The 72,089-nt window shown below is 37.8% G+C and overlaps 1 protein-coding gene across 1 annotated transcript; it reads right to left on the bottom strand.

Moving 5' to 3' along the window:
- Window positions 1-34,480: 34,480 nt before the first annotated feature.
- Window positions 34,481-71,488, bottom strand: npy2rl (neuropeptide Y receptor Y2, like). Its single transcript, XM_087790132.1, has 6 exons — window positions 71,225-71,488; window positions 48,694-48,925; window positions 48,492-48,624; window positions 40,281-40,446; window positions 37,847-38,000; window positions 34,481-36,568 (listed from the first exon to the last, which is right to left on the bottom strand). The coding sequence occupies exons 2-6, from the start codon at window positions 48,874-48,876 to the stop codon at window positions 35,996-35,998; spliced, it is 1,209 nt and encodes a 402-aa protein (XP_087646258.1). The 5' UTR covers window positions 48,877-48,925; window positions 71,225-71,488; the 3' UTR covers window positions 34,481-35,995.
- Between the last annotated feature and the right edge of the window lie 601 nt (window positions 71,489-72,089).

Here is a 72,089-nt window from a genome sequence, read left to right as displayed (position 1 = left end):
TGTCGTGAAATAATTAGCTTGTCTTCTCAATTTCTGCACTAATAAATTACAATAAAAATCATTGAATTATTACAAAGCTTTTAAACTAGTGTAACCACTACTATGATTGAGAAAGGAATTCAATTAACTGATATTTCAAATTGTATATTTCCCACTCATTTACTCTGCTTGAAGTCCACACTGAAAAAAAGAGGAAGCAAAGGAAAAAAAACTCCCAAACTCTTAAAGGTTTTATTTATAATAGAAAAAAGGTCCCTTGCAATTAACCGACTAATAGTGTTACTATAAATAATTATAATTTTTCCTTTTTTACACTGTGCTGCTAATCATTCAAGACATTTTTGGAACAACCAAATGTTGTGGATGGTAAGTAAACATTATTTACTTTTTAAAAAAGGTTTATTCAAAAATAATGGTTTAATTTAGTTTGATAATTTAATGTTTGTAATAAAAATGAAAGAAATCTATAATTATTCGATATTCTTATTAACTCATTCAATACAAAAATGCTGCTATAGTATATATATACAGTATATATATAAAAAAAATGGTGCCAAAAGACTACCAAAAAAATGCTTTTCATTCAATCGAACAATCACACGATGAATTAAAAGCACTGCTGTACCAATTCAGGTATTTTCCTGACAATGTGTCAACTTTGTTTCAGAATTTCGTTTTTCAAGAAGCTTACAGTACATCTCAAATTTAATCTGTGGTTTCTGATGTCAAATGGATTTTAGCAGAAATGTTGTCATGCTTTGACAGTCAGATCAACCTGTCTCCGGAGCTTTGTCCACACCGCCTGTATAGCTCACTCATGCTCTCTGATTTAGTTTCCAAGCTAGTTCTGGGAAAAAAGAAGAACATTTGACACTGGATCGTGATGTGTCTGACTTGATGTCTCTCAGTTACAGAAACAACTAGATATAAGTTGTTGTTACTTAACAAATGTTAATCTACGATTTTATGATTATAAGTTCGAAGATAATTAGAAAATAAAAATATTAGTATTTCATATGAATAATTTGGAGTTCTTTTTTCCCTTTCTGTTCTTTTCAGAGGCTATGGAGAATCCTAATACCAACCTTTACCATAAAAGGTTGCTTGGGAATCAGCGCACCCAGAGGAATTCACGGACCCTGACAGGACTTTACCTTCACTTACGTACGAATCACTGACCCTCGTCAAAGCCTGTCAGGCTCTTTGATAAAACCCTCCCACAAGCGGTATGCTGTTTGGGTCAAAGGTCAGGGCCAACAGTCTAAACCTTGTATAATACCCGTACTTGGGGATTAAACATATATACCATTATTAAATACCATACTTTCCAGAATAAGAGTTGCAACTTTCTTCACAAACTTTGGATAAACAGCTTTCAGGAAGTGCTCTAGCAGGAAGCAAGAAGTGATACAGACATGTGGACGAGGTAATGAGCTGAGGAAGACGGTAGTTTCCGGAACAATGGGTTGCAGTAATTCACTAACAAGATGCCAACTACAACAACAAGACGAAGCACACACCTTCTGGATGGAAAACCTGGATGGAAATTCATAAAGAGCCGCTTTTAGGTTAAAGAAAATTATTTATTTTTCTTCTAAAAAGAAATTGAGATCAATGACATCAATGAATCGATGGAGAGACTTTGGAGATGGAAGCATAAAGAACTGAGTCATTGCAAAAAGATGACAGAAGCCTTTAGATGTAATACAAGCAGATGGCCTGGAATAACATTTTTCTCCTGATAAAAATATTTCAAGGATGTTGCTATATATAATGTTTCACCGTTTTTACGTGGCCACAAGCAACTAAGAAACAGGTGCAGCCTTTATATTTACAATCAATTTAAATTGACTTTCTGCGGCTTTATATTCACTCTATGTGAATATACATCTACATCTACTTAATGTGGACAAAACTGAAACTCTGGTGATTGCTCCTGATGATAAGATTCCAGGGTTGAGTCAGTACTTGGGTGACTTAGGTCAGTCTGTCAAACTGAGCCTGAGAAACCTGGGTGTTGTATTTGATAAAGACATGTCTCTTGTTCAACACTGCAGAAAACTGACCAGAAACTGTTTCCTTCAACTGAGAAAAATCTCTAAACTTAGGAAAATGTTGTCACATCATGATCTGGAGCTTGTAATCCATGCGTTTGTTTCTTCTCGTCTGGACTATTGTAACAGTTTGTTTTCATGTCTTAACAAGAAGGAGCTGTCTCGTCTGCAGTTTATTCAGAACTCTGCAGCGAGAATTCTGACAGGCTCAAGTAGGAGAACTCACATTTCTCCGATCCTTAAAACTCTTCACTGGCTTCCAGTTTCTTTCAGGATCAACTTTAAAATTCTGGTTCTTACTTTCAGAGCTATTCATGGTCAGGCTCCTCCTTACATCACTGATCTGATCCAGCCTTACACCCCAGCTCAGTCTCTGAGGTCTGTGGATCAGAATCTACTTATGGTTCCACGCACACGGCTCAGGACCAGAGGAGAGAAATCTTTTCAGGCTGTTGCTCCTAAGCTTTGGAACAATCTTCCTCTTTCTTTGCGCTTGATGGAGTCTACTGACTCCTTTAAGAAACATCTTAAGACGTTTCTATTTGTTCAGGCTTTTCCTTGAATTTCTCGAACTCCTGTGTTGTTCTCGGTGTTGTCTTGATCTTTGAAGTATGTACTGTTTTGAGTATTGTTTTGATTGTTAAAGCGCTTTGTGACCCTGGTCTCGAAAAGCGCTATATAAATAAATATTACTTACTTACTTACTTACTCTAATAGTCTGCTTTATTAGTGTTCTATTTAATCTAGCCGGCCTTGCCTGGAAATGAAAGTTATACAGGGACATAGTTTAGGAGCACAAATCTGAGATGTTGGTAATTTTGTGGTCAAAATCTACAATTTATTTTCTTGGAAACAAGAGTGGAAACAACTGCTCTATTTCCAGATCCTTCGACACATAAGGGCAAGGACCTGTTTCCCAGTGTAAGGATCACTCTCTTTATAGTGATATATAGATTGTAAAAAACTGAAAGACCGGAGTTTTAACAGTGCCACCCCACAAACAATATTAGGATTCATGACTCTGCACAACCGGACTATTGCATTGGCTGTGTGCAGAGAATTGTTCATCATCAGATGCCATTTGTCTATGAGCAAAAGGTTACTAGTTTGGAGGACTGTAACGTAGATTCCAAAGCCTTAAAAAGGCAGCAACAATTGATATGGTGTTAGCATTCTCTGCCTGAAATATTTCTATTCTATCTGATGATCTCAAACTATTTTCTTCCAGAGATCACAGCTATGGGTGTTTTGGAGCCTTTAGCCTTAGGCAATGCTTAATTCAAACTAAGAAAATAACTTTGATTGTGAACATTGACATTATTCATCGTGGTATCCATAATAAGGCTTTTATTTAAAACAAAGACCCAAGACATACATAATATTATGAAACTGCCTCAACGTCCTTGCATCAGTCAAATATATGTAGCAATTCTACTTTGAGTCTTGCTAAAATGCCTGAGCTAAAATTATCCTGACCACATCTCTAAGGGATAGTCCAGACAACTCATTTTATCTGCAATCTTTTTCTTTTAGATTAGATTATATTAGATCAACTTTATTGGAGGGAGGGAGGGAGGAACGGATGGATGGATGAATGGATTTATTGATCCGTCTGTAGGTCTCCTTCGGGAAATAGTTTTTCCAGGACACAGCAACACAAACTATAGATCCATAAAACAAGGACAAGAACAAATTGCAATAAAATAATCTAAAGATAAAGAACATAGATCCAAGACAAATAACAAAGACAGAGGATACAAAGATTAACATGGAATATCATCTTTTCACTCCACTCCTGCCCCAAAACTCAGAATTAAACAACCTAATACCATGAGGAATCAATGAGTCCCTGAGTCTTCATGCCAACCACAGAGCCAACCCTCCTGATCAACCTGTCCAACCTGTTGACACTCCTCTTGGACACATTCCCACCCCACGAACCACAGCATAGAACAGGACACTGGCCACTACAGACTGATAGAACATGCATGAGTAGTCTCCTGGTCTGTGTTGCAGGACTAGTCCAGTTCAGTTTTCACTTTTCGATCACACAAAGTTGATCTGTAGATAACAGGTATGACTTTACAAAACTCGCTTTTAATGTAAATATTTAAATTTACATTTACGAAATGTGCTTTAGCCCCGCCCACTGAAAAGTCTTAGTGTTTCTGGAGACACATACTCATGAGTGAAATAGAGATCCAAGATTTGAGAGACACTTAAAAAAACAGAGAAATATGACCAAGTACACACTTTGACATTGATCTGTCAGAACAAAACAGGAATTTTGTAGAAGCGAAACAGTACTTTCTTAAACTTATAAGCAACATTCATGTCAATATTGGTGCCCGGCAAATGGTGTTGGCTTTGTTAACAACTGGAAAACTTTCTGGGGAAAACCTGGTCTGATTAGGAGAGACTGCATCCATCCCACGTTGGAAGGAGCATCTCTCTTGTCTAGCAGTGTTGACAGCTTTAGTCTAACGTGACAGCTCACAGATCAGGAGGCAGAACTGTAGTCTTCCACACTCTTCTGCCCTTCTCCTACAACAGTCACCTGCCTTTAACCACATAGAGAGGGTGAATCTGCCCCGCTTAATAAAAACAAGAAAAAATGTCTGCAGTAGAGGAGTTGTTAAAGAAAATCTAATTCAAATAAATACTTCCACTACTATTGTAGAGAACAGGAGAATGAATTGTGGATTGTTGAATATCCGATCCCTGTCCTCAAAAGCTGCACTATTTAATGAACTCTTATCAGATAAAAACATTGACTTATTCTGCTTAACTGAAACCTGGCTGTCTATAGATGATTACGTATCCTTAAATTAATCAACACCACCTAGCCAAATAAACTTTAATCCTCCTCGATGCTCTGGGACGAGGAGGTGGAGTCGCAGCCATCATCAACTCATGTCTGTCAACCTTTACTAGACCACAATGTGATTTCAACTCTTTTGAAAGTATTATACTTGGCATATCTAATAAAAACTTGAGATCAGGTCAGTCACTTCTCTTTGTTGGAGTCTATCGTCCCCCTGGACCTTATTCTGAATTCTTGTCTGAGTTCCCTGAGTTCCTGACCAGCCTGGTGCTTAAATCAGATAAAGTGATTATTGTTGCTGACTTTAACATCCATGTGGATATAGTCCATGATAGCTTCGCTAACAGGTTTCAGTCTATCCTGGAGTCATTTGGTTTCTCTCAGTATGTACATGAACCGACTCACTGTTTTAAGCACACATTAGATCTTGTCCTAGCGTACGGACTTGACATTAAAAATGTTATTGTCTCTCCTCAGAATTCCGTTCTTTCTGACCATCAATTAATAACCTTTGATTTCATTTTAAATGACCCAAGTCTACAGAGCAGGAGCACTCTCAAAAGATGTCTGTCTGACAGTGCCATAACCAAATGTATAGAAACAATTCCCTCTGTGCTCAGTAAAATGCCTACCCTCAGTGTGTCAAGAAACTCTACCCATAGTCACCTTGAAATTGATAACTTTGTGGGCAGTTTCACAGACTTGTTGCATTACACGCTTGACTTAATTGCACCACTAACTCAAAAGACTGTTAACAGAAGTAGTCTTGCTCCCTGGTATACTCAGGAAACACGTAAATTAAAACAGGATTCTAGACGACTAGAGTTAAAAATATACAAGGCATCTCTTTGGAAAGCCAGAGCTAGCTATTACTCATCACTTATAGAAGCAAATAAGAATAACCCCAAGTTCTTATTCAGCACTGTAGCCAGGCTGACACAGAGCCATCACTCCATTGAGCAGTCCATCCCTCCTCATCTCAGTAGCAGTGACTTCATGAACTTTTTTAATGAAAAAATTGTAACTATCAGAGTAAAGATTCAAGACCTCCTAGATTCTTCTAATACAACCAGTGCAGCCTCACCGGACACAGACAATATAACTGATCTATATTTTGACTCCTTTTTACCAGTGAGTCCTCGACAGCTGTCCCGGGTTGTTTCCTCCTCAAAGTCCAAAACATGTCTTCTGGATCCTATTCCCACATGGCAACTTAAAGAAGTGTTCCCCTTACTTAGCACTTTCATACTTTACATTATTAACTTGTCAATGACATCAGGCTATGTGCCTCAGATTTTTAAAGTTGCAGTAATCAAACCTCTGCTTAAAGGCCCACTCTTGATCCAGAGGTTCTCACTAACTATAGGCCTATCTCTAATCTTGTCTTCATTTCAAAAATTCTCGAGAAAGTGGTAACAAGTCAGCTCTGTGATTATCTCCATGACAATGATCAATTTGAGGTGTTTCAGTCTGGTTTTAGGGAACACCACGGCACAGAGACCGCCCTGGTAAAAGTTAGTAACGACATGTCAATGTACATGTCAAACACCTCTCATCGACACACACTAAGGTCAGCTATGGTGTCCCACAAGGTTCTGTTCTTGGTCCAATCCTATTCACAATCTATATGCTCCCACTAGGGGACTTGATCAGAAGACACTCTATAAATGTTCACTGTTATGCTGATGACACCCAACTCTACTTGTCAATGAAGCCAGATGAAAGACATCAGCTAACACAACTACAGTCCTGTATTACAGATATCAAGTCCTGGATGACCAAAAGCTTCCTCCTACTGAACTCGGAAAAAACTGAGGTTTTACTAGTTGGTCCGCAACATCTCAGACAATCATTAACTAATGATCTAGCTTTACATAATGGACTTGCTCCTGCTACTATCACCACTGTAAAGAATCTGGGTGTCTGCTTTGACGAGGACTTCTCATTTAACTCACACATAAAACAAATCTCACCGACTGCCTACTTCCACCTTCATAACATTTAACCTTTAGATGCTGCTGAGAAGCTCATCCCTGCTTTTGTAACCTCCAGCCTGGACTATTGTAACTCTCTTCTGTCAGGATGTTCTAAGAAGTCTCTCAGAACTCTTCAGCTCATTCAGAACTCTGCAGCTCTTTTCCTGACTAAGACTAAGAGGCGCAAACACATTTCTGTTGCTGTCTTCCTTACATTGGCTTCCTGTAGAATTTAGAATACAATTTAAAATCCTTCTCCTAACCTATAAAGCCCTAAATGGTCTAGGACCAACATACATTAAAGATCTAATCCAAACTTACCAACCCTCTAGGACCTTACGATCCTTAAACTCGGATCTATTAGTTATACCAAAAATCTCTAAATGTAGATTTGGAGCCAGGGCCTTCATTTTTCAAGCCCCTCTGCTGTGGAACCAACTACCGGTTTCAGTCCGGAGGGCAGACACCCTCTCTATGTTTAAAATAAATCTTAAAACCTTAGTTCTCGATAAAGCCTATAATAACTGTTTATCTTAGCTGCTATAGGCTGAGAATGCTGGTGGAGTTTTAGACACCGAGCTCTGTATATCCTTCTTTTCTGCATTACATTCATCACCTGTGCAGTTTAAACCCACACCTTTTTATTTCTCTCCCGGAGCCCCAGGGCTCCGCCTCCAGAGCTGCTGTTGATCCAGGATCTTCACCACGTCATCAGATCCCGAGTTCTCTCCAGCACCTCCATGGACTCTCCTACACTCTCCACTTTTTGTTCACTATATCCTCCCTCACTCTTCTCCTTATCCATCTATCTACCCCCCCATCCTTCCTCTCAGCCGGTCAAAGCAGGAGGCTGTTAACAATGAGTCCGGTTCCGCTCAAGGTTTCTGCCTTCTAAAAGGAAGTTTTTCCTCGCCATAGCTCACTGCACAGTGATTTGCTCATTGTTGAATTGCTGGGATCTGTTTTTCCTTAATCAACTATAGTCTTACTTCAACTGTAACGTGTCTTGAGATAACTTTGTTATGATAAGACACTTTAAATAAAAATGAATTGAATTGAATTTAAATGAATCAATCATTTTGAGAATACAATATATGGTGTAGAGATTATCAAGTGCTTAACCTTGTAAATATGCAAACCTAACTTAATCTAAAACAATTAAATCCTGACCTGTTTCTAATGCCTCATTAAGAAGAAAATGAAAGTCAAAGATGGATGCGTCCAGCTGACTTTTAATCGAACCTCGAAAAGGTCTAATGATAATCCTCGCTCTGGGGAGGAAATTAGTTACATCACATTTCCAGAAGGTCAGCATGTATAAAAGAAGATAAGAAATTAACAAGAAAACAATCGCTATGTGAGACTTTCTTCTCCCATCAGCCACATACTGATCACTGAAACATGCTTACTCACAAAACTCTGCTCATGGACTCATCCATATTTCACAGATCAGTCATACCAGAAGTATTGTGAGCTGCTGCTGCTTTCATGTGTTCAAAAATGACTTGGTCTCTTGATTTAAAAAAAAGGACAAAAAGACACAAAGTGAAGCCAGGGCTCACATGCTTGTCTGAACTCTCAGCAATTCCATTGGATTTGTCCCACGAATATCCTGGGGGTGAATTAACGTTTTAGGAAAAATGTATACATTTAGGGTTACGATCATAATCAAATAACTTCCTTAATGCTGGCTGAGAACACCATCACAAGAACAAAAACGACTTCCTCTCCTTACTTTGATGACTTTTGACTTCAGAGGAAGTTCCAACAAAAGGGAAACTTTCCATTTAAAAGGCAGGAACATCCGGATGAAGTCAAAGCAGACATCAGATGGCACGATGAGAGAAATCTGTTGGTGAGAGGATTTGACAGATATAAATGTCATCCGAGTTACCAGAGAAAAAAACGGATCTCACAGAGTCAAAGTGATGACTAACGTTTATGTTTGGATGACTCAGAGATGTGTGATCCTACTAAAATAAAAAAAAGTATTAAAGATAGAATCGCAGACATTTATTTTTGGCAGTCGTTTGACATTTTAATGCTGGATATCAGACAATTATGGCTCAAATTATGGAGAAGGACTCATTTTTAACCGTTTTTAGCATGTATTGAAGAAAATCTTCAAACAGTAACTATAACCATAATTTCATTAAAAAGTATCTGTATTTCTTTAATAGAATACCATTATGTGTACTACCTGCCACAGCAAGTCAACCTTCTTCTCCCCACAGTTACTAAATGATACGTAACCATGTAAGAAAATATCAGTAAATGAAAACCAAATCAAAACATTATATCATAATATGACATTGGAAGACTTAATAGGAAAGTGCTTCTTTATTCTATTACACAGACTGACTTCATTTAGTCGTTGATTTAATAGCAATAGGCCCAGACAATGCAGTCGACCGTGACAACGTTTCACAGTCAGCTGTTAATGACTGAGACAGACACTTAGAAAATCAACTTAGTGTCCTAAATGCTGGCACCAGGGTCGATGCTGTGGAGAGGAGGGGTCATGACAGTTTTCATGCGCTGAATAATACGTCCTCTATCTATCTGGAAAAATTGCTCCCAATGCCATAGCAGTATTGTTGATATAATATTTTGTCTTTGTGTATTAATTTTCTGGGATTCTGCTTGTTTCTTGCTTGACATAATCAAAACTTTGCATTTGTTAAGAAATAACATGTTACAAAGAAAACACGTGTGTAAGATCATGAATGCCAATCAAATCGTAAAGTGAGAGCAATTAATTTGCATACTCTTGTGCTGGTGAGCCTCAAACACCATAATTCATGCTTGAGGCTTCTAATAAATAATCTTGCAAATTAATTAAAACTCATCTTACTGTAATACAAAAAAATAAAAAATACCATCAAATCCATCAATTAATATTCATTTCACTCATTTTTTGTTTTTTTATATATTTGAGTTAGCTCATGAATGTAGTTGAATGAGTAAGAAACTAAAGCAAACTTATATTTTGTTATAAACGCTTTATGTTGGAAATGTTTTATTAATTCATGATTTGTCAATATTTATCCCTGAATTAGTAAAAATATGTATAAATAAACACTACTAATTAATAAAATGAACATCTGATTAACAGAAAGTCAAGTCAGTAGAGGAACATATCTGTTTCGTGTAAGCAGTTGACATTTGACTTGAAAGATAGTTGTAGAGAAATAAGGCGCTCATATTTTTTGGTTTCGTCCCCTTATTATAAGCTCACTGTCAGCCTTAAATGTGTCACTTGGGCTCACAGACGATTTCTAAGCTGAATTCCAAGAGATGGCAAAGCTAAATGTTGTTTCAAGCATGCAGGGACATTTTCCCAAAAGAAGAATCGAGCAAACCAAATCCTCTCATTAATTAATCAACAGGCCCTGGCTGGGGGCTCAGGATGGCTGTGATAGTATAGGCTCACAAAACTCATTCTTGTTAGGAAAGAACAATGATAATAAACTTTGCTCAAACTGAGTAAAATTGTTTTTTCTTCCCAGCATAGGCATCTTCCCACACAAATCCTTCAAACCAGCTTAACTTATTTTTTCACCAGAATCAGAATTCTTTATTATTGTCATTATTAGTGGAGAGGGTCCACTAATTAGGAATTTGTTTTGGTCCACTGTTCAACATCAAACATTAAAGATCAAACATTATAGAATAAAATGATAAACATAAATCCAATAATATTTACAATTACAATTTGGCTATTTACATAGTGCAGTTATGGAAATGGGTACAATTAATACAGGTTTGTATTTATTAGTATTATTACAGAAGGAAATAAAGAATTGTTGTGGCGGGAGGTTCTGGTCCGTATGGAACGCAGTCTCTGCCTGTTGGCAGAGGTAAAAACAGACAGTGACCAGGGGAGAAGGGTCAGCTGTACCGAGCTGCACGTCTCCGGGTCCTGGAGACATCCAGGTTTTAAAGGGATGGTAGTTTACAACCGATCACCTTCTCAGCTGCGTGCACAATGCGCTGCAGTCTGACTTTGTCCCTAGTGGTGGCGCTGGAATACCACATGGAGATGGAAGTGGTCAGGACCGACTCAATTAAGGACGTGTAGAAATGCTCCAGCATCTCGGTGAGCAGACAATGTTTTTCTAGCTGACGCAGGAAGAGTGGTGATGGTGGGGCTGTGACTTTCCTGAAGTTGATCGTCTCCACTGTTTTCTGGGCGTTCAACTCCAGGTTGTTGCTGTTACCCCAGGACACCAGCCGATCCACCTCCCTCTTGTTTTTGGAGTGATCTCCGTCCATGCCTGTGCTGTCCTTTGATGGAGTGCCAACAGCGGTGTATTGGGGGGTGGAAGTGGAGTGGTGGATTACAGAGGTGTCGGAGGTGTAGGTAGGTAAAAAGTGCAGACGGACGGTCAAACCGGCAGTTGTGTGTTTTCAAGCTCTGAGCAAAGGCGAGATTGTTCAGAGCTGGGGGGGCTCGAGTCTTGTAGTTGGTTATGCTCTTCAGCCCTTTCCACACCGCTGCCGAGTCATTGGTCGAGAACTGCCGCATTTGTATGTACCACTTTAGCTTCCTTCAACTCCCTTCTAAAGCGGTACTTCGGCTCCTTGTAGCAGTTCTTGTCTCCACTCCTGTGAGGTGCCTCCTTCTCAAGTAAAATCTGGCTGTGGTAGGTGTGAACAAGTGTTTGTCATTGTGATAACACATCCTCGTGCCCTTTGGCACAATACGCTCCTCACAGTAACTGATCCATGAGGTCAAAGTGTCTGTGTACTCATCAAGATTGCTGGAAGCAGCTCTGAATATCTTAGCTCCTCCACGCATCGTCTTTAGGACATTAAGATGAGGCAGTCACACTTCCTCTCCCTCTGCGCTTAATGGAGTCTACTGACTCCTTCAAGAAACAGCTTATGTTACAAACATCTAAATGTGGAAAAAAACTGAAGATTCTCCTGATGATAAGGTTCCAGGGTTGAGTCAGTACTTGGGTGACTTAGGTCAGTCTGTCAAACTGAGCCTGAGAAACCTGGGTATTGTATTAGACAAAGACATGTCTCTAGTTCAACACTGCAGAAAACTGACCAGAAACTGTTTCCTTCAACTGAGAAAATCTCTAAACGTTGTCACAACATGATCTGGAGCTTGTTATCCATGCGTTTGTGTCATCTCGTCTGGACTAATGCAAGAGTTTGTTTTCATGTCTTACAAGAAGGAGCTGTCTCGCCTGCAGTTGATTCAGAACTCTGCAGCGAGAATTCTGACAGGCTCAAGTAGAAGAACTCACATTTCTCCGCTCCTTAAAACTCTTCACTGGCTTCCAGTTTCTTTCAGGATCAATTTTAAAATTCTGGTTCTTACTTTCAGAGCTATGGTCAAGCTCCTCCTTACATCACTGATCTGATCCAGCCTTACACCCCAGCTCGGGCTCTGAGGTCTGTGGATCAGAATAATAATAATAATAATAATAATAATCTCTATTTATATAGCGCCTTTCTAGACCAGATCTACTGATGTTCCACACACACGGTTCAGGACCAGAGGAGAGAAATCCTTGGAACGATCTTCCTCTCTCTTTGCGCTTGATGGATCTACTGACTCCTTCAAGAAACTTCTTAAGACTTTTTTATTTGTTCAGGCTTTTCCTTGATTTTCTGGAACCCCTGTGTTGTTCTCAGTATTATCTTGATCTTTAAAGTATATATTTTATTGAGTATCGTTTTGATTGTTTAAGCGCTTTGTGACCATGGTCTCGAAAAGCGCTTTATAAACATATATTACTGACTTACCTACACAAACATATAGTTATATATATATATATATATATATATATATATATACATATATACATATATACATATACATATACATATACATACACATATATATATATATATACATATATATACATATACATATACATATACATATATACACATATATATATACACATATATATATATATATACTGTATATATATATAAGGTAAGGTAAGGTAAAACTTTATTGATTGTTTTTTACCAATAGCCAATACATACAGCAATTATTTATAAAAAATAAAAAATAAATCAAAATAAAATAAGAACAAGAGAAATAAAGAGAAAGAACACAATTACACAATCTAAGTCTAAAGATAAAGACAAAGAAAATAGATCAAAGAAAAACAACAAAGACAAAGGATACAAAGACTAACATAGAACAGAACATCCAGATACTTTCACTCCACTCCTGCCCCCGAACTCAGAATTGTAAAATTTAATAGCCTGAGGAATGAATGAATCCTTGAGTCTATTTGTTTTGCACCTGGGTAGGAGCATTCGTGCACTCATTCTGCTTCTCTGCTCACTGATGACAGTATTCAGAGGATGACTGTCATCATCCATAATGGACAGTAGTTTGTTCAATGATCTCCTTTCAGCAACTGTCACCAGTGAGTCCAGCTTCATTCCAACCACAGAGCCAGCCCTCCTGATCAACCTGTCCAACCTGTTGACACTCCTCTTGGACACATTTCCACCCCAACACACCACAGCATAGAACAGGACACTGGCCACCACAGACTGGTAGAACATGCAGAGGAGCTTCTTGCAGATGTTAAATGATCGAAGCCTCCTCAGAAAGTACAGTCTACTCTGAACTTTCTTATATACATGGTCTGTGTTGCAGGACCAGTCCAGTTTACTGTCCAGCCACACGCCGAGGTACTTATAGTTGTCAACTATCTCCACCTCGTCGCCTCGGATGGACACTGGACGTGGCTTTGTCCTGGACCTCCCGAAATCCAAGACCAGCTCCTTGGTCTTTGAGGTGTTCAGCTGCAAGTGGTTCCTCTCACTCCAGTCCACAGAGTCACGTATCAGACTCCTATACTCGTCTTCGCTGTTGTCCCTGATGCATCCAACAATGGCAGTGTCGTCAGCATACTTCTGGACGAGACTCAGCTCTGAGTTGTAGCAGAAGTCTGAAGTGTAGATGGTGAAGAGGAGAGGGGCCAGTACTGTCCCCTGAGGTGCTCCTGTACTGCACAGCACATTGTCAGACGTGATGTCCTTCAGCCTGACATACTTTGGTCGATCAGTAAGATAATCCGTAATCCAGGAGACCAGACCAGGGTCCACATGCATCTGTGTCAATTGGTCCTGCAGTAGAGTGGGCTGGATAGTGTTGAAGGCACTAGAAAAGTCAAGGAACAGGATCCTCACTGAACCGCTTCCTTTATCCAGGTGGGAGTAGGTCCGATGCAGGAGGTGAAGGATGGCATCTTCCACACCAACTGCTGGCCGGTAGGCAAACTGCAGGGGGTCTTGCGCGTGCTGGACTTGTGGCATAAGATGTTTGAGGACCAGCCGCTCCAGTGTCTTCATCAGCTGCGAAGTCAGTGCCACCGGTCTATAATCGTTCAACACGCTCGGTCTGATCTTTTTTGGGACTGGAACAATACAGGAAGTCTTCCACAGAGTTGGTACTTTCCCCAGCCGTAGACTGAGGTTGAAGACATGCTGGAGTGGCTCAGCTAGTTCAGCAGTGCAGGTCTTTAGCAGTCGAGCAGACACCTTATCAGGACCAGCAGCCTTCCCTGGACGAATCCTCCTAAGTACATCCTGTACCTGGAGTGAGGTGAAGCTGGGAAGTGGCTGTGTGGAGCTGGGGGGGGGGGGGTGGGGCACAAGAAGGTGGGGCAGGTCCTGAGGCGGGCAGCAGTGAGGGTGAGGTGACCTGCTCAAACCTGTTGAAAAAGTTGTTTAGTCCATTTGCCTCCTCCACCGTGTCCACTGCAGTCAGAGAGGCCTTGGTCTTGTGTCCAGTGATGGTTTTGACACCCTCCCAGACCTCTCTTATTTCTTCTCTGCTCAGCTTCTCCTCTAACCTCCTCCTGTAGGTGTCCTTTGCCTCCCTCAAGCATCGCTTCACCTCCTGCTGAGCTGATCTCATGGCGTCCCTGCCCCTGCTCCTGAAAGCCACTTTCTTCCTGTTAAGGACATCCTTGACCTCCTTTGTTACCCACGGTTTATTATTAGGGTAACAGCGGACAGTCTTAGTAGGGGCGACAACGTCCAAGCAGAAATTTAAATAGTCTGTTAGACAATGTGTCTGTCCCTCGATGTCCTCACCATGAGACCTCAGCAGCACATCCCAGTCTGTTGTTTCAAAGCAGTCTCTGATGGCGTCCTGCACAGCTGGTGTCCACTTTCTGATTGTCTTAGTGGTCACAGTCTGTCTCTGCACCAGAGGAATGTACTGTGACTGAAGGTGGACCAGGTTATGATCAGACCTTCCAAGTGGAGGAAGAGGTTTGGCTCTGTATGCGTCCTTCAAGTTGGAATAAAGAAGGTAAATTGTCCTGTTATTCCTGTTGGGACAATCCACAGCCTGATGGAGAGTAGGCAGAGTAGAGTCCAGGTTGGCATGATTAAAGTCTCCAGAGATGATGATAAACGCGTCAGGATGTTGATTCTGAAGTCGAGCTGTCATTGTGTGGATCTTCTCACAGGCAGATGCAGCCGCAGCGCTCGGAGGAATGTAAACACACAGCGCGATCACGTGACTGAACTCACGCGGTAGATAATATGGACGCATGCTGACAGCCGACAGTTCTAAATCTTGACAACACGAGACTTTCTTCACAGTAACGTGTCCCGGACTACATCAGCGTTTATTCACGTACATGATCAGTCCTCCTCCTCTGCGCTTCCCACAGGCATGTGTGTCTCTGTCCGCTCTTACGGTGCTGAAACCAGGCAGCTCCACGTGTGAGTCCGGAGTCAGCTGCGTGAGCCACGTCTCAGTGAAGATCAACAAGCTGCTCTCTATGTAGATCCGCTGGTTGTTGAGTGCAGACAGCTCGTCGATCTTATTTGTCAGTGAATTGACGTTCCCCATCGTGATCGTGATTGTTGGGATCGTTGGGATCGTTGGTCTGTGACGTCTCCGATTGTCCGTTAGCTTATATATATATATATATATATAAAAACACATATATATATATATATACACATATATATATATATACATATATATACATACATACACAAACATATATATATATATATATATATATAGGGAAATAATATTAGTTTAAATGAAATAATGAGTGTAATTCAGTGCGTTGTGCGTGAAAGCATGCACTCTCTCAAGTGTTTTTCTAGATAATATTCAGACAGAAAACACACACTGCCACACGGATGTGACCACAATTAGCAGGAAGTGAGGACATGAAGTGACTTGATGCTTCTAGTAAAGTAAGTGCGGTTGCATGTCAATTAATTCTTGAGAAGAACGTGATCAAAATCTGAAATGGACTTTGGGGAATAAACCCTGTAAGAGGAGAATGAGTCACTACAGAATGTATTTTGGGTACTGATTGGCATGGATTTTTCTTTCAGTTTCATTGTTGTGTGTACCCAAGCTCTTTTGAATACAGAATGCAAGAGCAAAAATTGTGTTCTGGTCTGGGGTGCACAGTGATTGTCATGCCTGCAGGAAAAGTATTACAAATTCAGTAGTAAAATAATTCATGCAGGATATTTTAATAGTTTAAGAGTGAATTTCTCATACATGTAAGCATGCCAGTTGACCCTTCAATTAAACAGATACATTTTAAAATGTCAAAGTCACCTGGAATACATGAAAAAGAGCACATAGAAGGTAAATATTAAGATAGAAACTGGTTATTTAAGTCTAACATGCTGTCTTGTAGCCCACTTTGCTAATCTAACTAATCTTCAACAGCTCTGCAATATTAAATCGTTTAATATTCATAACAGCCTCTCAATCCATCTCTGACTGTAGATGATTCCGGATTAAGTCACAGATGTAATCCTACTTACCTCTTACATTAACCTTTAAAGAAGAAAAAAAAATGTCTTCAGTGAAAGGCATAACCTCAACTCTGCTTTCTTTTTTACAATTTGGTTTGGTTTGTTTAAAAAAAAAAAAGAGTTCTCAGTTAATCTTGACAAATTAACATGCTTGTTTTAGTCATTTTTACTTATAATATTTTTATAACATTTTTACTTAAAATATGACTATAAACTAGTGAAAATGGGTGAAACACAAATTCTATATGATAGTTAACACAGTGGTGTCAAAAAATATTTTAAACATTTTAAACGTTTTCTTTACATCCCATAATATCAGAGACATGCAGCTTATATTTGAATGAACATCCATGTTTTTATTTTGATTCTATTACGACACAATCTTATGGTATCAAATATAAAAATATTGTCACATCTGCCACCTTCTCCTTCACAGTTCTTGAACAAATATTCCCTAAACAATTTACAATTTAATCCACAGTTAGGGTTAATATTGGACTTTAAAAGTTAAACTCAGTAAACTTTAAGAGTTAACTCAAATAAAAATAAAAAAGCGTCAAAAGTTGTTCATACTCCTTCTCCAACCTTATTTACTTTACGTTAAGGTTTAGCTGAAGCATCCAATTTGTAGAAACATGCTGTAAATTAAATTAATATAAGTAACACCACACAAGAATATACTGTTCGCATAATGCTCACATGATACACATACATGATCCCATTGAAAACATATTTACGTGACAAACATAATATTCACATACACATCACATAATTTAAGGATCACATTAAACAAATAATGTTGAAAAAATTTACATAAATGATCATAGGTCATAGAGAAAGACAGCTTTCTGTTACATCATTAATAAATTAACAAAATATAAACTTAAATATGAAGTAAGTTCACAAGTGTGTACCAGCAGACACTTCATATTCACCGCCTGGACGAAATAAACTGCCTTCCCTTTATTTAATTCGATTAAGGTATTTGGCAAAATCACAATTTTACTAAAGCGAGTGATTAGGTTTTCCAAAACAGCTACTTTATGTTTATTTAATTTAGATTTTAATCGTAAAAAACAGGAAAATGTGTTCTTTATCTCCTGACCTCGACAGTGTCAGGCTCGATCAACAGCTGTTCTTTATTTGCCTGATGATCATCATCAGCACCTTTCAGGGTGTCTGCTGCATGTGTTACAAAAGTGTGACTGTTACATGTCTCCATGATTTCTACTCCTTTTAGTTTTATTGATTGAGTGTTTTTTTCCTTTTTGCTAACATACCTGAGAATGTTCACAAGTTTCTTTTTTTGGTTCTTTAGTTCCAGTGTTTCCTCCTCAATTGTGTCTGGCCTGTTTCTGGACATAGGTATAGGATTTTGGACTTAAATGTTACTTAGTCGAGTTGCTTTTGTTCCTGGTTTGTCCTGCTTGGCTGCGTCCCATTTGTTTTTCCTCATTCTTATGGTTTTTAAACGTTGTTGCCTCCCACCTCCCTACTGCTTGGATCCCAGAACATGGTCCTGGTCTTTACAACAAGCTTCACATCAACTAGGAATTATTGAGTGTTTTTTATTGCATATGTATTTGTCCTTGTATTTAAGTTATGGTTTTCCACTGAAGCCTTAGGCAACTGTTTGATGAATAATTGTCACTTAAACATTCAACAGAAAAACAGAATACATTAGAAGAAGGTGGTTGGTTTAGACGGTACATGAAGCTTCTTATTTATCCAGGTCAAGGTTATCCACGAGGTTCAAAAGCATGTCAACTGGACTGTGTAGCGTTTCTGGAATGACGTTTCATTCCTCATCTGTGTAGTTATTCTGTCCACTAAAGTTCCATAAGCAGCTGCTCCAGGGACGGTTAAAGAAATATAAGAATCTAGCAAACCACCCTGAAGTTTAGCTGTTCAAAAGCAAGTTCTGAAATTCTTCATGAGAGGCGAGGAGGAATAAAAGAGGCACATTCTGCACAAGGGTTTATACTGATTGTGTTAATGGATAAATGATCTGCAAGGATACCAGCTCTCTAGCAGTAAATGTTTCATGAATGTGTGTGTAGGCACATTTCTTTTTTCAAATATAGGCAATAATACCTTTGCGAGTGGTGTTGAAAAATGACTTGATGTAAGGAAAGTAGAGCATCCATCTTCCTCCAGGGGCACGATAAAGGAGAACCGTGAAAGTTGCTTCCAGCTTTCATAAATGCAAATAACCAGCACATATTTCGTTCACCCAGTACAATATCTAATACATCGATTAGGACTGGTCATAATGGCATCTGCAAGGTTTGGTCTAGAATGTGATTTGTGTTTTCTGTACACAAGACAGTTTGAATTTAATTTGTTAAACCAAATTCTAAAGAAATTGTCATTGGGGAAAAATGCACCAAATCTCAACTGCACTGTATTACTGAAGTCCTTTTAAATTGGGTATTTAAATATGCAAACAATATAACCATCCATTCTTAGACTTTGACTAAGCTTCTGTTCTGGACACCAGATCAAAGACCATCTTGGAGTTTGCGCACATTAGCCTGCTGGCTATGTTAAAGAGACAGGTGGCTCAGCGTATTTGGATAATTTGGCTATGAAGTATGCTGTTCAAAATACTGTCCTTTAGCTTCTTAGAAAAATATCCATAGTTGGTCTGCCTGATGAAGTTGATGCCCAACAGAGAAACCTCACAGTTTTGATCTGTATTTTTGCATGAAGACTGTTCATGTAATCATGACTGTTTGTGAATTAATTTGGTCTGATGTTTAACTCCCAGAGCTCAAATAGGTAAAATAAAAAATCAGATTCCATTTATGATGGAGTGTTTTTAGACTAAGTGAAATATTCAATGTATTAAATCCACAAAAAAGCCTTATAGAAAGCAAACTATGTCTCTTTTGTCGTTCGTCCTTGATTAGTGCAGATAATCCACACACTCAGGGGTCTCTACTGTAAAAGGCCTTTGTGAGATTTAGGTAAGCCTGGAATCCAGGAACCATTCGATATGATCTCAATAACTGTGACCCTTCTCGTGATTTTGCACATTCTCTTGAAACCGATCACTGCCAGTATGAGCATCTAGTATCCTCAACTGGTGCCTGGTAGGTAGAAATGCATTTTTTTTTTTGTCTTCAGATACAGATAAAGCTTGCTTAAGAGAAGAAGTTGACCACTTTGCTAAGCAGCTTCAGCTCATCTAGATACACGTGTCTCTGCAGGTTCTATGTGATGATAGAGTGTGCGTCTGTTTTTTAAACAGGGCTGTGATTTTAAATTTGAGTATGTTGGATAAGACAATGAAATGCATGACTTCCCTTCAACCATGAAGATTACTTAATTTTATCAAAGAGAGCCCACTGCACCTCTATGGTTTCTTTTCGCTACAGGATATCCAATCTCAATCTTCTTTGTTACTTGTTACTGATGTAAAAACAGATGTCCAGTGAATCAAAACGTTGCAACCTTCTCGGTGTGAAGCAGCTGTCTTTGTTCCTGGATCAGAGTGACATGAGAAGTTTCAGTCTGGCGTCCGTAAACATTACCCTTTTTAAGTAAGTAAGTAATTTTTATTTGTATAGCGCTTTTCCAGACCAGGGTCACAAAGCGCTTAAACAATCAAAACAATATTCAATAAAGTATATACTTTAAAGGGCAAGATAAAACTGATAACACAACAGGAGTTCCAGAAAATCAAGGAAAAGCCTGAACAAATAAAAAAGTCTTGTTTTTTGAAATGTTTCTTGAAGGAGTCAGTAGACTCCATCAAACACAGAGGGAGAGGAAGATTGTTCCAAAGCTTAGGTGCAACAGCCTGTAAGGATTTCTCTCCTCTGGTCAGGAAGTGTGTGCACGGAACCATCAGTAGATTCTGATCGACAGATATAAGAGCCCGAGCTGGGGTGTAAGGCTGGATCAGATCACTGATGTAAGGAGGAGCCTGATTATGAATAGCTCTGAAAGTTAGAACCAGAATTTAAAAATTGATCCTGAAAGAAACTGGCAGCCAGTGAAGAGTTCTAAGGATCAGGGAAATTTGAGTTCTTCTACTTGAGCGGGTCAGAATTCACAGTGCAGAGTTTTGTATTAACTGCAGGCGAGACAGCTCCTTCTTGTTTCGAAACAAAAACAAACTATTACAATGGGCGAAACGAGAAGATACAAACGCATGGATTATAAGCTTCAGATCGTGTAGATTCATCATTCTCCTAAATTTAGAGATTTTTTTTCAGTTGAAGGAAACAGTTTCTGGTCAGTTTTCTGCAGTGTTGTACTAGAGATATGTCTTTGTCAAATACAACACCCAGGTTTCTCAGGCTCAGTTTTAAAGACAAGCCTAAGTCACCCAAGTACTGACTCAACCCTGGAACCTTGTCATCAGGCGCAATAACAAGAGTTTCAGTTTTGTCCACATTAAGATGCAAAGTGTTTTCACTCAGCCATTGTTTGATTTCTAGCAAAGAATTAACTAAGCTGTTCAGCCTCCGGGGCTCAGCTGGATCAAAAGAGCAGTAGAGCTGGATGTCATTAGCAAAAATGTGGTAAGAACCAGGAAATCTCTGAATGATTTTACCCAGGGGATCAAGTACAGCAAAAACAATAAAGGACCAAAAACAGAACCTTGAGGGACTCAACACAACAGATCCCCTGATTCAGACCTTATTGGATGGGCAGATACACTGAAACTGCGCCCAGAAATGTATGAAGAGAACCACTGTAGCATAGACCCTGACAGTCCCACTTCATCCCTCTGTCTTCTCAGCAGGATCTGGTGATCAACTGTGTCAAAGGCTGAGGACAGATCCAGAACAAGAACAGTGTATTGACCCAAATCAGCCGACATCATGACTGGACACTTTCCGTAACGCTGTCTCCGTAGAGTGATGTTAGCGGAAGCTAGAATGAAACTTCTAATGGAGGTCGCTCTGATCCAGGAACAAAGACAGCTGATCAGACACCATCTTCTCTAAGATCTTGGACAAGAATGGAAGCTTAGAAATTAAAACGATCAAAACACGGAGTCTGTTCCGGTCGCTCCAACACAACGTCATTTCCGGTTCTTATACTTCGCTTCGTGGAGAAAGATGGACTATCAAAGTGTGTCACGGGTCGTTTATTCCCGCTCCAAGTCAAACAAAATACAAGCTTTATGGTTGATCGGAACACTTTCTCCCGGCGACTGTACAGATCAATAGCCTCGGGCAGAAAAGGTCCCAAACTGTAGAATCATCGCTATATTTAAGGCATAATGTGAGTAATTTATATTTTGATTATCTTTTAGCATTAATTTAAGTATGGCATATGCGTATAGTGTATAATCATTTTAATCTGACAAAATAGGCCTGAAATTACTGAGGTCAGTCTGGTCTAAGCCTGGCTTTTTGAGCAAAGGCTCCACAATGGCATTCTTATATGCATTGGGAAAACCCCCTGTGGAAGGGAGAGGTTTGCCATTTTGGTTACCCATAGGCAAATCGAACACTTTAATAAAGGGCCTACATGGAATTTAATTGAAAATCTCAACAATGCATTGCGGTCATCTTAACAGAAGACAGGGGTGATTGTAGCAGCAGAACACATGAGAAAATGTATCTTGTCAAACAACACTTTGGGGTTTTTCTTATTTACCGTTACCAGTTTCCGAATGTAATCAGATCTGGTAGTTTCCATCATCTCATTGAATGAGGACATCAGATCCCTGATGTGATGAAGTCTGTGCACCTTAAGTTTAGTGGACTTCTAGAGACGCTCACTCTTTCGACAAAGTCTCTTCAGACTCAGGAGATCTTCATTTGTCTAATGGCACCGTTTTTTCTGAATTGTCAAGTTCGATTTAACAGGTGCCACTTGATCCTGTATTTCAACACAATAATTAGTGAAACAGTGAATCAAATTGTCCACCATAAGGCAATCATTGAAGAAAAGAGGGTCAAACATAGCAGGAAAACTGTCTGCAGTATCGGCTGAGATAACACGCCTCTGAGACCTAACTTTCAAGGGCTTAGGTTCAGGTATGAAATCCAGGTTAAACAAGACAAGAGAATGATCACTCAGATGGACATCATGTACAGATACATAAAAAATGTCCATGCCAAGAGTAAAAAACAAGTCTAAATGTGGCCTTTTCGATGAGTGGGTTCAGAAACAGGTTCTTTAAAATTGAAGGCTTCAGTCAAAGTTAAAATTTCTTTAGCAGAGCAAGATGTGATGTCATCAACGTGAAGATTGAAGTCTCCAATAATAAGAGCAAATTTCAATTGAATAATGGTAGAAAACAATGGTATAAAACACACTAAAAAGTCCTTCAAGAACATTTCCGCAAAATGTGCACTGAGCCAACTTCAAGTGCTGCAGATCACAGGCAACGCCGGAAACGGAAGACACCCACCTATGACCACCCTTTGGGCATCTTCTTGTCCAACATGTATCTAGTTAATCCATTCAATAAAACAAAGAAGACAAAAGTATGGAGACTCCTGTTAAGCATTGTCTCATGGTGACTTTGACATTTGACACACTGCGCCGATTATCAGGCGTCTGGCGCCGTCGGGCAGTCCTGTGTGGTCTGCGCCCCAAGTCCCTGTGGTGTATCTCCCCCAGTCAGGAGTCGGTGTCCTAGTGTGTCCTAGTCGGACGCAACTGTGTGTCTGATTCATGGTCATTTTGTACTAATAATGATATAGAAGGAAAATATTGTTGACATGACTTTAATGATCATTCTACATGTCATCTGTAAATTTTTCCTATATCTTGTTTGACACATACGGAAAAGCCCTCTGAGCTGCCGCTGTAAGATCCAGGCGTTTTTTTTGCGACGTCCAAGGGCTCACAATGCCAGTCGCTTCATATTCGTGTCGTTATCCATCGTGTTTACATTTTATCTTTCGTTCAACAGCTGAAAACACCGACCGTTCTCGACTAGCATTTCCGGTTTCCACTTCTCTCTGTCTTCGACACGCTGCAGCGTCACCCGCTGTGGTGAATGCGCAGAACGTACACTTTTGCCGACAATCTCTTTGGTGTGTTTCGAGGCATTTTTTCAAGAGATGGGGGCCGACTACGTCAGACCCCCACAGGACTGCCTGACTCTCCCTCTGCGGCTTGGTGGTGGCAGATGCAGGCAATCAAGCAATGAGCCACTCTTCTACAAAAGAAGACTCCCAGCCACTACTCCTTGCCACTCCACGAAACAGACCTGACTCTGTGCTCCTGCTCCAAGACTCTGTGTGCTTCCATCATGGTTTCGGGAAACCACCGGGTGTATGTAGTTTTATTTCTCATTGAGCATCCCCGTTCCCCTCTTGTGTTAGGGTATCCCTGGCTACGTCAACACAATCCTCAAGAGGAATTGGCTAAGAAGGAGATCTGGTCCTGGAGCACTTTCTGTCATCCCCACTGCCTTTGTCCTGCCTGGTCTCCAGCAGCCCCAGTCAAGCCCAGTACCTAATAAATCTGTGTCTGATCCCCTCAGAATAGGAAGGAAGATGCCTGCTCACTTCCACCTCATCGTCCCTACGACTGTGCCACTGAACTGCTCCCTGTCTCCACCGTAACCAAGACTCGTCAGTCAGTCTGACATCAGGCGTTCACCCTCAGTCTAATGGTCAGACTGAAAGAACCAATCAGTCCCTTGAGACATTCCTGTGTTGCATGTGTTCAGACAATACTCAATTTCCCTAGATAGAATATGCCCTAAACTCCTTGTCAAACTCGTCTTCTGGTCTCTTTGTTCCCTTTACTTGTGGAATTTGCATTCACCACAAGGGCAAACGGTAGATAAGCTCCAAAGAAGTTATCTTTTATGGAGTGGAAGGGGGGCTGAGTGGTTGGAGGGTAACCTCTTAATCATCTTCACCACACCTCAGATCATCACTATGACTACATATAAAGGCTACAAACTTGGGACTAGAAAGACATGCTCCTAACAAATTCACGAAAGTCGGCCATACACAAATATTTCAGTAGGAGACATAATCCTTCCATCTAAGACACAAACTTTAGTTGTACTTAACTAAGCCAAACTTAATCTTAAAACCTAAAACTCAGGTGGTTGTTTGGGTGTTGCGTTTAATTTGTTTTAGTGTTATCCTGGATATGTTCTAAAATAAGTTGATACAGCAGGAAAAGAGGGCTATTTATTAATGATAACTTTTAACTAATATGTATCTTCATGAATCGTCTCTAATTAGTCTTTTTTAATATCCTTTTGTTTTTCTCTCATACATTTTTGATCATATCTATATCTACTTCGTTTTCCTGGGTTCAATGTTATTCAGCATTGAGCTGAAACAGCTATTTCTGGGATCCTTTTTCATGATATTGTTTACTAATCTATTGAACAAGTTATCAACAGGGGGCAAGCAGCTCTGTTGTGTATTACAAGGTCAAAGCGCTGTTTCACTGCTTTTGTTTTTTCCCTTTCTTCTGTTAGATTGGGACACAGCTCTGAGCGGTGTTACTTCTATTGATTGGCCTGAATATGATGGTAAAAAAAGTGAAACCAATCGCTACACTTTTCCTCTTTGGCTTTTAGCATTTTAGATTAAGAGGCATGCCCTTTTTCAACACCAAATTGGAACCATCTTTTATTTACTCCATTTTCATGTACCTCTGTCCAACATTTATCTCAACATGTCCAAACTCTGTTTGTCAGCAACTGTTTCTAAACTGTAAAATACATCATGGAAGCTCTGAGGACTGTCTATAAAACTTACCTTTCACACTCTTCTGTCACAGACCCCTCTTGCGGTATCATTGGAGGTAATTAACAGTTTTCCTAGGGTGTACAATGAATTAATCAAGGCAATAAAGCAAAACAGCGTTAAAGGGAAATTGATCTTGGAGCTTTATTGTACTCATCAGTATGTGTCTGAAACATTAAACCTTACGTGAGTAAGTCAGGAGAGTTTGGTTTTCTCTTTAGTTTCCGTTTTGATGATGATACTTTCTGATAATGTTTCAATTCTTGTGAAATATGTTGATTTGATTATAGGCTAAGTTAGGATACGTATTGATGTGTTCAGTGGCATGATTTCTTACTTGGGATGTTCTTTTTCTCTCACACTCATGTATAATTTTTTTTGTCACATAGATAGGTTGAACACATTTTGTATAAAAATAATTTCCTAAACCAGATTCATCAAGTGTACGTGTTGTGTAGTTCTATAAATAACATTTCTCAAACTCTAGTTCAGCCAAATATTGCTTCACTATGATGTTGCTACACTAGTTAATGGTGTGTAGACTGATGATCACTTCCTGTTTAATATATGAAGCACATATGGCTTAAGATGTCCTCCTCAATTAAAATACGCTTGTAAAGGTTTGGCAAATCTGATTCTATACTTCTCTTTTATACCATCTGTCCTGAATAACGCTGTCCTCAGAGAAACCTTGAGATAATTGGCATTCAGTCCTGTCTATGTAGTATATGTCTATATTGATCCACCATGCAGCAGATTCTCTTCTCACAGAACACTGGACTCTATCAACCATGTCCTCCCTCCCATGTTTTTCTGTCAAAATGGTAAACAAGTTGTGACCCAATAGTGCTGCATGGCTGGAAATGCAAAGGGGATTTGTGTTTTGCTGAAAACGGTTTTCACAAATTACACATTTCCTCCTCATCCCTCAGCTTTCAGTTTCCGTTTTGTCAGAATTACCTTCACTAAAATATGGTGTTGATACAGATCATTGGATTAAAAAATGTATATATATATATATATATATAAAAATGTATTCACATTAAGATAGGAAAACTATTTTTATCTAGAACAAGTTTTCTACATAAGAAAAAGAATGAAATGAATAGGTTTCATGAAACGCCTGATGATATTTTATGATAGTGTCATCATTTTTAAAGCTCAGTCTTTAACATTAACAATATTTCATTGAATTACAACTTCAAAAAAACATTACTGATCAGAGGGTGCCATATATTGACCATTGAGAACACTGTACTATAATATGATGCCTCTAAGCTGTTTCGTGAAACCACATTACCCATCACCAGATGCAAGGCCCTTAAATTCTTGCATGTTGGTCTTTGGTTAATGGTCAATGGCTCTTACCTATATAGTACTTTTCCATGTTTTTTTTTCTACTACGTTCGAACAGGGAGCTCTCGTGATGTTTCCTGTCTGTGTTGTATATTAGCCTTTCAGCTTCTGCTACAAACAAGCTTAAAATATAGAGGTTTTAAAAATGTTCTGAACAATTCCTCTTGTTGAGGCTTCAATACAAGAGGGAAATTACAGATGAGCAGTATGGAGGTATTTGGATGTTTTTTAGTGAAACTGAGCATGAATTGCTACCGTCATGTGCATACACTTCCCTGTATATAACTCTAAGATGGATCTTGATTCTTGAAGAAAAAAACGTGGTCACTTGTTTCTCTTGATTTAGCTGATGTGACACACATGTGAAGTAAAAACCATGTCAGGTGAACCTTTTGCATTCATCAAGAAAAAGCTTAAAGTAAGCAAAGCGGTAATTAAAAAAAAAAGTAGCTTCTTTGAAGAAACCTATAAGACATGTTTTCAATTATGAGTACTGTACATAATGACAAGTATTTATTCATAGTTTTGATGCCTTTAGTGGTCATCTACAATCTAAATAGTCATGAAATTACATGCACACAATGGCAATGATTTAATTTTTAGTGAGGTAATATAGTTATAGCTGTTTTTTTTATCCTTGGTCACTTCATTTTTCGACCAATGTATATATTTGTTTCGATGCTGCACTTTCATCAACAGAATGGTTTCTTAATGTTTAGTTTAGAGTCAAAGCGATCGACTCGGTCTGCAAACAGCAACCGATAACCCATCGAGTCAATAGAGCAGCAATTAGAAGGACTAATACAAGCCATCATGTTGTATCTCTGCAGGCTGGACCCCCTGCCTCTCGACTTCCTTTCCATCATCATTTTACAGCCATTGCTCTCCAATCCAACGCTCTTTCAACTACATCTTAATAAAAATGTATGCAAGAATGTCTTTCTTCTATATTCATGTACCATTATCGTTGTTTAGTATGTATGTTGCAACTCCAGCTTCTGTAATTTTTAAATTGTCTATAGATGTGGGGGCTTGCTTGTCTATGCAGGCTCTGTAATACATTAGCAATCGACTTGCCTCCACAGCAACGTCCGCTGGGATTGGATCCAGTGCTCTACAAACAATTTAGCAGACATGATGAAGTAAGACTTCTTAAAGAAATTCAGTAGTAAGTAACGTCCCATTAGTATGTTAACGCATATGCAGAATTAATTGCCGGACAATTTAGAAACGTCCCTGATGGATAGTTTAATGAATATGGCTGTCTGAGCAATGAGGAGGTTGTTCATCTGAAAGTGAATTCCCAAAACAAAAAAGCTTCCTCAAACTTGCACCTGGCACTAGTTCATATAATCTGCTGGTAATTTGCTCCTTCCTTTTTACTTTGATAGCAATATTCCCAAATTAGAAATGTATTTCTGTAATTAATTAAATGTTTCTTTCTTATTAAATGTAAATCGGTTCCATCTTAAAATGTATGGAATCGTATGATTAAGTGATTGGTTGTTATTCTTTGTTCTTTTTTGTGTTTATTTCCTTAGATTCTTTTTTGACAAGTGGACCGGGGACAGCTCATTCAGGATAATTTTCACGACTAACAGTGGGTTTCTGACACTGTCTGACATGGCTTCAAAACTGCTTGCTTTATTTCACAATATAGCAGTGTTGTTTCTGCTCTGCTCATGGCTATTGGAGTGTCCAGTGTGGCTACCTGCACAATCAGAATTCCTCTCTGATGTATTTTCCTCTGATGTGATACAACAAAATGGTGCCAGAAAGACATCAGAGGTGAAGCAATTTAAAGACTCCCAGAGGATTAAATATGAAGAAGCAGTCAGGCAGACGCCTACGAAAATCCTGGCAACAAAGAGCAACGTCAGCATTTCACTGACAAGGACAGGATGCTAATTATGTATTCCAGTTAAATGTGATAAAACTGTTGATGTGTTAAATAAGTAAATACACAAACAGAGGGAGATAGCTAAGGAATCAAATTGGTCTTTTTCTCTTCACTGGTAGCCACGACAACAAGCTTTTGAAAAGACAGATCATTTATTATTGTTTCAAAAGTTTGATTTTAATGTCTCAAATTCTACAAACAAATCCCATATTCTTCACAAAGAAGACAGACATGCTTTCTTGTTGAGAGGAATATTTTTAGTGAAGCCAGAAGGAAAAAGAACATAATTGGAATATAAACCTTTATTTTTTTCTAAAAAGTTTCTTCTTCCCATTAAAAAAAAAAAAGTGAAGAAGAAACTCGTTTTAACAGTCCGGGGGGTAACCATAATAGAATACTGATTAAAGAAAAGCAATTGAGTTAAATGTGATGGCGGTAAAAACAGTGGGCTCTCTGCTTATGTTGCCGTAAAATATGTAAATTACTTAAGTAAGGGTTGTGTTGGTACAACAACTGCGAACATTTTTACACTCTATCATAAGTCTTAAGTTTACTTTGCTGCAATTAATTTACAATTCAGTTAGCTTCACCACATGCTAGGTAAAAAGTTAGAGAATTAGGGAACTGTGGTGTTGTGTGAACATTGTATCTAAGAGAAAAATGCTCCTTTTACACAATACCTACTGAAGAAACTAAAATGTTCACGTCCCCATGATTAGATTATGACGGTGGTCGGCATCACTATAAATACAGGAAGATTTTTACAGATTCAACTTAATAATTTCACACGTATTGATTTCATTTTACTTCAAACTTATTTCACTGATTGTCTTTGGTTGCAATTCTGCCCTTTCACCATATCGGCCTGGGTTCAAATCCTGGTAAGGTTTTTTGCTATGTGGCCACTTTATTTTCTCAAAATCCAAAACGCAATGCGTTTGAGTCAAGGTGACCCGGAGACCCGAAAAACAAATTTGTTTCTGGTATCCCTTTGTTTTGTCGCTGGGTCAAGATGAACAACCTCCACCACTGCATATGTATTTATGGAAGCCAGGGAGATTGTTCACTTTGTCCCAGAGAGAAGACAAGGACTAACAAAAACATGTCTGTTTTCGGGCTTCAGGGTCACCTTTACACAGAGATGACACAAGGGATACTACAAACACAATTGTTTTTCGGTAAAATGTTTCCATCCCCTGGCTGCCGTTTCTATGGATGTTCATTGTCATCTCAGCTGCTGCCAATTTCTGGTTTTCTTAAAGAGGAGCGACAGGCCATCTACATATTGCCGGACTCTCGTCAATGCTCATTACTGGCCTTCCACTGACTCTAATTGTTACCATTTCTGCCTCTGTGCATTCTCTCATCTTTATGTTTGTCAAGCTTGTCAATGAATCCTTTTTCTCACAAATCATCTTTTTTTTTTTATCATTCTCACTTGATTCTTTTGGACTCTTGTAACTTTTTAGAGTATTTGTTGTCAATAGTAAAAAAAAAATGTTTAAATGTATTGACACTCAAAGTTAAATCTTGGGCCAATGTGCATATTCCAATGTTAATTGTGGGCTACAAAATAAGACATGAAATAATTCATTGAGCTTGGGCTTGACACATATGACCAAAATGCTCAATGACTTTAACCAATATAATACGATTAAAGTAAGCAGATTAACAACTTGGAATGAGAAAATGCAAATAAGATTGAAGCATATTAACCAGCATGTAGAAGAGCTAACACACCAGAGACCATTTAAATCCCCTGTGGTTCCTGAGTGACCAATCACAGAAGTTAAAGAGAAAGGAAGAAAGATGCTGAAGACTTTTAATAATATCACAACTGTCTTCCTACCAGTAAACCTGATTATATTAGTGCCACACATCTGAAAACCATTTCTGATATCTGGAAACATTTATAAACTCTGTTCCATGTCTATCCTGAACACAACAGTGTGTAGCACTAAAGCAGCAGCTCAACAAGGATTAGCGTTCTAACATTTGATCTATAGTTTTAAGATAATCAATCATATGTATGATCCTTTCATAGCTTGGATATAATATATATTTTTAATTAAGAGTTGACTGAAGAGTTGAAAAGTAACTAATATCAAAAATGATCAATTGCTAAGTGTGTTACAACATGAGTTTCACAGCAGTGATGATCTTCACCTTCTGTTAACCCTTGTGTCAACGGAAACTAATGTGGTGGAGGTATCCTTGTGATAGGTGGCGGAGGTCATTCACCTTGATCCAGAGGCAGCACAATGGTTAAAATGTATGTTTTATGAACTTGTTCTTTTTTCAAAAAATCTTTCTCATATTGAATAACTTATAAAAATAAATCAATGTCACTTACAGTATATTGAACAGACCAGTATTCATTAAAGTCAATTCCACTATTGAAATCAACTGAGTACTTCAGTCTTTTGTTGATGATTTAGTTGCCTTCAATTTCCACTTGGCTTGATTCAATTTCTGTCACTCAACTACACTTCCAGTCAAGTTTATAATCCCTTCACTCACCTGCTCCCAACTTTTAATCCACTTAACAATGTCCTCTTCATCTCAATGGAAGTTAAGTCACAGTGACACATTTAGCACGAAGGATCTTTGATATATTTTAATGTCGGATGTCCTTGTACAGTCTGGAAAAAAAGTCTGGACTCTTTTGTGTCTTTGTACTTACTACGAGCAAGAACTTGTTCTTAATCTGTTGTTAGTTTTTTCTTTTTATAAATCAGTGACCTTCTCTGCTGGCCTGAACATAATCAGAAAATATATATATTTTTTTAATTAAAAAGAAGTTTACATTTTTTATTTTTTTTATTGTTTATTTTTCATAAATACGTATTAAATTATTCCTCAGCCGTAGGATTATGTTAACCAATCAGATTTGAGTTGGCCACATCAACGTCAGCATTTCGGCAGCTACTCTTCTCACAGCTTCCATGAAGCTGAACACTTTGAGCGCGTGACACGTGACACGTTCATGTCCTCAGATTGGATATCACTGAGACTTGAGATTTGAGTTCATTTAACTGTTTGTTTTTCAACACAATGGCTGAAGAGCTTGATCTGGTCGCGGATATACTTGCAAAGACATTTTCAAGAAGGATATTTCAAGAAAAGCTGGTCGTTGTAAAGAAAGTTATACTAACTCCGAGACAAGTCTTTCACAAGCTTCAAAGGTTTAATTTATTTCCTCCATGAACTACGTGACTAAATGCATTTTTTTTTCTTAATAATGTTGCGCTTCATGAGATCAATAGTGGTGCTTGTGTGTGTGTGTGTGTGTGTCACTTTAGTGTGTGTGTTTGTCACTGAAGCGCGTAGTAAGTGTGTGTGTGGGGGGGAGGGGAGCGATGCAGAGCGCGTGTGTTGTGGCCATGGAAACCACACAGACTGTAGTCGGAGTGATATTTTGATGTAATTCACGGATTTTGTGTTCATATGATGATGATCTGAACGTCTTATAGACCTATAACCGTACACGGTCAGATCCCTGTGCTGGATAAATGACCTTAAAGTAGTGATTGAGAGGTGGGCGAGCCAGGTGCGGCTCTTTTGATGATTGCATCTGGCTCGCAGATTTCGGCTTTTCAGATAAAACATAAAATATTATAACTTGTTTCAGGGGTGGGCAATACGTCGATCGCGATCGAAGCTGTTGCGAGTAGATCGCGTGATTTAATAAAATATGATATACGAAAATAGTAAAGAGAGCTCTGATTGGCTGCTGTGCATGTCAATCAAATGGTTATTGTGCCGATTGGTTGAAAATTTGATTGACATGCACAGAAGCCAATCAGAGCTCCTGCCTCTTCCACTGAACGCACGGAAAAGATCATATGAATCGAGAATAAAAAGAGCAAAACGTGCGACAGTCATTTTATGCAATTCAGAAAAACGATATAGAATTATAAGCTTGTTTTTTAAAAAATAATATATCGAACAAAATAATGCGCGTTTGATCGCTTCAGGTTCTTCTCTACGAGAGTCACAGAAACATGACGTCAGGTCCATCAAAGTTAAGCTGCAGGTTTCAATGAAAGCGCAACAAATGCTGGTTTTCCTTTTGTGATCGCGGTCCTTAAAACACACTTGCATTAATAAACCATCACATGATGACTATTTGTAAATTACCTTTATCTCACGAGTGTAATAAGAATACGCAGAAACACAAACACGTTAAACAGGTGAGACACACATTCTAATGACGTCAGAGACGATCAGACAAAGCGATGATGGTGTGAAGTTACTGATGAACAGTTTTATTCTCGTTAAACTTCATCTGAAATTTAATTAATCCACTTGTGTGATTCATATCAGACATGTTTAAAATTAACAAATATAAACTGTTAGTTTGAATTCATGTTTTCATTTGTTTTTGTTTTTTCATGATCACAGAAATGGAGAAATGTTAGTCTTGTGCTTCATTTAAATATGATGGACATATTGAAATGGAGGCATGGAAAGGGATGAACCCGTCTGAATTCTTTGTTGATTTTGATGAACAAAGGAAAAGGGCTTGAATTCGTGTCAAGCACAGATTCTTACATCTGAATATTATTTATATGGCTCTCACTGAAATAAATTTCCAAATATTTTGCTTTCATGGCTCTCTGAGTCAAAAAGGTCCCTGACCCCTGCTGTAGTTCAATGAAACCTCATATAATTTAAACTTATTGCTTCACTGAGCTCTCAGGTCATTTGCTGTTTTAATCAACCCTTGTCCTTCAAGAAACATCTTAATACATTCTTATTTGTTATTATTATTAATATTATTATTATATATTTATCTGTGTATGGTTTTTGATCGTTGAAGCGCTTTGTGATCCTGGTCTAGAAAGGCTCTTTACAAATAACCTTTACTTTACTTACTTACTTCCTGTCCTGTAGAACCGTGTTATGCTCCTGAAAAATCAAGTAAAATAACTTTTTAACTTTCCTTGTATACTTTTGAATCTATCGTCTGTGTTGCTGTGTGCTAGAAAAATAATTTCCAGAGGGAGATCTCCTGAGGGATTCATAAATCTATTTTTTTTTTCTGGCTGACAGCTAAGATCCCAGAGCTAATAATTTATAGTAATAAGGTCCATGATGGACATGTAATCTTAAAGTTAAGATTTCTTCTTTAAAAAAATCTCCATCGTATGAAAGAATCACTGAGTGAATAAAAGCTTCTCCACAAGGTGACAACCTTTTTACTATTAACCTGATCGAACCATCTTTTAACAGCTCAGAATATTTATACTTTGTGTGGCTGAGTGTTTTTACCTCTTGAGAGGCAGCAGATCAGCACTAAGATTTGAAGGATGTAGACTAGGGGACAATATTTGGTCTGTAAAGAAGAATGTTCATAAAATATATCCTCTTTTTATGACCCGTATTTAAGTAGTTTAGTTTGTTATAGAAGAAAATAAAAAATAAGTCAATGTTAAGGGTGGTCGATAAAGTACTTCTGATGCATTAAATTTGACATTCATATGTATTCAGTTCTTGCTGTTCTTTGAGATGGAAATGAAAATGCACTGTTCATCCAGTGAGCAAATTTTGCTTGAAATGTTATTCACTCTCCCCTTTTATTTGTCCGTTTCGTGGATATACATATTTTTCTAAAAATATTTTATATTTTACTTTGTATTATTTGTAAAACTGTAACTTATTTTTATATATTTTTCAATAAAGTGTCACGATATGGTGACATCCATTTTGTCTTTTTTGGTTTTGTTCCATCTTTCTATTGAATGGACAGTCCCTTAAATAGGTCATAGTACATAATATATTTGATTCATCAAGTGTTCATTCTACATTAAATCTTTTAAGCGGTTTCAATGTAAATGCTCTCCCAAACTCGAAGACATCAAAATAAAATTCAAGAGCCGCAGTTGTGCTTGAGAATAGTACATCAGTTCTTTAATACAGTCAAAGGCAAACACTTTGTGCTTCGATGCAGTCAGTATTTACACACAAATATACAACAAATAACAAGACGACCACAGTACAACGTGGTTTACATTCAAGATTAATGAGGCAGCATTGATTACCCCTCCACTGTGTCCAAGAGGATGTGATTTGAAATAAAATAAAATAATAATAATTAATTTAATATTTCTTGATAGATACATCCAATACTTCTGAAGCAATTGAGTTTTCTGATGAGTTTGGACATGGTTACAAACTGAATTTGAGCAGAGAAGGTGGGGGTGTTGGGGGGTGGGAATGTCTCTGTAGTTGAGACTCTACATTACATATTCAATTTACTGATGTCACACAGAATTTTCGTATATATTCCACTTTCATGGACTGATTATCCTCAAATCACTGTGCCAGAAATCTGACATCAAGGTGACGGGGCAGATAATCGAGTCACAGCAAGAAACACACTTTTTTTTGCAGCGATGCCATCTTCAAACGCACCAAGTGCTCTAGAAGAGAACTTAAAGATAAGAACATCCTTAATAAAAAAAATGAGAATTTACACCGCTGCCTCCCCTGAACCTGAAAGATAAGAAGAAAAAAAATCTTTGATCATCTTATCCAATTTAAAAGTGTGATCTCAATTTGGAACATTATGTTCACTCTCAGGTTATTTTTTTCTGCTTTTTAATCAGTTTGTTTGTTCAGGTTTGGAGCAGAAACATGCTGTTTTACTCTCACATTTTAGTCCCTCAACACCTATTTTGTGTCATGTTTTTTTTATGATCTGCCAAGTTTATAATAAAATATATTTACTGTTCCAAACACATAAAGCCAAATCCCTTTTTGTTGTGCGTGATATTTAAATCATTCTTGCTTTGTAATTGTCAAACCCCTTCTTTAGGTGAGTCACGAAACCTCGACATAATAACAAGTGTTGTCATAACATTAAGGAGATTACAGAAAGTTTGCATCATGCATTTGAGACATCCTTACATCCCTCTGGACCAAAATCAAATATGTCTCTTTGTTCATAAGTTCTTCTCTTCCAGTGTCACATTTCAAAATGTTGCAGGATTAATTCTGCAACTTGTAAGCCACGCTGGTAAAATGCTTCACATGTGGAATGCTGATGATAAGCCCTATTTCCAAGGTAAATATATTTATACTTTTTAAATCAATCTGGATAGTTCTCCCAGGAGTGAATGGTTTTTCTGTCATTGGACATTTTCTTGTCTGATGAATGCTTCTCGGTCCATGATGAGGTCATGTCCTCAGTGTTTCTTTCTAAAATCCCATCTCATCTGTCTATTTTAGTCGCCCAAAAAGTCTTTTTCGCATCCACCTCCCCTCTGCCAACTCTATTTTGTCTCACATTCTCTTCTCTGGGTCTGTCTCCCGCTGGAATCTTGTTTTCCTTTCAGACGTCAGGATTTTTCAGTTACCTAACAGACACAATTTCACTTTCAGCTCTCATCTGGCGCTCAGACGTCAGTAGCATTCAGCCTCGTGGACACGACGTCCTGTGTTTCAAGCACTATCTTCTTTGTCCTTCCCGCAGCCCCACCTGCTGGGTGTATGCTGTCCAGCCGACCTCCTCGACCTCTCTGAGCTTTGTCGCGACACTTGAACACCGCAACAAAAGCTGCCCGGTAGTTGCGGTTCATCCAGCCGTAGAGCAGAGGGTTGGCGAAGGTGGAACACATGGCGACCACGTGAAAGACGGTGTAGAGCAGGTGGAAGTCGCGCATGTCCAGCACCGTACTGTCAATGTCGGTGGCCAGCTGGAAGGCGTGAAAGGGAAGCCAGCTGACGGCGAACACCACCACCATGGTCACCAGCATTTTGGTGGTTTTACGCCGACGGCGATGGCGCTCAGATCCGGCGCTGCTGTTGCCCTCGTTCTCTGCTGGGCTGACATGGGCACGCAGTTTAGACCAGATCCTTGCATATGCGAAGGAGATGATGGAGAGAGGCAGGAAATACTGGAGGATCAACATGGAGATGCTGTAGATGGTACCATCTGTGTTTTTACCAGGCCACTTCTCCATACACACCTGAGACAAGAGACGGAAAGAAACATTTTAAATTGCCTCTTAATTTGAAGACTGACTATATTAAACCCTTTTCCCTTCAGAATTAACATAATGGTGGGCCACTTCAGAGCTTTTATATTGCGCCATTTAAATTATTTCCCGATGCCTACCTGTTGATCGTTAAGGACAACATGAAAGGATTTTGAGAGGGACCAAAGACGAAAAGTCAGGGGCATTACAATCTTGTATCAATGTATGTAGAATAATAATTATCTCTATTTATATAGCGCCTTTCTAGACCAGAGTCACAAAGCGCTTTGACAGCCATTCACACATACTGATGGGAGTAGGCTGCACACACGCGTCAAGTCTGCCATCAGGAGCAATGAGGGTAAAGTGTCTTGCTCAGGGACACGACGACACAAGCTTGTCTGGAGCTAGGATGGAACCTGCAACCTTAGTAAAATAGTTGCAAAACTGTGACCAAAAGGGGTACTTTACAAACATAGTACTTCAATTATTTCATGTTATAATGCGTAATGACATCAACATGCATTGTAGGAACATGAGTATTTATTTTTCTCATTTGGAGTTTGAAAGTTGTTTACAGCTCCTGGGTCACGTAAAAATCATTTGGCAACTTGTATTGGCCCTTGAACCCTGGTCTTTGACACGGGCTGGTGACCACAGACTGACTGTAGTTGATGCTCAGTGATGGTTACAGTACTTGGAAGGTGATTAAATTATATTAAAGAGAGTTCAATTAATTGAATGAAATGAGTCTTACAGAAGTTTTGAGCAAAGAAAAAAAAATTGCAGGGAAATCCCTAAGGGAAGTCATAAGACGCCATCGAGAGGAAAAGCACAATGTAAATCCCCCTTCAGGCTGGATGCAGAGGCATTGCTTGTCCGGTCCCTCTGCAGTGCCTGGAAATTCTTGGGCATTGAGTGCCAGTGAGCAAAGGCACATCACAGAAGTCACTGGGGCAGCAGAAGTTGCCTCAAGGTAGTGGAGAAGCATGGGTGGGGTAGCACTGATGGTGAAATCATTAAGTAGAGCAGAATGTCCTTGATTATTATGTTGCCTCAAATGTAAAACTACTGGAATAATAGTGCAGAATGTTTGTCAAATCCCCTCCCAAAACAAGGTGAAGAAGGACCTAGCTGTTGAAATGAAAGGTGGTAAAACCCAGCAGACCCGAGGACACAATCAAGGGGAGGTTATCTGGAAGCTTTTGAATTCGATCCTTGCTCTCTCTGAGTTGATGTGTTTAAATGTGTGTTTGCGTGTGTGATTACCTGGATAGTGTGTCCAGGCTTCAGGGTCAAGGAGCCGTACTCTCTGAAGATTGCTAGAGGGCTCGCAAGCACGGCGCTAAGTACCCAGCTCAAAGCTATCACCCCAAAGCAAACATCTTTACGCATCCTGGTCTCCAGGTGGTACACGATGCACCTGAAACACAACACATGAACCTTGTGACACTCTGGACAGATGAATATAAACGACGAGCGAAACATGCTACATGTATTCACAACTCATCAAGTATCTACATGTCATTTCTACATTTACTTCTCTTTTTTTCTTCCACATTTACTAACACCTTATTCCACTACCTACGAGTTAGACTGAAAATAAATGTTATTCAATGTTTAATCATTAAAGCTGATCTATATTTAAATACTGCTTTTCAAATATTTCACTACGATGTGTTGTCTTCACATTTTTATATTTATGCTAATAGTACTTCTTTCAGATATTAGCTTACTCTTTAATTCAATTTGTAGCATTTTCAAACTGGTTTTGGACAGATAAATTAAATATTTCTATAAATTATTTCTGTATTTTACTTATTTTTAATGTAGTTTTTCCATTTTTATTTTCAAACAAATATAAAAAGTAAACTGTCAACATGATACAAATGCATTATGCTTAGCTACACAAACAGTACACTGTGAATTGAAGTTGTAGGATATTGAATTTGATTCCATTGAAACAATATACTTTTTTATTTTTTTTATTTCCTCTATCAGTACTTTACAGCAATTTATATGCAGTTTAATATGTTATGGGAGTGGGAAATTAAAAACATTCTGCCAAAATCGCTGCCCATGAAAATTGTGTCTTGAATTAGCAAGTCCCCAAGAGGTGTGCAAATAGTGTGAATGTATCAATGAACTCAGTGATTGTAGTCAAACGGATATTTCCCATCGATGAATGAAGACGGATAGATCACATTCTTCATCTCAATTTTAAAATGGTATTTAATCAACAGAGGTCTTCCATTCTGACACAAACGTGGGTGAGTTTAGAGTAAGCCAGAGTGTGACGCTGAAGTGATGGAATGTCAGTCACTAGTGTGTATTATAGAGCACTTTCACTGGTGCGGTTTCTTCCTGGAATATAAATTTCGTTGTAATAAATAGACTTCACTGGCTGTAAAATGCTGATGTAATTTAAGATGGTTCTTCATGACTCAAGTAAAAAGAAGTACAGCATCCTATTGGCTGTGTTGGATCTAAAAAAAACAATCCTTGGTGTAGAAGATAAATAATTAAGGCCAAGAGAGCAAATACTTTTTCTGCTTATTTAATTGAATCTAATATTTATAAAGACAAAAACAAAAAGCAAAACATAATTGGTTTTGAGTTATATTCACTTTTTGGGGGTTTGAAATCTCATTAAATTTGTTACAGAACCAGTCCAGCCCCAATTTTCATGTGGCCCACTGTCTTCGTTGTAACCCGTTTTATTCAACTAGATTATGTAGAGTACACATTTTTTATTATAATTATAATTGCTTTTGCAAAAGCTTTTTATGACAATAAGTAATTAATTATATGATATTTGTGTTGAACTTGATGAAAATATATTCGCTTCTTATTTTCAATTCCTTGGTATAATCACAGTTCATATTTGGGCCGCTCTAACCCCTTAAGCTGTATATTGTTTTTGATTGTTAAAGCGCTTTGTGACCCTGGTCTAGAAAAAGGTTCTTTACAAATAACCTTTACTTTACTTTAGCAAATGTGGCCCTCTTTGATGACCACTGCCAAAGAATACTGGTCGATGTCTAATTTAATGATTGACTAGTCTTTAGGCACAGATAAGAAATGCATAAATCAAGACATGAAGCTGGAAAATGAAAATGACTGAAGCACAGAGCTTCTATTATCACTTCCTGCATTTCCCAACAATAGACGTTTTCTTCTCACAAAGACAGATGACTTGGCAGCCTCAGATCTGCAGATACGAGCCAATTTGGTCTTCTGCTGCACATAAGTGCGACATAGCTGTGTGTGCCATTGTGAAGTCAGAAAGTTATAATTGCAGCAACCTTTGAAGCTCAGCAGAACAGCAAGTTTATTTTTTTTTTAACTATGTATAAAAATACAGGTAAACGCTGCCGAGTGAGGGAATTCTTCTTCTACATTTAAATATTTGGTTTCAACTAGAAGACAATTGTTTCTTCCCTTCAATTCCCTTTGGGTCTCAGCGAAGTGAAGGTATCCTGACCTGCACAATATACTGCATGTTTGAAATTGGCCTTTCATTGAGGACATACCTGTGAAATAATCCTTAAAAGGAATTCGCTTCTTGATATGCTATACCCGTACGGCGGACAGATTATCTCGTCGAAGGAGAAGTGCTCGGATGTGTAACAAAATTTGAGAGAAACAGTCATTTTGTGTGGCTATAAAAGGCTCAGGTGTGTAAAGAAGAAAACAATTTTACCTGTGACGATCCAAAGCGATTACATTTAGAGTGACTGTGGAAACGTGGACGGCGAGACCTTGGGCAAAAGGCAGCAGGAAGCAGAGGGTGCCCCCAAATTTCCACTCCCCCTGCAGCGTATAGACCAGAGTGAAGGGAAGGCACAGCGTGTTCACCAGCAAGTCGGCTGCGAGGACAAACATATTCACCATAAGAGCGAGAAATAGCCGGTGACAAAAAAACACAGGAATGAGCTCAGACCGATCATTAGGTCCATTTTCTGGCTTATCCTAGCAACATTATCAACGTTATTCTTTCCCTGAGCTACATTTTTTATTTTAAAGCCATGGAAAGGCTCTTTTGTCATAATGTGTTACCGTTATCTTGAAAAAGTTGCCAGTCAATCATATGTTAATGAACGTCTGAATGGTTGTAGACTGTGGGGGGAAACCAGAATGTTTTGATAAAACCCACACAAGCATGGGAGAATATATAAAAATACCACGTTAAAATATGACCCATGTTTGCTCTAAAACCCCTGGATTCAAGTTTGATTTGAACCTGAAATTGTCTTTCTCTGAGGCAGTAGCACCAACACTGTACCACTGGGCTTCCTGATGTCAGTTTCAACATGAAAATAATGAGTTGGAAACCATCAGTTTGTCTGAAAGAAATGAATCTGTTTGTTGTTGTAGTTTGGTATCGTCCGCACTCTTAGAGAATGAACAGCTTTGATGCACATCTGCCAAGTCATACCAGGTCACAGACAAGAGTTTTAGGATCTAGATCGAGAACATCTGCCCCGACATCAGCAATGACGTTCACACATGACCCGTTCATGAAACGTTGGCTTCATAGCTCAGCCTTCACTTCGCTCACTCATAATCTTGTTTATCTGTCAATGTGCTATCAGCAAACAAAATACTCAGGCGTACATGTTTTATAATCCAATTGCGGGCTCTCTGGAATCTCTCTGGAAGGTTGGATTAAGTGATTTAGGAATTAAAGTGACATCAGAGCTTGTGAGGGAGATAGGGATAAGTATATCAATTAGGAACTAAGAGAGTTGAAGCAAAGGGATATCAATTTAAACTTTGCTTAATATAAAAATGCCCAAAACATGTTGGCAATTTAAACAATACTGTATAGCCACTGAATCAGCTGATAAAAACTCATGTCGAGCAGAGAAGAGAAACACCTCTGCCAAAAGTGCAAATCACTCGTGTTTCAGAAGATACAGCTTTTTAGCATCACAGGTTTTCTAGTTACTTTTAACGACGTTGAGCAGTTTCCCAAGAGGTGTGAGCAGCAGCAGTGAGAATCCATACAAGTAAATAAAATTGAAAATCTCCCTGAGACCAGATGGACCATTGATACTTCATATTGCTTCAATATTTATTCACTTATAAGTTAGCCTATAATGGCAAAGCTCATCTACTGCTGATCAATGCCGTTTACAAACAAATAGAAAGAAAGAATCAACAAATACATGACCTCATTGGCAAAGGTAAAAAAGTTGATCAAAGTCACAATATTTGAATTTGAGTTAATTATTCTATGTTACTAATCAATTGGTTGTATATTTGATTCATGGTGGGTTTTCTTATACAGTAGTACACGATGAATTCAGTGTTTTATGGTAATACAAATGAAAAAAATGAAAATATTACTGATATAAATATATATATATACATACACAGTACATATATTAACTGCCCTGGGTGTGGAATTAATTATCTGCTCCCTCTTAAGTGTTACATTATGCAAAGCCAAGTCAGGTGAAAAGTCATGCCAGCACAGTTGCTGCAATTATAAACCACTTCACGACTCGCTATTATCTACTTCCTGTAATTTGAGCGCACCGTCATGCAGTCCAAAGTTGAAATAGTACAAAGAATGTAATCCCTTTTATAGCTGTGGATACATTTTGCTCTGTAGTTGGGGATGTGGGGGGGAGGGGGGGAGTAGATGCTCAAGGGTGCTAAAGGTTAGTTAAGAAAAATTTCATTCCATTTAAATATGGCCTACAGCTCAACTTGGAATCATCGACAAACTTCTTTTACTTCTGCTCCTTTTTACTTTTTATCTGAAATTTAAATGTAATTGAAATCTAGATTTAAAAAGTGGAGATGGAGCGAATGTTGGAGGACACTTTAAGTTCACCGTTAAAATTGTTTGACAACTTCTACACTCTCAGTTACTCCGGGGTGATTAAATAAACAGATCGATACAGAATTTATTTATAATCCCTTTTATTGGTTTAAGGTTCAACCTTTTTTTCAAAAGTGCCTCTCAGATGAGCCTGCAGGTTCTCAGGTTGTCCCTTTCTACCTTATGTGATTTATGTACAAAGCTTGGTCTTACTTATACACAACATTATCAAACACACACCCACAGACATATACATTTAATATTTGGAAGACTGGGTAAAACTCTAAGCTGAATAACTGATACAAACTGTCATCTCACACAACTGCTTTTATTTTAGAGCTTATATTGTAATCAATTTAATCTTATTTATAGGTATATCATTATGACGCTATTTCTTTGCCCCAGCTTTGATGGTCAGTTTTTTAAATCTTTAAGCTGCTGGAAATTAATTTGCCCTGAAAAAAACCCAATGTATTTGTTTTTTGCTATCTATCTTCAGCAATGGCCAAGAGTATAAAAACACAAAATAATAATATTTTGAGTTTTAAGCTTTACTATACATTTTTTGCTATTTTTGTGTTCATATAACTCTCGTGTTTATTTTCTCATGTTTTTTTGTTTTTTCTTCTACAGTGGCGCTGTTCTGCACTCTTTAATCAAAACATTGTATAGCTAACTTTTATTTAGTTAATTAAGGTTACTCTATTATTGAATTGCTTCTGTTTCTGCATTATGTGTCTCTGTTTTAGAGATGACATCAGTCATATTTTTTCTTTGAATATGAATAATCGTCTGATCTATGAAACAGGGAATGCAATTATTTTGAGGGCTGGTGGATGCAGGAGATTTGGGGTAAGCGTATTCAGTATTAAATCAGTGCCCGTCACAGGTTTTAAGAGACAGATGATGTGTAATCTGCAGTGCTGGTTGAGGATTAGCTGCTGTCCTTGGTGCTGAAGTCTAGAGGATGATTCTCTCCATGGTGCTGAAATCATGCACAACTACTTCTTTAAAATATTTTTTATAACTTTTTTTTTATTCCCCTTCAGGCTGGAGTCAAGCTTGAAGTTCATTTTATTTTTCGTCATTTGCCATTTGGTTAAACATTGATTTGCATTTAAATTATGCTCTTCGGTTCAGTTATTGTGCCACTGATTTACATGTTGGAATGACTGAATGAACAATTGCTCTTTATTGCTAAGTTTTAAAACGAAAGAAACTGAAGGAGTTTCTTTCCCTGACATAATGTTGGAGAGAGGCTACCACCATGTACACCAAATGTTGTTGTAGGCTAAACATTTTTGGAGTGAAAGTGTTTTGATTATGCAGTGTAAATAAATAAAAAATATGGATTTTAAATCAATCAGTGAAATAGTTTCTCTGCCTTTTTGCAAAAATATCCAGGCAGACTGAAAGGAATCAGTAACAGATGTTCTGGCCTAGAGCTTTCCTCATGTCCAGGTAAATATTTGGCTAATATACTATTAAGAAATTTGATTTGATTTTCTGGTGAGGATGAGATAACAAATGTCGATGTATTTATTTTTTAACAAGAATATGTTTGGCATTCTCTCCTGGCTGTTGAATAACTAAAAGCTAGCCATAAATCTTCCTCCGAGCTTGAACTAATTTCCAACTGACTCCCTGCAGAGACGCAAAGAAACAACTATACAATTGGAGGTGCAGATTTAAATTACATTGACTCGGTCCAGACTTCTCCTCAAAGAAAGGTTGAGGGTTGTAACTCCTCACGGCAAGTTTAGCGATGATAAAAATGAGTGACGGTGCCAAGTGTCTTGAAGCAATAGATGACGTAGATGACCAGAGAATTACCCAGAAATCTGAGCATGATGATATTGCTCTAGGGAAGAATCAGCTATGGTAGGAACGCCAAATGAATTCATTATAATCGCTTCATTCAAGAAAAAAGAAATGTATTTGCTTTAAAAAAAAAAATAGGGGCAGATTTTGGATTTACAAATACTAAAACTAGTGCAAATCCGCTATCCATGCATTTTTTTTTTTTTTTACAAAGTGATCAATTAAAGAAATGGGAATTGATAGAGGATATGCAATTGAGGTTTTTCTTGTAGAAGAAATTTAAACATCTATGCATTTACCAACAAATTGTGGTTTTCAAACGGTACCATCAAGCAAAGAGCCAGAATATCAGTCTTCTTAGTGAAACATATGGATGGCAGTCAATACTTTTTTTTAGTAAGTAAGTAATATTATTATTATTAATAGTATTATTTGTAAAGCACCTTACTCAGACCAGGGTCACAAAGCATTTGAACAATCACAATATATAGTTAAAATACACACTTTAAAAGGTCAAGATGACATAGAAACAAACACAGCAGCCCCAAAATAATTAAGAGAAAGCCTGCACAAATAAAAAGCTAATAATATGCTTAAACGTTTTTTTGGTTTTATTTCAGATTTTTTTCATGATTTAATGATTTCACTAGATCCCACATTTAAGGTTCTTTAAACTAATGGCCCGGAGGCCAACTCTGGCCAACCAAAATTCAATTTGATTATTGTTCATGTTGAACTGGTGACTCATGAAGCTGTCAGTATTTCAGATAAGATAAGTGACAAAGATTATGGATGTCAACAATATTAGTAAAACTGACAGTAAAAAGTAACATTTTCTGGTCAAACACAGAGATGCATGAGCTAATTTGAGCCTCAAAGAATAAAAACACACATGTTAAGTAAATATAGATTTTATTTTGCTTGTGACTGCTAAACCATGTTGACGCCTTGTGTAATTGAATTCTGTCCTCTGATTTAGATTGTGTTCTGCTGGTTTAGTACCCTTGTTTTGTCTGATTGTGCCTCACAAGTCTTTCCTTGCTGCTGACCATAAAACATCTGTGATTTAAATAGCCGTGTCACCAACACTTTGCTCTTGTTTTGGTTTGCTAATGCTTAAATTTCACAGGCAATGTTGGGAGATCTCGTTTTAATTTGACATTTTCGGCCCTTGAGTGATTCAGTTTGAAGCCCCTGTTTTAGTGTACAGTCTCCTACGCCAGCTCTAATCTTCCTCAACTGTAGGATTAATAAAGCTTACCTTGTCTTATGCTATCATGAAAATACAATTCAAACTATGCTTATGTGAAAAAAAGGAGACAAAGGAAATAAGGATTTTTAGCTGACATATAACGTGAAAAATTGGATCACATTTTCAACAGCTAACTCAGCTGGGCATCCCTACAAAAAACACGCCACAGGGGTTTTAAAGAACATTACAAAGCTTATGTTTGTCCTCATTTTCTTTTCAGGAAAGGCTATCTGGTCACAAGTCTAACATGAAGCGACATGAACACGGCTCTCTTCTTGTAATACATGCATATGTCACATGATTTGATTTAATCTCTTTGATGCACACACCAGCAAACTATTCACAGGCTTCAGAGAAAAATAGCATATACCGCCCGTAAATATTTGAGTCATTCGCGCTACAAAACACACACACATGCAGAAGGTCACATCATCCGCCATTGTCACAGCAGATTTTTTCTTTTATGGGGACTATGATTACATCGAATTAGAAGAGAAGCCACTGTGAGCTACTGTGGGAGTTGAAACAATCTCTATGTTTCTCAGTCAATGGGACTGGAATAATCCTCGGGTCAGCCGGGATATAGCTTGGGTTCAAAACAAGATTGGAAATATTAAGACTTCTCATTATACCCAGTTTAAATCCTGTCGATGAACGGCAGAATATTTCATTCACTTTCGTGATTTCTTTAAATCTCTCTACCAGACAGGGAAATATAAAGTTATAACATTTAAGGACTGACAGAATAAATGATAAATCTACAGCTGAAACGATTTTCCAAAAATATCAACATCATTGTTAAAGAATTTTTTAATATTCTGTTTTTTGTCTGTGTTGTTGTCGTCTATGTGATTAGTTATGTTTTTATAATTATTAGTCAGTTTGGTTTCTCGTTATGTTTATATTGTGATCTATGCCAATGTTGTTTTGTGTTATTACATGTGTTACATGTTTTTGTGTTAAAGTGTTCATCTTAGTAGTTGATAGGAATTTTCTCTAAGTCTGTTTTGCTCTTCATCAGGTATGACGTCACGCTGTTTTAGTAATCATGCCTTAACAACATTTGTATGTGTTGTGTGTTCTACCGTTTACATTATAGAATAAAGTTTATTTGATTGTTAACATATGTCCACACCAAATAACATGAGGGGAATCAATTTTTATCTTAGGCACAGTACTGTATATGGTACTATCTTCGTGTTAAAAATAAAATCATCATTCATTTTATATTATTTTTCAAATTGAGGAAGAGTTTATTTGAATCCATTCAATCTAAAAATGTTCACTTTCCTTACTTTCAACTCATCATAATTATTGTATCCTGTCCACTGTTTGCAAAGATTGTGTGATCTGTGAATAAAACATTTGCACTGTTTTGTTGACCTCACATATATGTACATTAATGCACCCTAAATAACTTGGTTACGAGCATTAATCCTTGTAGAACTCCAAATTGTATTGCCCTTTCATTTTATACTACTGAATTGAACTTACTGTTGTCTTTTTTCTCAAACCCTTCCTATGCGTTTAAGAAATCATACCAGCCAATTTGTTTTGATAATCCACATGGTACAATAAGAACACAAGGATAGCACAGTAAACGGATGCTCAACACATACTGATTAGACATATTGAACAGCTAATCACTACAAACAGACATGCTGGATGTGAGGTCAATGTTGCAGCAGGACAAACTGTCAAGTGATGTTTGTGGAAATGATTTCAAATGGTGTGCGGGGGAGGACGTGTGGGAAGTGTAAAGACTGACTTTCCTGAAGCTAGCAGAGGTGAGATGAGGGTCAACTGCCATTGTTAGTGGTGGATGAAAATTAAGTCTAAAAATACATTCCTTCTATTTTTTTCTTTTTATACTATAATCTTTGAAAGAGCTCATTATTATGTTGCTTAATGTTTAAACAAACCTTTGTTTTAACATTTTAAATGAAATGCATTAAATGAAAAGGTGTGTTTTGAAATATTTCCTTTTATAAACACTTAATTAAAAAAAAGTTATATTAGTATTACAACGCCAAATAAAAATGTCAAATATAAGAAGATATAAGAAGAAAAGATGAGATAATAGGTCTTCAAACTAAAGTATTTAACAAGTTAGATGTAGAGTAATAATATAACATTGTAAGATAGCCATCAGAAACATTTCTAAAAGGTCAATTTCATAGAATTATTTTGACCTTTTCCCAATTCTGGTCCATAGTGAGAGTTCTCTAATTTACTAATTGAATGAATGCAGGCATAATTTTCAAACTAAGAGTGCAATCTACTGGTCTTTCAAAATGAAAACACTGTATCATGACATACGTATGTGGCCGGGTTGCACTTTTACCAGGTCTGTTCTAATGTTTTTATTGCATTTTAAAGACAAGGAAAATGACTGTAGACTAGAGGTGATAAAGGTCTGCAGTTATGTGGCCTTTGTAGGCTAAGAATAGAAATCTTCAGACGGATCATGTATAAATGTTTGGAATCGTTATTATCATTATTCATTACAGGGTTAAAAGGGCTGTGTCTCTTTTCCTCATTTTTTTCTTCTTCCTGAAATTGTTTGAATGGATGTAAAATATAAGTTAATTAAAATACAAACAATGTTTCAGGTTGTCTTAACCAATTTAGGCTCATCTCTTTTCTTTTTCGTTCTTTTGGCTTGACAGCCCACCACAACAGTCATGGTATATAATATGGCATATTAGACACTTAAATGAACATACTTTATGGCTAATGGTCACATTTTACAAGGTAAACTAATACAGTTAAACATCATGTGGCTGATGGATACTGTAGAAGAGACACCATCATACAATAGTTAATTTCAAAATGTTAACATATAATAAATCAGAAAGTTGAAAAGTACTGCCATAAGGGTATTTCTTTCATTTATTAATTCACCACAGACTAGTTTTGTCACTTAAACATCACATTATTTAATATGAAATTCATCAATTTAATTTCACAGTGTATTCACGTATAAGACGATGGGAACGCAAACTTACCGACAGCAAGATTAGCGATGAAAAAGTTAGTGACAGTGCGAAGTGTCTTGAAGCGATAGATGACGTAGATGACCAGAGAATTACCCAGAACACCAAGCACGATGATGGTGCTGTAGGCAAGAATCAGCACCAGCTGTGACAGAAAAAACAACATTACACTCGAGTTTGTCATCTTTTGTTCAAACTGTGTTTCAAAACTTACTTGAACACTCAAGAGTTTGATAGGATCCTCTTGAATGACTCCCTCGAAAAGTTTAGTTGGCAGAGCAGGTGGGGCGTCCCCGCTGCCGTAATCTCGGTAACCTAGATTTCCGGAGTCATTATCGGGCAAAGAGGAGACGCTGAAATTATCTTCTGTGGCATTCGCTAAGCTGAAGGCCTCCATGTTGGATCATAAGAATCCAGCTGGCAGAGCCATCATACAGATTCACAGCCTGTGGGAGAACAGAGATGACAGAGATGATAATAATAATAGATTATTATAATAGATGATGTCACACAATGTCTCAATTTGTTGGACTCTTCCAACATATTGACCAACCCTGCTCTCATTTCTTCCACTTATCTCTCATCTTTAAAGCTCTTTACTTGTTTTTTCTTCTGAAGGACCTGTCTCTCCTGCAGTGAATACAAAACTCAGCAGCAATAATTCTGATCTGCTCTAGTAGAGGAACTCAAATTTCCCCAATCCTTAAAACTCTGCATTGGCTGCCAGTTTATATCAGGGTCCATTTTAAAATTTGGGTTCTTACTTTCAAAGCTATTCATGGTCAGGCTCCTCCTTACATCACTGATCTGATCCAGCCTTACACCCCAACTCGGGCTCTTAGGTCTGTGGATCAGAATCTACTGATGGTTCAGCGCACAAGGTTCAGGACTAGAGGAGAGAAATCCTTCCAGGCTAAGCCTTGGAACGATCTTCCTCTCTCTCTGCGTTTGATGGAGTCTAGTGACTCCTTCAAGAAACATCTTAAGACATTTTTATTTGTGCAGGCTTTTCCTGACTTTCTGGGACTCTTGAGTTTGTCTTATGTCTTGGCCTTATTTACAATTTTTAAATGTGTATTGGTTTTTATTGTGAGCGCCTTGTGACTCTGGTATAGAAAGGCGCTATACAAGTAACCATTACTTCATACTTACTTACTTACTTCTGTTAATTGCCAGTTCGAGTGCAGCAGCAAGCGCTTTAAAAATATAAATTACTTACTTACTTACTTACATGTGCAACAATAAAAACAAACTTTCCGTCAGGAAGAACAAAGGCATTTCAGCCAAACAAACAAAAAAACAGGCTTAATTATCAAATTCTACTGCTTCGATTTGCATAAATCAGTACTCTCCTACATAGTTCCCAGAGAATTTGACTCCCGTTGAAGATGTAAATAGAAACTTTCTATTATGAAAGGTCACAGGTTTGATTCCTCACAGGAGCTGGATGTTGCTCTTCAAAGATTTCCTTGTTGGAAAATCAAAAGCTGTGGGGGCGGATATTTTTGAGAAAAAAAACAGAGAGTTTGTTTCAAATGTTGGCTTGTTTCTGCAGCAACTGCTAACTTTGGCGCAAAAAGATGTCCAGGTTGTCCCCCGCCCTTTGCCCTGGGTAGCTGAGAGCCCCTCCATGACTCAGACAAGGTAATAAGTTGTAGAAAATGAATAAAGGGTGAGACCAGTGTGTGACAAAGCAGCGAGATGTGTGTGCATGTATTAGCCATTAGTGAAGCGTGTAATTGCATGATTTTATCACCTCATTTTGTTTCTAGTGATGAGTTTTGGTGACAATTGTCTCACACATGCACCTGACAGAATGCCTCTCAGATAAACAAGGTACTCACCAGAGGTTTCAAAAGATACATGTCTTATTGTCCTCTCGAAGTTTACTGTGACTCGCAGGTGGTCGAATGTCAAACACACACACATGCACTTATTCCTACACAATATGTGTTGATTTCACACCTGTGTCCAACAGCCCCCGGGGACATTAAAGAACACAGTTCTACACAAAGAAACACACTTGGCTTCACAAATGGAATACACAGCGACACACATGCTTGAGTACACAAAGGCATCAGTTAGATTCCCTGAGCAAGTTGCCAGAAGGCGTTGAACCAACAGCGCTTTGTTGGCAGAAAAATGACAAAGCAAGAACTTTATATATTTTCACCCGATAAAAAACTCACATTTTCGGGCAAAGATACATTTTCGGAGCTGGTGGAAAATATAGAAATATAGATCCACTTTATTAGCTGCAGTGAAGGATAAGATGTATATGTTTGTGCTGGTTTGAAAAGAAGATTGATAGGACAGCAGGCAAAATATAGCCTTGTAGGATGAGATTGTCTAAAAAATAATTGTCAAACAAATCCACAGGAATGTCAGCAGTAAAGTTTGTGATAAAAGACGGTATTTTAAAATAACTACTTATGAAGTAAGTTATACAGTGGTATGAAAAAGTTTGGGCGTTGTACATTTTCATGATTTTCCTTTATTAATCTTTGGTTGTTTGGATAAAAAAAAATCCAGTTAAATATATCTTATAGGAGACAAACACAGTGATATTTGAGAAGTAAAATAAAGTTTATATGATTTACAGAAAGTGTGCAAGAATTATTTAAACAAAATTAGCCATGTGTATAAATTTAGGCACCCTTATATCTTATTGATTTTAATACCTTAAGCACAAATTATTGGAACTCAAAATTGGTTTGGTAACCTCAGTGACCCTTGACCTCCATACACAGGTGAGTCCAATCATTAGAAAGGGTATTTAAGGAGGACAATTGTAAGTGTTTCTCCTCTTTGCATCTTCTCTGAAGAGTGGCAACATGGGAACCTCAAAATAACTCTCAAATGACCTGAAAACAGTGATTGTTCAACATCATGGTTTAGGGGAAAGATATCGAAAAGCTATCTCAGAGATTTAAGCTCTCAGTTTCAACAATTGTGAGGAACAATGTGAGGAAATGGAAGACCACAGGCACAGTTCTAGTTAAGCACCTGTGGCAGACCAAGGAAAATCTCAGAAACAGAGGCGCAGGATGTGAGAAAAGTCACATTCAACCCACAGACCTGCAACATAAACTTGCTGCAGATGGCGTCACTGTGCATCGTTCAATATTCAGCTTCAAGGATATGTTTTATGGAAGAGTAATGCGGAAAAAGCCTTTTCTCTGCACACGCCACATACGGGGTCCCTTGAGATATGCTAAAGCACACTTGGACAAGCCAGCTTCACTTTGGAATAAGGTGCAGTGGACTGATGAAACTAAAATAGAGTTATTTGGGCATAACCAGGGGTGTTATGCATGGCGGAAAAAGAACACAGCATTCCAAGAAAATAACTTGCTGCCTACAGTCAAATTTGGTTGTGCTTACATCATGCTGTGGGGCTGTGGGGCCAGTGCAGGGATGGGGAATCTTGTTAAAGTTGAGGGGCGCATGGATTACTCTCAATATCAGCAGATTCTGGAGAACAATGTCCAGGAATCAGTAACAAAGTTGAAGTTGCGCCGGGGCTGGATCTTTCAACATTCAAGACAATGATCCTAAACACTGCTCAAAATCTACTAAGGCGTTCATGCAGAGGAACAAGTATAACGTTCTGGAATAGCCATCTCAGTCCCCAGACCTGAATATTATTGAAAATTTATGGTGTGATTTAAAGCGGGGGGTCCATGCTCGGAAACCATCAAACCTAACTGAACTGGAGAGAATCTGTAAAGAAGAAATACCAAATCCAAAATACCTTGCACCAGAATCCAGACCCTAATTGGAAGCTATAGGAAGCGTTTAGAGGCTGTTATTTCTGAAGAAGGAGGATGCACAAAATCTTGAGTAATTTTTATTTTGTGATGCCTAAATTTATGCACATGCCCAATTTTGTTTAAATAATTCTTGCACACTTTCTGTAAATCATATAAACTTTATTTCACTTCTCAAATATCACTGTGTTTTTCTCCTATAAGATATATTTAACTTGATTTTTTTATCCAAACAACAAATGATTTATAAAGTAAAATCAGGAAAATGTACAGGGGTGCCCAAACTTTTTCATACCACTGTAAATCCTCTAGTTGCCTTTTTTTCCGGTACTCATATTTTTACATGTCAATTGTACAAGGAAAGAACTATAAAGTAGTTTTATTCTTATAGATTTATTTTCTAAAGTCCTGAGATTGAGATTGTAAAGACTAGTTCATTGTCAAACCTTGGATTTTTGCTCTTGAGACAACATCAATCAAAAAAAGAGGCATTTTTGTTGACTTTAAACCTTTATTTTTGTAATAATTATGAACAGTGTCTTTTAGGATCAACTTTAAAATGATTTCAGAGCTATTCATGGTCAGGCTCCTACTTTCATCAGTGATCTGATCCAGCCTTACACCTCAGCTCGGGCTCTGAGGTCTGTGGATCAGAATCTACTGATGGTTCTTGAACACGGTTCAGGACCAGAGGAGAGAAATCCTTTCAGGCTGTTCCTCCAAAGCTTTGGAACGATCTTCCTCTCTCTTTGCGTTTGATGGATCTACTGACTCCTTCAAGAAATCACGTCTTAAGACATTTTTATTTGTGCAGGCTTTTCCTTGATTCTCTGAGACTCCTGTGTTGTTCTCAGTGTTAACTTGACCTTTTAGGTATATATTTTATTGAGTATTGTTTTGATTGTTTAAGCGCTTTGTGACCCTGGTCTGGAAAAGCTCTATGAATACTAATTACTTACTTACTTACTTACATAGAGTTTGATGATAATCTATCCAACTCTGTGAATAATGTTCATTGTTGCATTATAAAAATATAATTTCATTAATTAATTTATTTTCTGATGTTGAGCTAATACAATTATATTGTAAATGTAATTGTGTTGTCTTTGAAAAGTATTTTATTTTGAAACGGACATGTTCTGTTCATCAACTCAGTCCTACACAAATGTGTAACATGCCATAAACTTAGGGGTAAAATGCAAGAACAACGCATGTCAGATTTACCATCAGAGTGCCTCCAGACACAACCAGACACCACTGTCCAGAGATACCTAAACCAACAAGGGTGCTCCTGGAAATTCATCACACTGCATGCCTCTCACATGGATGGTTCCTGGGAACGTCTGATTGGAGTGGCTAGAATAATTCTGGACTCGATGCTTCATGAACAGCACACCCACTTAACTCATGATGTTTTGTGTACGCTGATGGCAGAAGTAACATCCATTATCAACGCAAGGCTGTTAATCCCAGTTACAAATGACCCTGAGGATCCATTCATTCTCTCACCATTGATGCTTTTAAACCAGAAAGTTGGAGTCCCAACTCTGCCATGAGACTTTACAGATAAAAACCTCCTAACAAAGCAATGGAAACATGTACAGGCCTTTGCCAACATGTTCTGGAGCCGTTGGAGGCCAGAAGAAATGGACCAAATCACACCAAAACTTGCAAGAAGGAGACATTGTTCTTCTCAAGGAGAGTCAAGCTGCTTGCAACAACTGGCCCATGGCTTTGATCACAAACACCATCCCTGGAGGAGAAAAGTATTTTATTTGTAACGGATAATCTTGTTTTGTAACGCTAAGCTTTACTTCTGGTTTTATCGGTTTGAGCTAGCAGAGTCTGCAGGCATGTGTATCGTCTTCATTTTCTGTTGCTCAACGTGTGAACACCACAGAGGCAAAGTCGTGAGTTCATTATTTCATTGTTTGATAAATGTACATATACATTTGATACTGTAAGGAAAAAGTTTTATTTACATATGTTCGAGTGTTTATTATTTAATTTATTGATTTTTCCTATTTGTTCCTTTGCATTTTTTACTCTGTCTATGTAAATTATGTGCAAGAGCCACAGTAAACAGCCAAGAAATCTCACTACGGCTCACTTATCATTTGCACGGAAAAGTTTAGCTAGTTGTATAGCTGCAGTTGCTACACTGTAGTGTGGACAACATAGTAATATTATATTTATTATATTGACAAATTAAAAAAAATGACTTTATTTTAAAAGGCCATGGAGGAAAATAATGCCAGGTTTCATTTCACTAGTTGATATAATTGTATCATGATACATAATCTGCTGTTTAATATGGTCCCATTGAGGCATCACTAGAAGCAACCACCCCAGCTCTGAACAATCTTGCCCATGCTCAGAGCATGAAAACACACTACTGACTGTTTGACCGTCAGTTTGCGCTCATGAATCCAAGGACAACACAGGCATGGATGTGACCCCACCCCCCTTTGTATCCAAGAGAGGATGTCAAAACACAGCTGACAAAGCTCAAGAAAATGTTTCCCGATCCACCCTGAAACATTGTGCCATTGAGCTGACTCCGATGTTCTTGGACATATCTCTAAAACGTCCTTGGAGTCCTGTCACGTCCCGTCCTGCCTCAAATCCTCCATCATCGTTTCCATCCCCAAGAAACCAAGGATCACAGGTCTAACTAACTACAGGCCGGTGGTGCTGACACCTGTAGTCATGAAGTCCTTTGAGGACCTGATACTGCTGCACCTCAAAACCCTAGACCATAGACGACCTAGTAAATGTGGCCCTCTACTTATTGATGCAGCATCTAGACTCCCCAGGAGCGTATGCCAGGATCCTGTTTGTGTGCCCTGAACTTCCCCCTGGCTCTTCTCCATGTACACCAACTACTGCACCTCCAGCAGAAGGAGTCCAGCAATAGGCGCTGAACACCCGGAAAACACTTGAGATGATCTTCGACCTCACAGTCACAGCCCCAACATCTCCTCTCACCCTGGCAGACTTCCCACCCCCTTCTCCAGCATGGATTCCTTCAGCTTCCTGGGCACCACCATCACCAAGGACCTCAAGTGGCAGCAAACCATCAGCTTCCTCATCAAGAAGGGACATGATTGTGTCCACCGTGACCTTATCCCTCTCCGTGTGGTAAGCCAGAACCACCACCAGGGACAAGAACAGACTTGGCGAATCGTGCTCACTGCTAAGAAGGTGTACTGCTGTAGACTACCAGCTCTTCAAGACCTGTTTGTCTCCAGGACCCAGGTATGTGCGGATAACAGCTGACCTTTCTCACCCTGGTCAACGACTTTTCTCACCTCTCCCCTTGGGCGGCTATTGTCAATCAAGACCATGCAGAACCTCCAGCCACAACAACAGTTTCTTCCAATTTTCAGACAAACTGTAACCATCCGTGATCTGCACATGTAAATAGTTAAATTGTAAGTAACTAAGTAAGTAAGTAATTCGTATTTATATTTATTTTGATTAATATTTTTATAATTTTAATTTAATTACATTAATGTTATCTTCTCATCTTTGATGTTGCACATTGTATCAAAACAACTTCCTGATAATGGCAATAAAAAACTATTCTGATTCTGAAGTAGTAAGTCTTATTTGAAAAAGTGTAACAGACAACATTCATGTGGGTAAAAGTTAAAAAAACAAACCAAAATAAAACAAACCTATTTGTTAACATAGACATAATGTGCATCCCTTTAAATCCCTTTCTTTCTGGAATCTTTTTTTTTTTCAATATAAATCGTGATTTGAATACAAAAAGCAATTTCATTAAGATCAGGTAAAATGAATCGCTGCAATGCCGTTTGACAGCAGCAGTCCACGATATGTAATCAGCACTCAAATATGTTGTTAACCTACTGAATGTTTAAATTATTATGTATTTTTTTTAATCACAGGGAGTAAATGTAACCAAAATGATGCTCATTTTACATCTCTTAACTTTCTTTTCTTAGGCAAAGTATGTCTGTCGTCCAGGGGTTTGATGAATGATGTTTGCCTTTGTCTTGACATTTATGCACGGTGAATCCAGCAAAACCTCTTACATGACTTGATTCCAAGTCACATCCGGAACAAATAAAAGTTCCTCAATTATTACAAAACACCAGGAGGGCATTCAAAGCATCGTCCATGACCTCAAATCTTCATGACGATGCCTCTCAGAAGGGTCGGCATAGAAAAAGTTAGTGTCTGGAACAGCCACCAAGGTTAATAAACCCCCCAGATGTCGGCGGCTATTGATCAAATCCCATTTTAATGGTCATGCAAAACAGCAGTGCGTCGAATTTCAAATAAAACGCTGCTCAGGCCTGAAGGTGACAGCTGTGATAAAGGAGGAATCACATCTTTTGAAGCACAAGATCACACTGCAGCTTTTAAAATGGGACTTCTCTGATGTAACTCAAAGGCGAGTTCCTAAGGTTATTATCTGCGCAATTGAGTTTAGAATTAGAATTAAAGGGACTTGTTACATTTGAAGAGGAAAAAGCTCTCACTGGTATAGTTTGGTTTCCAACTGAGATCAAAATCTGACCCGAGAAAATAATGACCTCTTTGGTTTCATATTCAATCTGCTTTAACAACGTGATTACTGTCCCAAATTTGTTTTAATTGAGTCTCAGGATTTCTGCAGCAGTACAAACACGTACATGAAAATGAAAGGCAGACTCAAAACAGCTATTATTATTACTGTAATTATTTCTTTATTTTATTTTGAAAATATTTTTGTTTGCTGCATATTGCTGTTTCAGCATTCCCACAAAAACTGCAGAGATCTAAGTAATGAATAAAAACGATTGGCAGTAGAAAAGCTTGAACCTTAGATTGAGTTTTTGGCTGTCAAACGCCTTTTCCAGGATTGTCAACTGTTGTTCATGTACCACTGATCTTCTCAAAAAAAAAAAAAAAGCTTCTCCTCTGGATCCCTGGAGTGCTCAGTTTAACTTCACATAGGTAGGTAGAATAGCAAGAAGCACCCTGAGGAATAATTGAAGAACTCAGTACATGTTGAGTACTTCGTGGAAGGTGACTTAATGAGGTACAACTCATACTAGTGCAATGCACACCTCCTGTCATATGTAAGGTTTTGATTTGACTGAAGTTTGAGACTGTCTGCGGAGCTTTGGAAGCTCTTCGTGAACGGCTTCAGACGGAACTGACTCTCGATTGAGGGAGTGATTGTTGTGCAAACAGGAACGTAAGGATCCTAGCGGGGAACCTCTTGATATGCAGGATGAAACCAAACAGAGTGTCAGAGAAAAGCAGCTGGAATTTGTCAGTACCTGAATCAGGAGAGCCATTGAGAATTTCACATCTGCTGGCTGAAGTTCTGCCCACAGTACTAGGTATTTTGTGAAGCCCAACAGAGATTTAAATATATCTTTAGCTTAATTTCACATCCACGGATTTAATCACTAGCATTAATGGCCAGAGCGTGAGAAGTGAACTGTCACAAATAACTCTTATATTGCATGTTGTCAGCTGGAAAATCAATGCATAGCTAGAAAGCTAATGATTTTTATCAGAGCGTGTGAGAGAGTGCTCTCTCTCGTCCCACATGACCTTGAAATGGACAAAATGGAATCAATGAATGAAAAATTGAAGGTAAATAATCAGGTTTCAATCTTTCTGCCAGAGACAGTCAAAAAATTTCCATTTGGATCATAGTCAATCTGATAAATATCATTGTTGATACTACAACTGATGAATATTAAACTGTACTACAGTAAGGGATGACTTAAAAATAAATAAAACCTGTTGTGCTGTATGAGATATGGCAGACTATTTGCATCTGTCAAGAAACCAAATCTGGAGCAAGGAGAAAAGAGTCAAACCGAGCAGACAGCAGAACTGTCATCCTGTAGCCAGCAGCGCTTCCACACAGGAAGCCTCGGCAATGGTCATTTATTTTTACTACCCAGTGATCTAATTGCTAGTTCAGATGGGGCACAATTCAGGTCAGCACTTGTTAGTTAAAAGATGACAAGGCAGTTTTACTTATTGAAAAATGAATCGAGAAAAAATGAATAAACAATAACCTTCTCAGCCCCTAAAATATACTTTTCATATACGTTTTATTAACCTTATAATTCAAGTAACCACTCTATCTGTAAAAAAAAGAAATTCTTGTATGGTTTGGTTTTCTTCAGTATTCTTAGAAAAATGTTACTCTTTTGCATTTTGACAAGTAATGTTTAAGTTAAACAACACTCTATCTGTGTCGTGCCTGGTAAACAGTATGAGCAGATAAATCCCAGAGGAAACATCCACTTTCACTCCTGAGAAGGGTTTCAAAATTATGTTAGCTTTCAGACATTCCCTGCGAGATCAAATGCAGGGAAACATTCAAGAATTCAAAAAAAAAAAGTCATCCTTTAAACTACTTAAAACAGCTAGTTTAGTGTTCCACCTGCAGAGTTTACTGCTAAGACCATGACTTTGGATTTAGAAAGAGACCAAAGTAGCATGTTTTTCTAACATATTGGTGACAGGCTGCTTCCCTGCAGATTTGTCAGAGGCAAAAGTGACAGTTCTTTGATTCCACCTGCACTTTGAAGATTAGCTGTATTTAGTTTAGTGATCCAGCCTCCTCTCATTTTTTAAGACTGTGGAAGTGACCACATTCTGGGATTTGTCCTTAAAAGAGTTGAAGAGTAACTTAAGCCAATAAAGCTCTTATTACCAACACTAAGATCCCACACATAGGTCCTTATTAGTGATGGTGAATCAGCTGATAGTGTTTCATGATACATTGTCCTGAATTTTAAATACCACTAGATGGAAAAATGTGCTGTTAAATATTTGTCTTATTTTAAAACTCTGAGTTCTGAAAATAACGGTACTGTATCTTGAAACTCCATTAAGTCTTTCATGAAACCTTAATCAGTACTCTGAAAAACAGCTGATGGAGGGTCAATCCTAAACATACCACCGGATCGTTGACAATTGTTTATCTAATATCAAAGCAACTTACTGCAAATAAAAAATGTATTTGTTCTGTATTATTTCACAACTGTGACCATACAGCAGGGACCATTTGAATGCGTATATGAACAGAAAAGAAAATATTGTTCTTGCAAACTTGAACTCCTGTTAAGTCAAATAATTGATGATTGTCATTTTTTGAAGAACAGACACAAATTAAACCAAACCAATGGTCAACTTACTTCATTTCAGTTTTCATATAGAAGTGACCATCAGGAAAGTTCACCATCTTACCTATTTTTCTGTGAGTCAACCTGAAAGTTAAAGGAAAGACAAGTGCTTATTTTTAACTGTTTTCAAACACTTTTAATAAGCCATAGAAAGTTTATTAGCCAAGGTCGAATGTCACTCGGGTCGTAATTGTTATTTGGTTCTACATGGAGTTCCATTTTTAAAAGGAAAAAAATGAGCTTATATACAGTATATCATGGGTGACAGAGCTATTTTCCCATTATTGCACAGCAGGAGAAGCCAGCCACAATTTTGAGATTGCATCTGCAATCCTGTTCCATAGAGAAGCTCGGAAATTCACAGTTGGACAACAAAATATTATATGATGATTAGGATTCTACTGGAATTCGCTGATTCAGGGTAATAGTTATTGGTTAACTTGAAACCACTGTGTAGCATGAAGAGTGCCATCTAGGGGTCTTTCAAAATAAAGACACTGTATTATGATACCTCATCAGCTGTTTCATAGGGCATCATCAAAACATCACTATCCCTCACCTTTACAGCATTTAAAACCAATATACATTAATTATTCATCATGAATATACAGTTAGATGATTTTTGAGTTATTACATTTAGTTCATTTAAGAATGCAGGCACTAGCTCCAGGTCTGTATTTTTATTTCACACAAACCTATTAAGATGCTTTTTTTATAATGTGTTCTGGCCTGATGTAAATTTAATCTCAGAGAGGTAAGAGGGACCTTGAAGGCAGCTTGCCAACCCCTGGGCTTGACTGAAAAATAATGGATGAAGATGTCTGAGGTGATAATGCATTTACACAGAACAGGACTCTTCATTAATCATAATATAGTTGCACCTTTTTTCTGACAGGGCTAAACTGTGATGGCAAACCTGGCTCTAATGATGGCTGTCTACTGGATTTAATGGTAACCATGAGTGAATATTTGATCCATCAGATCATGCACAGAAATTCTATGAGCTTGTTTTTGTCAATTAAGACCAGTAGAATTCTGTGTGTCCCTGCGGGATTGTGAAGAATCTGAAATTCTACCCGGACCTGCAAGGTCGCCTTAAAAAAGACACACAAAGGAAGTCAGTTTGAGGATACAGCAAATGAGCGACCCATGGTAATGACATGGTTTTAGAGATGTCTGCTGCAGGGGGAATGTACAAACATTTTTGCCCTATTTTTTGATATGACAGAACGGATTTTAATATTCTCGAGCTGGAAGAAATGATGTTATCAGATGATAAAAAAGTAGAGCGTCAGGGGTTTTGGTCGATAAGGAGAAACATGGTTTGCCATAGCGTGATCAAGAATATTAAGGAATGTTGAGAACTTCTGCAGCCAAGATCCAAATTCAAAGGATGTTTTGTTGTTTTCTTTTTGTACATAGTTGAAAGAGAATCATAGAACTGTGTATCCTGCCTGAGGAAAACACATGGTATCCAGGAAATTGAGGGATTAGCTCCAAAACCTGTAAAGTCCTCACTTACAAAACAATGTGGGTTCTGCTACCCGCTGCAGTGAAATCAAGTCCTGCAAGTGTAACTGTTGTCTTTCGTGCCACCAGCGATCACGTTCAGCCAAATCAATTAACGTGTCGCAGAGTAGTGCCCAGAATGGTTTCCTATTATCTAAAGCAGCCCAGGGCTTGAGCCTGATGGAGTTTGCAGCATAATGTTTTGGTTTGAGCGTTTTTAATGTTCTATTTCATAAAGTAAGGTATGGAAAAAATATATTTTAGCGCCTTGTACATCTAGCGCCTAATGGAATCTAATGTTTTAATCTGCAATGGGGATGAGAAACACACAGAGATATTTGACTATTATGATGCTGCTGATGACATGAAGTGTCTACTAGACTAACAATACTGAGCGCTGGTAATGGGTGACTAGGTTAGTGTTTGAACTTCTATCAACAGTATTCAGTGTCATTTTCTTGGTTTGGGTGAAAATAATTTGTAATCATCTGTTCACCCTTTTTTTGTTTTTACAGAAAATACCAAACCATTGATGTACTTCAAAACACTTTTCTTCAACTCACTACACAATACCACACACCGAAATTACATTTGACTCATGTCCACTGTATGACTATGAGCTCCTTTTATGATAAAAAAAAGTCACATATTTCCGCATTGACCTTGATGGACTTCACAGGCTTTGTAATTTTCATATATTCTGCATATGGCCCTAAAATGATTATATTGTCTGAAAGGGTTACCATAGTTTGACTAGAATTGTGAATGGTGTTGTTTGTGCTTTAATTAAAAAATGGTAAGACATGAATACTGACAGCATTTTTTGTTGCATCAATTAGATCATTGTGGTTTGATCATCATTGCAAACCAGTGAAGTCTATTTGGATTTTATCACTGAACAGTTTAATGATACACTCATGATAAATAACCTGCTCTCTGAAGCAAGATGAATTGGTGAATGAATCATCAACAGTATTTGCAGTATAATGAGACTTGTTGTTACAAAATTAAAGTATTTATTCTATTTCCTGTAGGATTATTTACTGGATTATAATAGCCAAACAAACAATAATTACTTTCTATGTGATGAAGATCACTACAAATCTCTAGTGAGTTATAACAACTTCTTACAGATTGGAGAATTTCATTTTGGGAGGAAAAATTATTATTTAGTATTTAGGAAAACTGTAAGTAAATATCTGTCTTACTAGATCTAAAAGTAAATGATAGACACTGTTACATCAAAGAGGAGAATACCTATTGCATTGGTGTCATTAGAATGGATAACTATTGACACAGAATTAACCCATTTTTTAAAACATGAGTAGATGCAGATTATCTACAGAAAATTGTTTCTTTAAACAAAAGAAAATAATCTAAACAAAACAAAAAAATACATTCTGTTGAAAAAAATTCCTCTTGACCATTTAGATCACTGAAAATACATAGAATTAATATGTTCCCATCATGCACTGCAAGAGTTAAACTTTTGCAACACTAACCAATTAATGCAAATTAAGTCTTTCATCATTTTTCAACTGTCAATTCCGATGAGTTCACTTTTCAACTTCACTACTCAACATTTGCAAAGCACATAAAAGAACAAATTAGCACAAAGAAAACCTTCCTCTTACTGGTCAGTAGTTCTGAATAAATGTGGCTCACCTTCATCTGAGCATCTGTTTGGAGATTCCAGGTGGTTATTAAACACTTCATAACTTTACTCAATGGTGGCAGAGATAAATATTGCACAACAACAGCTGGTTTTCTACAAAAGCAACAGCTGGACAAGGAAATAAATATGTAGTAACAAGCTGAATGAAAACCAAGGCTGGTTTAACACCTCCTACTTCATCTGAAATCTAATTTAATATTTGTGACATTTGGAAATTCTGAACAGCTGAAAGGGTGTCAGAGAAAAGAGCTTTGGATCATCGTCAGGGAGTAGTTCTGCTCATCTTAGGTCATAGATGTTAAAAGGTGCTGTGGGTGACTTGGGAATGAGAAAATAGGGCAATAAATAAATCAGTAGATGGCAATTCTGAGTTAAGTAGAGAGTGCCTGTGAGGCGGAGACTGTCAGAGATTCAGAAGCTAAAAAAAAAAACCAAAACGTGCAGTGTTCAAACATGTACAGTACCATTTTAGTGTTGAAAAATAATGAATGTGAGTTACAGCTAGGCTTATTGAATTTTCTGATATATGAGCCTAGGTAGGGCAGTGTGATGGAGCTCAGTTTCCAGTCTCAGCATCAGTTTTGGTTTCAGTCCTGTTATAGTCATCTAACAATGGCACTATCCGGACAGCCCGTTGTTTGTAAACTCACAATTGCGAGCTTGTTTCTTTCTCCATGCCCTCTTGTGACCAAAGGGCCCAATCTGGTCACCTTTTGTTTGCTGTAATTTTAGGTGAGAGGGTGAGCATCCGACTTAAGTCCACCTGTATTTCCCTGGCTAGTTTGCTCAGCCGTCTGAAATCATGTTGGTTGCTAGGAGAACTTGTGGCTTCTGAAGGCTTGATTTTGCTTGTGCGAAAACTGTTAAAGGGCAGAATTTGCCTTCTTCTTGTTAAGCCGCAGAAAGAAGCAGGCCGCCAGACAAGCAAAATCCCAGAAAAAGACAGATAGGGTTGATTTCACTCCTTGCTTGGACATATGTGTACTCCTAGACTAGAACTGAGATTGGTCCTGTTCTAGAGTTTGCTAGTCTGTTTAGAGACTTTGTGGGAAATACCTTCAGACATTATTTATAAAACTCAAATTTTCTCAAAACAATAATTCAAAATTGTAGAATGACCTTTCTCTGTGAGTTTTAATTTTCCTCTGTGTTCATTTCAGGCACCCTGGTTTGAATTAATAAATGCATTTCAGTTAGAAAAGTAAGCATGTATGCATTTATTTTTAAATTGATTGGCCAGGTTTCACAGATTGGTTAAGTAGATGGCTGAGAAGATTAACGATCTATGTAGGAACGCTCTTAAGAAGGTTGTGTTTCCCAGAGTCTATAGCTTAAGAGCATCATTGACTGAGATGGAAATGTAAGATGGAGCTTACCCACTCCTTACACCTACAGCCTTCTTAACAACCAATTGCTCAGGTACTTATGTATCCACAATTTTTCAAAATAATGAAAAAATGCTCAAATACAAATATATTTTTTAACTTAATTACATGTTTAAGTTTTCCCACATACATCTGTATCAATTAATAATATATTCAGTTTCAGAACCAACGTGGTGGACAGCTCCTACTTCTTCTTTGGCTTCATCTTAAGGTTCTCTAAGAAGGCAGTTCTTAGTCAACACGTCTTGGCCCATCTTATTAACCAAACACTTCTTAAGAGCCTTGTTACATGATTTAGATGGATCGTAACTATTAATGGTCATAAATGGTAAAGTATAAAAAATGACTATAATACAGATACACATAGTTCTACTGAATATTTTCAAAGATTTTTATTGAGCTAAAACCTTCTTTAAAATGATTGAATTCCCCTTTTTTATCTTTCATTTTCCGTGTTGATTTGTATTTTAGATCCTGTAATGGTTACAAATGTTAATCATAAATTAAACATGTATGAGTAAATACAAAATGTGCAACTTTCAATACGTATAAAGCAATTAAATCATTCAATGTTCATCTGCCAATCAAAAATACCTGATCAATAACAAAGAGTTCAAATAAATATTTGAATGACATTCAGTAAAATCAACTGTTTATTTAAAGCAAATGTGTTTGCATCAATGCATCTACTTCCGTACCGTCTGCACCACCAACACATCTGCTCTAAGGAATCAACCATTATAAGTAGATGTTATCAGGCCACACACTGGTCTCTTGTCATAGTCTCAATTTGAAACTAGTGCTTTTTATCATGCTCTCCTCCCTACCCATCACATTTCTTTCTTTTAAAATTCTTTGATCCTGCGGTCATGTGTCATGTGCTGACAACTTTTCTCTTTCCAATAACTTGTCTTTTCCATTCCCTTTTGCCTTATCACAGTACAAATCATGTACTCAAACATCAAGTGTCTTCAATTATTTCTATTGGCAAAACACATTATTTTTTTATTGATACTGCATGCACTTGATTAATTCATACTTCGATCTTCCCGCTGTCTGAGATTTACATAAAACTCTGTTCTACTTGAAAAATTACTCACGAGGAATTACAGAACAGCTGTATTCATTTATTTTATTTCATCTTGTGTTTTCACACTTTAAAAACTCAGCTGGTTTAGAGTATAGCGGTCAGATTTATCGACTTAGACAGCATCCTTTAGGGCCTCTGCTCCATGTTGGCTATTAAAATGTATCCAAGCTGAATGTTTGTATCAATAATGAAGATCTAAAATGTTCCTACACTTGAACTCATGTTTAGGACAAAATGGTTACTCACAGGATAATTTATTATATTATTTTAAGTATTTTCTTAACCAACAGCAGAAAGAAACGCTTCAACAAGATCCAACTGCTTCTGGCTAATGAACCCAAATTAGATTGCTGTATCTTGCCACAGTTAATTATTATGGGTTTGATGATTTAACATCGGCATTGAAGGATAAACAGATTACATTTGTCTTCAGGACCAGCGGTAAACTCCCAATAAAGAATTGTCGGTGATGCAGCCTATTTTAAGTATTTCTGGGTCACCTTGATCAAACATTCGACAACTCATATTTTTTGTTTAGTTTATACAGCAGGGTCTCAAACTCACAAACACCAAGGTATATAGGTGTGGGAGTCTTTTATTCGTTTTTTTATGAATGTCTTCAATTCGAAATTTGATCACCAAATTGTTGTTTAATGTTTTGTTGATTTTAACTATATAATTAGAGCTATAGACATGATAACGTCTGATGTAATTATTTTCATTAAACAACGCAGGTGTGAGACCCCTAATGTATAGTTTAAAAAGAGATGTTTCACTGTGCCCTCACTAGGCAATGTGTCCTGTGAGATGTGGTCAAGGAAAAATCTATTTTTATGCAATTTTTCTCCAGCCTGACATCCTCTTGTTATCAGTGGAAATGTTGCGCTGCAGTTTCAACAGAGCAAGAAGTCATTAGCAGTCCAAGCTCTGAGATGCAGAAGCCAATCACATCAGGTTAACATCAGAACATTTGTCTTACGAAAAGTTCTTAAAGTAGTTTGTAATGTTACCATATTGTTTATGCTAATTCTATTTACGTGCTGCGTTCAACAGAAGAGAGAAGGTTTGATAAGATTTATGTCAACACTAATTATTGGACACCAATTATTGACGATAATAAACAAAAAAAAATGTTTGGCAATTTTTCTCAATGCCAGATAGATATGTCCACTGATTCCTTTGAACTAGACCAAAGTAAGTGCAAGCCTGTTTTTCCACAGCAAAGGACACGTGAGTGGAGGAGCACAAGAGTGGGCACAGGATATGGCAGTAAATGCCCATACACTACAGATTGGGATGGAATGATTAGTGGCGATAAAGGAGGAAGACAGACAGAAAGAAAAGGTCAATCTGTTAAAGCAGCAGTGATGAAGGAAAATTGGTTTAGTTGAGGAAACATAATTCTGTGGCTGCATGTGATACCTGCCAAGCCCTGACTGCTGCAGATGCATTGATAAATCATGTATGTTGGCCTTATACTCGCCTTTATTTTGTGATCTTTTTCATCCATTATTCAGCCCTCATCTTCCCTTTTTTCAGTAGCATTCTAAATTCATATAAGGTAATTTAGCCCCTCCCCTTTATGTAAATATATATTGCTTATATTATGAGAAGCTGTTTTTTGTTTCACGTAAGACTATTTTATTTATTTAACCTTCTCTCATGTCCACTTATAAATCCATTTGTGTCGTCCCCCACGCCCTTCAGCCAACTAGTAGCTCCATCCTCTTTCTTGAATTAGACTCCTTTGGGGGTTTGAAATTTGCAAAAAGGGTTTATTAACTTGGAGGCGAGGTGGATCCTGCAGCTCAAGCAATCAGGTACCTACAGAAGTGAGGCTACTACAGGCGGCGTTACAAAGAAATCGCTCATTAGTAAGTCCCTGCTGGACTACTTGCACTCTATGTTGCGTGAACGACCTATATTGGCAAATCTCTTGGTTTTGTTAGGGCCTTGGGACCCCATTCAGATGAGGTTTTAGTGGTGAAAATTATTATTACATGTACTCGCTTGATTTAGCATGGTGCTTGTGTGTTTTTGCAGAGGTGTTGCTGTACATCAACAATTTCCTTTTCCTCTCATTTGTAATGTATTTTCGTTTGTCTGTTTTGTCTATACAGTTGTGTGCCAAAGTTTTTTGCGACACAGCGTGTACTAGTGCTTTGACGATGAGGAGTCATGGAACAGCTGATGAGGTATCATGATACAGTCTTCATTTTCAAACGACTAGTTGGCACTGTGTTTTGCAAATTACTCCAGTGTTTATTAAAATTATAGATCAGAGAAAATGTTATTATTATACCTCATCAGCAGTTTCATGAGGTCTTGTCAACTCATCACTGGCTAATACATTTATGGTCCAATTTATTTTAAATTATATGCAACACTTTACTGTATATCGATTGGATTTATTTACAAAAAAGCCACTGACATTCTTACATGAATCAATGTTTCTCCAACGACCCCCTGTTCTATCTCTGGGCATTTCCATGTTTGACATGCCCAGAGCACCCCTAATGTTGTGTTCTAGAGGCCTCTTAAATTGGCTTCTCTTGATGTGTTGCAGTTTAAATAAACAAAATCACAAAAGCCTGAAGATTCTCAGTTGTTGGCCACGTGACTGCTGGCTTTCAGCTCAAGCAAGAACAGCAGTTTCTAATCACCCAACATCTGTAACAGTATCACGGTCAATCAGGGCAAAGAAAAGCTTGTTTATTTTTGTACACATGGTAGTGTACGTGGGTGTTTGTATTTTTCTTAAGCCATCTCCAGCAGTTAAAGAGTTCAATTGTAACTGGGGGAGCAGTTCGTAGCACAACAGAACAGCATCAGGCTGCTGTGGTTACATTATTTTGCACATGTTAACAACCTCAGGAGACAGGCAAGACAAAAAAGCTGCAGCAACACCTACATGCTATAATCCTTGATTCAAAGAAAATTCAGGTTAATCTGGTATTTAAAGGAATCTCCCCCAAACACAGAGATGTTTAATTACTATATCAAGTTAAATATCATATTTAAATATTAAACTTAGCAACTATAGCAAACATAAAGTCAAGAAGTCCAACTAAATCATCCATCAATTGTCTTGCAAAGATCCACTTGCAGGTTCACTGTATCAACTGCATGGATCAATAGCTGAGACAAGCAGATGCCAGAGGATCATGAAGGTAGCCTTTGCCTTATTTTACAAATCTCTGCTTCTAAGACTCAAGGAGAGCGGTTCAGAATGTTTGAGCAGAGAGAGGAACTCTAGCTGTGTTTACTAGATCTACTGAAGAGGGGTTAATACACCATTTATAATGTTTAGAAATTGTTTTTTTAATACTCTCCATTATTGTTTATATTAGGTTTGTAATATAAATAATTGTATCTGTTTCTGAATATACATAATCCACAATACAACAAAAAAAATATTACTTACAGGTGTGTAAGCATTTCTTTCTGTTAATGGTGATTGCGTGAATATATAAGTATTTTGAAACTTCATATTCTAACCATCGTTGGGATTTGAGAAATCTTGTTGTTTATTGATTCAATATACTAGTGATGGGGAAATGACTTTTTTTTCCAGTTTAATTATATTTTACAGAATTAACTGAAGGAGAAAAAGAATAAAAGCGTCATTATGAGACTTTTATGCGTATGAGTATGAGTATGAAGACACATCTGGTGACAGCTTCAAGTATGTTTTCACACTTCTGTTCATGGTCAAACTCAAACATGAAAGAAATCCTGCCGGGTGATCGATCAATTATCTCCCAAAAAACATCAAGGTTCCCTTCACTCAATCTGAGTGGCATTTCTTAGTTTCACCTGACTAGCATGAGAGGGAAGTCATGCGATGGAAAACCTAGAAATATTCCAGCTTCTTTGATTTGCTGCAGTTGATGCAGTTATAATGATGATATTTTTACGGACTGCTGTCCGAAAGTTAAGTATAAAATGTTTTTTTTACAAATCAGACTAAGACAAGTCTCTACCGTATCATTCATGGTCTTGCTTTCATTTGAAGGTCGCCACAACTGCAGTTGTTTCTCACACCAAGCTTGTGCTTTTTCATCTTCAACCACATCATGAGTTTTGCCTTTCGGTCTCTGCCTTTTGTCCCCTTAGGTTTCATGAATCTTACTTTTTACAAAAATTGATTTTAATCTAACTAGATCCGGAGTCACTGTTCAGTCGCAAAACATAAAAAAAAAGTTTTTATACACAATTGCAGTAAAATGCCTGTCAACAACATTGCAGTTTTTATTAAATAGTCCTTTAAACAGCATCTTTTTATTTTTTTTCTGATTCCAGACTATGTATTTGAATAAAAACGATAACAAAAATCCAAATAGTCAGCATTTATGTTTGACACAGTATCTGCTCAATAGATGGTGTTGTGTTTTGCCAAACATTACATATATAAGATGAATAATTTAATCTGACTACTGAAGTGCTTGATCATGCTGTACCTACCCCTGCAGGGGGCAACAGTGAGTAGGGCCGCAATCTGATGCCAATTTTTGACAAAGATAAATGAGAACATATTGCTGAAAGTGCAGATATAGAGCGTGTTTGTTTAGTTTTTATCTTTTTTTTGGTTTTGACTTGGTTTTGGTGTTAGGTCAGTCTTGGTCTTGTAATGGTTTTGTCTTGGCCTTTTTCATGGCCATGTTCATGGTCATGTTCAAGGTCATGGTCTTGGTCTTGGTCATGGTCTAGACTCTAGAGTCAGTCTTGGACATGTGGTGTCTTCTCTTGTCTCGTCTCGTCTCGTCTATTGCTGTGAAACTAAAACAACTTCTGAAATGGTTCCTAATTCAATCAATTGTGAAGTGATGTTTGAAAGAATGCAATAATTAACTCATCTTAACTACTCCTTCACAAATTAACCTTCAAGTAATTAAATCTTGGGAATGCTGTACATTAATCCAGGATTTACCAGTAAAACACCCAAAATCTTCAAGGAAATATTCACTGGATTATTTAGTAAGAAGTGGGTCACCAGCTGTCAGCTCACAGTGAATCATTGCACCTCATTAGACCACGATATGATTTCTAACACAAACTACGTATCTTCAACTCTTCTGCCTTCCTCTGCGCTGAACATTGAGACAAAGAATGAGGAAGATATGAACGCAGGAAGCTTTTGAAGGGTAGTTTGTCGAAGTACATCGTGTCACGCAATTACCTGAGGATCAGTAGCAAATACATTTTCGTGGGTTTAATTTTTAAAAAGCCAGCTTGTGAAGAGGATACTAAAGGTTGCCCCAGGCTTTAAGTGTATTTGAGCGTGTCAGCCACTCTAAAGTATGTGGCTCTCATTAAAATGCATAGATGGCAGTCCAAATCTTTTAATTGTTGATGAACTTCAATGTGTTAAATAAAATATTAATTTATGTGTCATTTTGCTCGTTCTTCATTCTGGACAGTTAAGTATGTTGCGTTTGAAGAACATTGTTGGAATATTTTTTTTATCAAAATTAACCATTGTTATTCTTTATCATTGTTTTTCTTTGATCTGCTCTGCATTATTCAAGATATTACTTCAGTGAGACATGTTAAGCCAACATAACTTGTGGGTTATCTTCAAGTTGTATGTTTCAGTTTGGCTGCTTTAATAAAAAAAATGTGGGGGGCAAAAATCGAATCCTTTATTTTGACTTTTCCTGGTTGTAATATAATGTGTGGACTTTTTAGCTTTTTTCTATAACTTAAATGTTTTGCTACCAAACTACTCTGCTGGACTTTTGTCTTTACTTTTCTGTTGACATACTGTTTAACAGTTTGCAATATGTAATAGCTTTATTGTAAATTGTACTTGTAATTGGCACCAAATCTCGAGATAATGGAAGAAAAAACAGCAACTATTAAAAGCTATAAAATGCTGCCCCATACGAACTTGCTTTTCATTTATCCTGCATATTGCTTTATTTAAAACCCATTCATACAGTTTAAATGATTAAATTAGGTAAGATACAGCAATTGCAACGTTTTATATCGAAGTATATTGGAATGTATTTAATTGTTTTTAACTTGCAGAACAGAGGTTCCTCAGGAGTTTGCATTAACATTTGCATGTGAAGTGTGGCAGCTGTAATGTTGCACTGAAGCAAAACGAAGCATGTTGCGTGAGATAATGGAGTGTTGCACACTGACCTCTCAGGTGCTCCAGGTCGCAGGGACGAGTCCGGCTCGAGCAGCGAGCGCTGAACTCACTCCTCGGTCAGCACGAGCTGATCCCCGGATGGAAAAAAATGCAAATTGTCCTTTTGCTCTGGCGATGAACCAAAAAATGTCTCTCGTCTGTAGAAGTTCGAATGAAGTAACTGTCGTCTCGGGTCGAACCTCGATTTCGGGATGTCAATTCGAATCAGATTCGTTTCACATTCGATGATGCTGAGCTGGACCACAGTGCCTGGTTTTAACGCCAGAGTTAGTCAAGAAGAGCGGGTAAAGATGGGTTTGGAATTTCTATTTGAAGCGTGAAACTCTCTCTCTCTCGCTCTCTCTCTCTCTCGCTCTCTCTCTCTCTCTCTCTCTCTCTCTCTCTCTCTCTCTCTCTCTCTCTCTCTCTCTCTCTCTCTCTCTCTCTCGCCATCTACCCAAATGTGACGTACAACCAGTGACGACCAATGACGTATTGTTGGGGTACATATGAAATCTTAAAAAATTAGATTAAAAATGGGATTGAAATGCCTATACTTTTGAGTAATCTATTATTTGGCATTATGCTATCCTTTGTCAAGTCACTAACATATATTATATAATATTCCTTCACTGAACCAAACATTCAGGATTAAAAGCAGATAAAGAATGTATTTATTTGTTTGTTATTCAAATTGAAGGTACATACTAAGGTGTAATATATGTCGTAACAATGGTTGTCCAACTATCCATAGAAGTGCAAAGAGAAAAACATATGTCAACAAATGTTGTTATCAGATCCTGTTCTTGTTGTGTATTAGTTTTTGTTCAATCAACAGCTTTGGTGAGGTTTTTGCAATTCTTTAATTTAATTATG

This window comes from Callionymus lyra, chromosome 4 (assembly GCF_982586985.1).
Source record: "Callionymus lyra chromosome 4, fCalLyr1.hap1.1, whole genome shotgun sequence".
NCBI classification, from domain to species: domain Eukaryota; kingdom Metazoa; phylum Chordata; class Actinopteri; order Syngnathiformes; family Callionymidae; genus Callionymus; species Callionymus lyra.
The sequence above is the reverse complement of the archived record's forward strand: the minus strand, read 5'-3'. Positions and strand labels throughout refer to the sequence as shown.

Excerpts from the sequence above, each read along its gene's own strand:
- npy2rl (XM_087790132.1), bottom strand. The coding sequence starts at position 48,876 with ATGGAGGCCTTCAGCTTAGCGAATGCCACAGAAGATAATTTCAGCGTC. Across the intron at positions 40,447-48,491 it reads CATCGCTAATCTTGCTGTCG|CCGACTTGCTGGTGAACACG; the intron begins GTAAGTTTGCGT and ends TTGTCCTCGCAG. Across the intron at positions 36,569-37,846 it reads AGCCTGGACACACTATCCAG|GTGTGTATGGAGAAGTGGCC; the intron begins GTAATCACACAC and ends CTCTTGTCTCAG.